Source organism: Eucalyptus grandis, chromosome 7 (genome assembly GCF_016545825.1).
Source record: "Eucalyptus grandis isolate ANBG69807.140 chromosome 7, ASM1654582v1, whole genome shotgun sequence".
Classification (NCBI taxonomy): Eukaryota; Viridiplantae; Streptophyta; class Magnoliopsida; order Myrtales; family Myrtaceae; genus Eucalyptus; species Eucalyptus grandis.
The window spans coordinates 34,139,614-34,211,702 of NC_052618.1; the positions used below are offsets into that span (position 1 = coordinate 34,139,614).

Sequence of the window (72,089 nt, forward strand, 5' to 3'; positions counted from 1 at the left end):
ATATTCGAGTTTGCCACAAGAATAACAAGAGTTGGATAGGCATTCATATTGAAAATCTAACCAGATATTCTTTCCTTCTAATCTAATTAGTTGTTCTGTCTTAAGAGGTTCCTGCAAGCTAATTTCTACTCTTGCTCTTCCTGCCCCAAGCGTAGTGCCTTCTTTACTGTGAACTTTAACTTCCAGAACCCTACCAACATGACGAACAACTTTACTGATCATGTTTTCTATGCACCGTTCTGTGGGGAAGACTGAAAACTTGGATCCAAAAGCACGGAGTTGAGAAGTCATAGCAATGCAAAGGAGTATTGGGTAACCGGGGTTTGAGGATAACTAGGTGACTCGCAAAAAGCCTAGGTCCATTGTCTAAAATTCTCTATTTTTCTCCTTCAGTTTTAAACTTAATGACATACAAGCCAGCTTCACATTGGGATATATCAACCCGATCAATACGCAAGCCCGCTTCATAGTATTCTAAAAAGCTTGAAAGTTAATTGAAGGATTTGATAGTGTTGGAGAAAACTTCATTATCTATTTTGAAGTTGATAACACATTTCCATCAGTCTAGTCTAAAGACTTGCAGACTCTATCATCAAAGTCTGAAGACCTCTAGACTCAAGATTCAAAGTCTACCCTCACTAATAGCTTCCAGACTGACGAAGAAAAGATTTATCCGACGAAGAAGACTTATCCAAATACAAAGTCTACCCTCACTCTATCTTTAAGGATTTGGTTCATACGGTTGAAGAATATCTCATGGCTAGAGATAGCATCCCATGATCAATTATTCTTATTGAAATCAATTTGAACAATTAGATCCATTGATTGGCGAAGTATATTTGGAATGTTCTACTTATGGAAATCTAAATCCTGATTGTATAGGCGAGCAAGATTGGTGGGCTATCATCACATTCCTTAAATAACTCGAGATCTTCCTAATTGATTCTATCCAATGGGTAGATTAGAAGAACTCCTTTGGAAGGTGCCAATAGTTATGATGGCATGGAGGAGTATATAAGGAGGACACTCAAGTTATTCGAGTGTGTGCATGAAAGAAAAAATCCAAAGTCCGAAACTCTTAGTTCTTTGCTGCTACAATTTGTCGAGCTTAAATTGTACTCAAAAGAGAGATCAAATACTTGTGAGACCTTGAGGAAATATAGTAAAGTCTCTACACTATGGAATCAAGGACATGAGACTATAAGATCTCTTTTGGTTCTTAGTGGAATCCAGCCATGGGCTGTCAATGCGAGAGAGTAGACATAGGCTTGGTCTAAGCCGAACCACTATAAACCTTGTGTTTTAATTCTCTTTCTCTAAACTCTTTACTTTAATTCATAGCCTCATATAATTGTTTACAGTCTTTTATATCTTCAGTCTACTATTTTCATAAAAATGGAATTAAGTTGCTAAGTCTTGCAAAAACTTATTTAACACCTATTCACCCTCCTCTAGGTGTTCATACTAGCATTATCAATTGGTATCGAGCTTGTGTACTCAATTACTTGAAGTGTTTTTACTTCTGAGTTAAAGATCTATGGCTAATATGTTGGCTCCGGTTTGGTTGAAGGCCAAAGTAACACCAGACCGCGTTATTTCGATAGAAAGGAATATAACATATGGAAAAACAATATGAAGGCATTCCTAAGATCGAAAAATCCTCTAGAATGGGATGTGGTAGAAAAAAGAATTATTCATAAAGCTACATCAGTTTTAGAAAGAGGAAAAGAGGTTGCAAACGCTGGCGAGATGACTCAAGAAGAAATAACCAAGAGACAAGCTCTTGATGTTAAAGCAATTTACTCCTTATATTGTGCATTATCTCTTATTGAGTATAACATAATATCTTCTTGTGAAATAGCAAAAAAATTCTGGGATAGGCTGCATATTACCTATGAAGGAACTGATCGAGTGAAGGAAACAAGGATCAATATTTTACTCGGGCAGTATGAAGCCTTCAAGATGAAGCCAAGATAATCTATCCACGACATGTTAAGTCGTTTTACAGAAATTGTAAATGGTCTAGAGTATCAGGGACAACTAATCTCAAGACCCATTAAGGTTAACAAGTTGCTGTGTGGACTTTCCAAAGACTAGAATCACGTAAAGACCTCAATAAGGGAAACACAAAGGATCATGCCACTTTCTGTAGATGAATTGGTTGGCACACTTCAGTCCTATGAAGTGGAGCAAATCAACGAGGAAGAAGATCCTAAAGGTAAGAAATCAATTGCTTTGAGATCTAACGATGATTCTGATATTATAGATTCTGAAGATGATATGGATGATGAAGAGTTAGCTCTTATGATAAAGAGGTTCAGGGAACTGAACAAAAAGGGAAGAAGATTCAATTAGAAGAAACAAAGCACTCAAAAATTTCAAAACAAATCAACTGAGGATAATGAAGCCAATAAAGATGTGATCTATTTTGAATGCAAGAAAAAGGGACACATCAGACCCAACTATCCCATGCTGAAGAAAAAGAAAGGGAAAGTTGAGAAATACAGGAAGGCTCTCAAGGTAGAGACATGAAATGATATTGAATGCAAAGAAAGTGATAAAGATTATGTCAATATTTGTCTAATGGCAAAATCAAAATCAAAATCAAACTCAAATTCGAAGTAGATACGGACTCGGACTTAGACTCGGATAGTGAAATCGAGGTAAGCAATTTAAAAATCCCTACTAAAGTCTTGAAATACATTGATGAACTGTGTCTTAGTCTCAAAACCTCTCTCGAGAGGATTTCCGAGCTAAAAATGGAGAATTCTACACTGAAGCAACAAGAAATTTTATGGAAAGAAAAATTTGAAAATTTAAAAAAAAGTTTTGTTACTTTAAAAGAAAATGCAGACTCTCTTTCAAAATAAAATACATTTTTGAAAAATGACATTTCAAATGTTTCAAAAAGGTTTTCAATAGGATCTGAGAAATTAAAAATGATTCTTTCAGTACAAAGACGCTACTTTAACAAATCAGGCTTGGGAGTGACCTCTGAAACTATTCCTTTAATTGATTTTCCAAAAGTGAAACAAAGAATCAAACAAAGGCCTACAAAATTTTTTTACAAAAATCATTTTCAAAAAGTCTTTGTAAAACCTGTCGGGCAAAGTGCTCTCAAATGTTCTAAGTGCAAATTTTAACATTTTGAGAAAGAATGTTCTATGGTTTGGAAACTTGTTAAGAAGGAATGGGCAAAGATTGCTTATTGTACTAACTCCTCTGGACCAAAGAAAATGTGGGTACCAAAGAAAGCTTGAGTTTCTTTTTTAATTGCAGGTCATTATCAAGAAAAATGTTAAATGGTGTTTAGATAGTGGTTGTTTAAGGCATATGACTGGAGATTCAAGTTGTTTTATAAAAATTTTGCAAATAAATGGTGGAAGAATCTCTTTTGGTGGAAACAACAAATGAAGAATTGTTGGATGTGGAACTGTAAAAATTAGAAGTCTCACAATCAATAATGTCTCCTTAGTGGAAGGACTCAACTACAATTTGCTTAGCATTAGCCAATTGTGCGACACTGGATTCAAAATCAATTTTCAAGAAAGAATATGTTCAAGAACTAGTAAAAATCTTTCACAATCCTTTCTTTGGACGAAGATATGGGAACACCTATCTTCTGGATATAAAACCAGAAAAGCCTCAATGTCTAATTTCAATTCAAAATGAAGCAAATCTTTGGCATCAAAAGCTTGGCCATGTTAATATGAAGCAGATTGCCAAGATCTCTTCTAAGAATCTTGTTCGAGGACTGCCCAACCTAAAATTTCAAAAACCTAACCTTTGCACACCATGTGTATTGGGAAAATAGGTTAGAAGTTCTTTTAAGTCAATAAATCAGGTTTCTACTAATCGTGTTTTGTAGCTTCTACATATGGATCTCTTTTGGCCAACAGAACAAAAGCATAGGTGGAAAGAGATATTGTCTAGTAATCGTGGATGATTACTCACGATTCACCTGGGTTTACTTTCTGGTAAGTAAGTCTGAAACCTTTTCTTACTTTTCAAAGTTTGCTAAGAAAGTTCATAATGAAAATGGATATACTATTTCAAGCATATGGACAGATCATGGAGGTGAGTTTGAAAATCAAGACTTTGCAAAATTCTATGATGAATCAGGTTTTCAGCATGTTTTCTCCTCTCCATACACTCTAGAACATAATGGAGTTGTGGAAAGAAAGAATAGATCTTTACAAGAGATGGCAAGAACTCTTTTAATAGAAAGTAGTATTTCCTTTCATTTTTGGGCTGAAGCGGTTTCTACAAAGATGTTATATTATTAATGAGAGTCTTTTTAAGGCCTATTCTGGAGAAAACTCCTTATGAGTTATTCAAAGGAAAGAAGCCAATTGTTTCTTACTTTCATGTATTTGGTTGCAAATGTTTTGTTTTGAAAAATGCAAATGATCGAACTGGCAAGTTTGTAGAGAAATCAGACAAAGGAATCTTCCTTGGATACTCAACCACTAGCAAAGCCTACAGAATATTCAACAAAAAGACTCAGTCTATGGAAGAATCTACAAATGTCAAATTCCAAGACTCCTTGCAAAATCAACTAATTCAGACTCATCCTGAAGAATCTGAACCTGCTCCAAATTCTATAAAGCCTACCTCCCCTGAAGCAGCTCGGACCTCTGAAAATTAGCGAATAGAAGTTGAAAAATCAACTGAAGTAGAAGAACAACTTCCTGCCAGACCATCAAGCAACTGGAAGCACAAATCTAGTCATCCCAAGGAACTCATCATTGGTGATATTGATGAAAGGATTCGCACCAGATCTAAAAGGCAAGAAGAGTCTAGCGCCGTGGCACTTATTTCTAAAATAAAACCCAAAAGCATAGAAGGAGCTTTAGCTTACGAAAGCTGCATTTAAGCAATGCAATAAGAACTCAGACAGTTCAGCATTAACGATGTATGAGAGTTAACTCCTAAACCAAAAGGTAAATCCATTATTGGAGCTAAATGGGTTTTCAAGAACAAGTTTGACAAAAAAGGAAAAGTGATCAGGAACAAAGAAAGACTCGTGGCCAAAGGATATACGCAAGAAGAAGGGATAGATTATGATGAAACCTACACTCCAGTAGCCACGTTAGAAGTAATTAGATTATTACTTGACTTTGCCTGTTATAAAAATTTCAGGTTATTCCAAATGGACGTCAAGAGTGCATTCCTAAATGGATTTATCCAAGAAGAAGTCTATGTGGAATAACCTCCTAGATTTGAAGATCCAAAGAGACCAAACTTAGTATTCAGACTGAAAAAGGCTCTGTATTGATTAAAACAAGCATCTCGAGCTTGGTATGATAGGTTAAGTAATTTCTTAATGCAAAATAGTTTTATCAAAGGAAAAGTGGATACCACCTTGTTTATTAAAAGGGAAGGTAAAAACTTTCTACTTGTTCAAATTTATGTTGATGATATTATATTTGGATCACCTAACGAAAACTTGTGCAAGAAGTTTTCTAAGTCTATGCAAGATGAATTTAAGATGAGCATGATGGGTGAACTGTCCTTCTTTCTCGGACTACAAGTAAAATAATTGAAAGAAGGAATTTTCATTCACCAAGAAAAATATGTAAAAGAACTTGTTAAAAAGTTTGGATTGGAGAATTGCAAAAAGATTGAAATACCAATGTCTAGTTCTTCGAAGTTGGATAAAGATGAAGGAGGAAAGAAAGTTGACCAGAAACTTTACAGGAGTATTATTAGTTTACTTCTTTATCTTACTGCTTCTAGACCTAACATTTTGTTTAGTGTTTACATTTGTGCTAGATTTCAATCTGATCCAAAAGAGTCTCATCTAAGCGCTACTAAACGCATCATCAAATACATTACAACTACTTTAAATTTAGGTCTGTGGTATCCCAAAGAATGAGACTTTATCCTCTTTGGATATTCAGATTCAGATTTAGTAGGTTACAAAGTTGATAGAAAGAGTACATCTGGTACATGTCAATTGCTAGGAAACATGACAATATCTTGGTTTTCAAGGAAGTAAAGCACTATAGCTCTTTCAATAGCAGAAGTAGAGTATGTCGCTCTTGGAAGTTGCTGTTCTCAAATTTTATGGATAAAACAACTGAGAGACTTTGGAATCAAAGACTCTTGCACCGAGATCAAATGTGACAACACCAGTGCAATTAAACTCACAAAGAATCCAATTCTTCATTCAAGAGCAAATCATATAGAGATTTAACATCACTTTATTAGAGATTATGTTCAGAATGGAGAAGTTATGATTCAATTCATTGACTTAAAGAATCAACTAGCAGACGTATTTACAAAGCCTCTGGAGAAAAGCCTATTTAAGTCTATTTGCACCAGACTAAACATCATATCTCTTATCCAGTAAAGTCTAGATGTGCTCAAGACTCAAAGGTAAAGTCTAAAGGTGTTCAGCCACAGAAGACCAAGAGTTGCGATTGTAAGTTATTTCTATTCCAAGTATTTTAAACTTGAAAAGGTACAATTACTTAATCATTGCCAATTGATTAAAATTATTTTTCAAGTTTTTCTTTTTCAAAAGGCAATTATCAATTTTGAAAAGACAGTCGTTTTCAAAAAAAAGGGAAGTTATTCCTTTTGAAAATGTATTTTTATTTTTCCTTTTATGATGTTTCGTTTATCTCACTTCACATGCTTTATATACTGCCGAGATTCGTCTTCTTCGTTTTTACATTGAAACCCTAGAATACAAAGTTCCTATTTGCTTTCACGTTCTCTCTCGATTTGTCCAAAAGTTTTCACCTTTTACGAGCGAGTCTGTGAATTTCTCCCTTGAAGCAACAATGTCTTCAAGAAAGTCTTCAAGGATTGCAAGCAAGGGACCATGACATATGCCCGAGGGTCCTACGCATTTTGACTTGACCGATGAAGAAGATTCTTCTCCACCACTGCGTCCGAATCAACAACAACCTTCTTAGTAACGTCAATCTTCTCCATCGACTCAACTAGACGATGAAGTTATAGAGGAAGCTAAACCTGTAAGAACGCTAACTCCCAAGGTTGCATTCAAACTTTACTCTAATTTGAAGAAAGGAGGAACACCGATGTCTTTAATCGATGAATTCTTAAGAGATAAAGGATACAAGAATGAAACTATGTTCTTGCGGGAGTTGGAAAAGTTAGGAGTTGTAGAGAAAGTAACGGCTGAAAGAACTTTTGCGAATTTCTGAGTGACCCATTCTATGGCACTGCAAATCAACCACAAGTTACGGATGATGATGAACAGATGTTTACTCACTTTCAGCCTAGAATAGGTGTTGCTGCAAAAGTTGTTAGTGATGGCTCAAGTCTTTTCAGATCGCGAGAATCACAAGAGGGTTTATTCGAACCTTATGAAGAGAGGGTTATGAACCCTAGGAGTGTTGACTTTGATTTCCTTAATTTAATAAAAGTCAATCTACAAGAGAAGCTTGCTTTACTGCAATTGGAACGGTTCTGTTCTGAATCTACTGCTGCTTATCCAAAACTCATTGCATACTTTTACTCAAACTTATCTTTCTTGAATGCAAACGGTTTTTCTTTCACAGTGAAGGACAAGGAATTTTTGGTGGATACGGATACGTTGGCTGACATAATTTGGGTGGAAAGAATGAGTTTCCAACCTATTAGCGTGTCTATTGCTCATGCCACTCTATCATTGGTGAAAGATAGAGATATTGAAGGTAAGATTTCCTACTCAAGGATGAGTGCTTCTAACATCTTGCTGCACCGACTTATGATCAAGCGCATTCATCCCAAGTCGACATCCAAGGCTGATGTCTCTCGATCTGAAGCGAAATTGATATGTGCCATCAACATTGGATTCAAATTCTCTCTACCTTATACCATCTTGTTTCACATGTACCGAACAGTGGTGAAAGATAAGAGACAACTCCCTTATTCTGCTCTTATCACATGTCTCTTCAAACACTTTAAAATTCACATTCCTGCACCATTATGTTTGACATCCATCTCTCTAATGGTGATTGGTTTTAAAATGGTTATAAAGATGCGTTTGAAAGAGCTAAACAAGATGTTGGAATGTATGAAGGAGAAGTCTCCTGTCAAAGCAAAACAAGACTCTATTGTAGCGAAGAGGAAAGGCAAGGAGCCCATGGTTGCTCCAGTAAAGAAGAAAAGAACACTCATCTTGCAAGATGAAGAAGATGAAGATGAAATTACTCTTTCAGCCTTAAGAAATTTAAAGAGTTTTGGCAGCTTTCATGAGACAAGAGAAGAGCTAGAAGAAGGAGGAAAAAGAGAGAAGACATAGAGAAGGAAGATGAAGAACGAGAGGAGAACGAGAGGAAGAAAGAATAGAAGAGGAAGAAGAAGATGAAGAAGAAAAGGAAGAAGAAGAGAGAAGGAGAAAACGATCGGGGTTAAGAAGACTCTTTCAAGCCAACTCGGCTGTCTCCTGTCTAGTGATCTTTGAGATGGCGGGAGGCTGAGCTGGCGACGCTCATCACTCTGAAGCTGAAGTTGATCAAGAAGAAATCTTACCTACTCCACCTAAAGGCAACAAAACAGGGGGAGCTGTTGGACCAAAAGGTATTTCTTCACCTATATTTGCTAGTGATGTAAGTCGTTCTGCAGCAAATCCAGAGGATGTATATGCCTCGCATTACCCAGAAGACAATCATGGTGGACAATGCCAAAGCTCCATCCATTCTCAAAATCCTTGAAATTGACTCGGCTAATCCTAGTTACGCAGAAGCTCAAACAAAGACTTTTCAAGACTGCTAGAGATTCTATTGGACGTCAGGAAACAACAATATGCTATGGGATATGAGATGTGGGATCTCAAGAATGCTTTCATGGCCACTTCAGTGTCTTTGCACGACTAGTTGAACGCCCTGAAGAATCAAGTGTAGACTACGGTGCGGGGTGAAGATTTTCGATCCTTTGAAACAGAGTTTTGAAAGGCTTGAGAAGACAAGTGCATTCTATGGGAGAATTTGAGCTTGTTCGCCTTCCCAAACAACCTTGATTCTCTCTATTTTCAACCAACTCTTTTTCATTTATTCTCCACTTTTGCTGTTGACAAAAAGGGGGAGAGGTTTTATGCAGATTTAATGACTTTTGTTTTAACTATTTGGACTTATTTTTTGGCTTGGTTGTGACTTGGACTGGTTTGGGTGATGATGCTTGCAAGTAACTTAAGCTATGTCATTGATTATGGTAACGATAGTTTTTCTGAGGACTAACATGTTTTCTGTGGTTGCGAGTCGCTAATATCCTTATCCTAATCTCTAATTATCTTTTAAGAATCTTTGTTTGCTTAAGTGTTGTTTTGCAAGGCAAAATGTCCAAATCTGCGGGAAAATTTTGTTACCATAAAAAAGGGAGAGATTGTTGGAGAAAACTTCCTTATCTATTTTGAAGTTGACAAAACGTTTCCATTAGTCTAGTCTAAAGACTTGTAGATTTTATCATCAAAGTTTGAAGACCTCTAGACTCAAGATTCAAAGTCTACCCTCACTGATAGTTTCCAGACTGACAAAGAAAAGATTTATCCAATGAAAAAGACTTATCCAAATACAAGTATATTTTTAAGGATTTGGTTCGTAGGGTTGAAGAATATCTCATGGCTGGATATAGCATCTCGTGATCAATTATTCTTATTGAAATCAATTTGAACAATTAGATCCGTTGATTGGTGAAGTATACTTGGAATGTTTTACTTATGGAAACCTAGATCGATTGTATGGATGAGCAAGATTGGTGGGCTATCATCACATTCCTTAAACAACTCGAAATCTTCCTAATTGATTCTATCCAACGGGTAGATTGAAAGAACTCCTTTGGAAAGTGCCAATAGTTATGATGGCATGGAGAGTATATAAGGATGACGCTCAAGTTATTCGAGTGTGTACGTGAAAGAAAAATTCCAAAGTCTAAAACTCTTAGTTATTTGCTGTTACAATTTGTCGAGCTTAAACTGTACTCAAAAGAGAGATCAAATACTTGTGAGACCTTGAGGAAGTGTAGTAAAGTCTCTATACTATGGAATCAAGGACATGAGACTGTAAAATCTCTTTTGGTTCTTAGTAGAATCCAGATAGTGGGCTGTTAGTGCAAGAAAGTGGATGTATGCTTGGTTTAAGCTGAACCACTATAAATCTTGTGTTTTAATTCTCTTTCCCTAAACTCTTTACTTTAATTCATAGCCTTATATAATTGTTTACAGTCTTTTATATCTTCAGTCTGGCAAAAACTTCTTTAACACCTATTCATCCCACCCCCTCCTCTAGGTGTTCATACTAGTGTTATCGGATAGAAGCTTACCAACCAGAATCAGCTTGCACTCTTCTAATTTTCGGCGGGTGTCGCATCATTCCATATTTCAACTCTCTATTCTGACCAAAGGCGGCCCAATCGGGTGTACAATGCAACGAGGTGAGCATCTTCTTCATGGTCCATCCGAGAGTGAGGAGCACCTGAATTGGAAGGGACCTCGTCTGTCCGAGATTTGCCATGGACGAAACTTGACATCAAGGCGACGAAGCTGCCCGGAGGAAATTCCAAAACACAATCTAGGTGAGCCGAATTTCTGTCGGTGCAACCCAATTAAGATAAAATAGAGAATCGCCAGTATAACAGATGTTGAAAACTGATGGAGGTAAACATGCGAGGAACGGGTAGATTGCTGAACAAACTCAAAGCAAACGACTATGAGGCGTGTTGACACCTAGATTTTGACGGTCCGTTTAGTTATTTATCGCATTAAAATCAATAATTAATTAATTGCATAGCATTTAGTTGTAGGTGCATTTATTTTTTATTTGCATTTACTGGACCGGTGGTGGATGGGTTGAATTAGTGATTTTGGGTTTTTAAATTAATATTTGGACTAAGCCCATGAAGAAAATTAACCCAAGCCCGTCGTTATGTTTAATTAATTATCTTGTGAAAATTTAAGATTTGATGCGATATTATTATGATTTTTGGAAATTAAAAAATCGCACCTTTGTAATCTTAAAGTTGGGAATATTAAGGAGGATAAGGAATATTCTAAAATATTTTGTTGCGGATGGATATCTCGAAAGATTTTAGAATTGCTAAAGTGAATTATTTGGAAAAATCTTCACAAAAAAATTCCAGTTTATCTTCAATCGCTGAGTCAGCATATAAAATCTTCAATGGTCGAGCGAGTCAGCTTGGAAGATTTTAATAGATGATTTCAATGGCCGAGTGAGTCAGCATACACGATAATCTCGAAAGATGATCTTCAGCGATTGAGTTGTTATGCAAATCTTCATAGGTTGAGCAAACTAAGTTCTCACTCTATAAATGGGGGGTGGCCTTCTCTTCGTCCGGGGGGAGCTTCTTGGAGAAAAATTCAGAAAGGTAGGTCAAGGGAGGTTTTGCTTCTGCAGTAAAAAAAACTGCAGAAAAAAAAGAAAAGGAAAAGTCAGAACGTGAGAGAGAGAGAGAGAGAGAGAGGAGAAAAGGTAAAGTAAAAAGGCTGATTTGACTCATCTTGTTCATCTTCCTCGCTGTTCCTCTCGCTGCCCGATTCGCCGCGCCTCCAGTCACGAGATTCCACGCCGGCCACCGCATCGGTGTTTCCTCCGCCAGCCCGTCGTCGTTCGTCCGCGGCTGCCTCGCCCCGCACCAACGCCGTCGCGGCAGCTCACCCGTTCGTCGCTATTGGTCGCCGCACCAGAACCGCCTCGCTCCGAAGCCCACCGCAGCTCCGCACGAGCACCACCGCGATCTGCGAACGGGCAACGCCAGCAGTCCGACGATCGGGTCTCGAGACCGCCGGCACTCGTCGCGCCTCGGCCCGGCGCGACTCCGCCTCTGCAAAGCAACCGACGCCGCCGCGCCCGCACCCGCAAGCTCACCCCGGCGCCACTTGCTCACCACCATCGTTGCGACCCGCGACCCGCTGCTTGCCGATCTCCTTGTTCTCGCCGTGCTCGACGCCGTGGCCCCCAAAGACAGCGGGTCCCGATCCGTACGCGACCCACCCTGCAAATCGCCCTCCGCCGGTCCCCGCCTCGACATCCGCCCTTGCTCCGCGCACCAGCACCCGCGAGCATCGCTGTGCAGCAACTGCGACCCGCAACGCCGCGTGCCCCTCTCGCTGCTCGACCCGACGCCCGTGCCCGCACCTCCCGCGCCACCTTGCCGTCAGCGACCTGCGCACCCGACGCCGGCCACCGTCCGTCCGGCGCCCATCAACGCTGCAGCAAGCCCCTCTTTCTTTAGGTGGTTTAGCTTTTTCTTTTATTTATTTTGTTCTATTTTATCTCATTTTTACTTTATCTATTTAAGTTGTAATATTTGATGTTAATATTTGTGAATTTAGTATGCATTATCCATGAGGGATTTTGTGCGGAATTATTATAATTATTAATTTGATCCAAGAGACATTGGATCATTTTTTTTAATTATTTTAATTGTTGGGCTTTCTTAGTGAAATTTTAATTGTTAAATCACAATAATTATTTAATTTGGTCCGTAAGACTTCGGATCAGATTTGTAATTATTTTGATCTCTCTTTGTGATAACTAGGGTTAGAATAACCGTTAATTTGACCCGTGAGACAACAGGTTATTTTTCGATTATTTTAATCATTTCTTGCTTGATTTTGTTGATAGTTTAGATTTAATAATTATTTATCTCTTAAAAAAAACTAAAAAAAAATCATAAGATAAAAAAAATCAAAATTCTGCATGAGTATATAGGTTTAGTAAATCAAGCATGTAGGTTTAACAAATTAGGATTTTCTTAGGATTGCATTTTTAAGATTGCATTTTTAGGAATAAGTTAGGGTTGAACCTAAATATTTTTTAGGGTTTTAGATAATGTTCACATATTCTAATTATCTCATTTTCCCAAAAAAATAGCTTTCTAAGATAGGATAGGGTTTAAGTCAAACTAATCCCTAGAATAAATTAGAAAAATATCATTTTTAGATAGATTAATTAAGGTTTTCATGAATTCTGAATTTCAATAAAAAAAATGCAAAAATACTAGGTCCATGTTAACTAGTTTGCATAATAGGATTATTTAATCAGAACTTGTTAATTAGTGAAGTTAGGTCATGAGGTGCATAATAATTAGTTTGCATAATAGGCCCATTTAATTAAAATTTGCATATTAATAAGATTTAGTCATTTAGTTTTAAAATGCATTTTCATAAAAGAATTCTAATTTTTAAGAAAAAAAAAATGATTGCTTGCCTTGTGTGATGCAATTTATTTGAATGTTTTAATAATGGATGAGCACCCGTGTGGTCACCATATTTGGCATAATAGTAATTTAGGTTAAAATAAATCAGCTGCTTGCAAAAACATTTTGAAAAATTAAAAAGAAATGGTACCGAAAGGGCATTAGATAAATCTAGTGTAATTAAGTCCCCGTACCCTCAATCTCTAGTTCGTAGGAGTAAAATAAATCTCCCTTTATTTTACTTAGGTGTCTAATCGACCTACCATAAATCGATTAGTGGCGACTCCTAATTAAAAAATTTGCATGTTAAGAATTAAAACCTAAGTCGCGAATTGGTATGGGCTTGGGAGAGCCCGAGCTAAGTTTACAAAACTTAGTAGTCCATTAGCCAAACCATAGGTGGCTCACCCCCGAAAAATTGGGTCGCGACAGCTTGGCGACTCCACTGGGAACTTGTGTTAAAACACTTAGTAGACTTAGGCCAATTTTTCTTTTAAAAAAATATTTTTGTTTGGCAGCGAGGATCTCAGGTATGTCCCTAACATTTCTAAGGTGTTAAATGTTCTTGCAGATGGGAGGTATAAGGGGAGTAGTCTTTGCTAACCATTATCTTGCAGGGAGGTGTTAAGATTAATGATTTATTTTTCCTGATTAGAAGTGTTGTTTGCATTTAAACTGTTGTGCATGCTTTATTGCTTTAGCACCACACTATTTGCACACACAACCTGCGGTCGGACCTGGGCTGCGATAGGATTTCTAGGATGGTGTTGAGAATGATACTTCCTCTAAAGCGAGATTGCTATGTAGAGGTTGACATTCTCTTCCCCGAAATTTCTTTCATGGTGTCGAATGTGTTTGTCCATATCCGCGAGACTGCGTGATTATTGGACATTCCATTCGGCGAGCCGGAGTTAGGGGGACGACACGTTAATGCGAGACCGCAACGGTCAGACCATCCTTTTAGCTCCACTTTGTTAAGCTGTCTAGAGTAGAAATCGAGCCTCACATCTCATGTGCATGTCTATGTGATTGCCATCGATTTTCCTTGGTGAAGTAAGTCTTCTATTCCCATATTAATGCAATTTACTTACTCTGTCATACTCTTGATCGGTCCATGACAATCTAGGTCAATCATTGATTTAATTCCTTTGTCAATTAGAAATCAAATGAATTGCCATACAATGAATCATTTGGAAAATAAAAATTGGAAATTTGTTTTCAATTTATGTCTTGGTTTTTCCTAGTTCATGTTTAGGAAATTTCGTCCCTGCTGGGGCGTCCCATGTCTTTATTTTCCTAGTCTAATTTTAAGAAATCCTTTTCATTATGGACTTTTCTTAACTAAAAAATAGATTTTTGTCATGGATCGGTTTTCTCAGTATACCTCATTCTTACATATCTCCATTTACCTTAGGTGATCAAGAACTAGAATGGCTGACCAAACCGAAATGCGTGATCGTATCTCCGCTATGGAAGACCAACTCTGACAGTTGCTCGCCTCTATGCAATTCATGACAGCTCAAATCCAATCACTCCGAACGGATTTGACTCCTACACCTGCTCTCCTTGAGACAAAGTAGTCTGGCGATCGGGCAAGACCCAAATGAGCAATGGCGACATGGCTGACCCGGAAGATGACCCACTTGTTGGTCACCTTTGCCGAAAAAACTAAACCCGACAATGTCCCTAAGATAGGGCAAGATGAAGTGGAAGTAATGGATACTCTGGGGCAGCCTAGTGGCAAGTTTGATTACCTGGTGAAGTATTCAGCTCCTACCAGCTTTTACTTTGACTCCCGCAACATAGTTCCAGGTGGATGGGATGACATGGATGATCTAACGTCTCCAAAGACAAAGAACTCTGATGACGCCTTGGAAGGAATCACAGGTCTGTTCGATGACCTCTTCATAGGAGCCAATGATGAAGGACCTTCGGAAGACATGGACGTTAGCCTGCAAGAGTAACTTGCTCGATTGCACCTCCCCTGCGTGGGAATTCTTATTGCTTTTTAAGAATTGGTTTTTGCTTTTTAAGAATCGTTTTCGATTTTTTCTCTTTTAGGGGGTTTAGGAATCACAATTTCCATTCCAATAATGTAATTCATTTGATGAAATTACAATTTTATTTCCAATTTTGAGGACATGATGGGGTATACCAAACCAGTCCAATGACGATATCCAACCATGAAAAAGAAAAATATCATCCACGGAGAAATCCTGAGGGCTGGACTTTTTCATGTTTCCTCCCAAAAACCTTTTCGAAAACAAAAAAAAGCATTTCATTGTAAAAAAAAAACATTTTCCCAAAACTTGTAGCAGATTAAACTTGTTTGTTTGTCTGACTCATTTGCTTCTTGTCTCAGAACATGATTCTATAACTTTATGACAAGGGACATCTGAGAATGGCGTATCAAGTCTCAATGATCAAAAACTTGACTTGTGATCAACAGGTTTAGAGCGCACTTGTAATGAAAAAGATTTGGGGCAAGTAAAAGAAGACCATCATTCCCTGGTGGAAGAGATGACCAATTTGGGACATAACAGATTTTGGTAGTGATCCAACTAGGATAAAGTCTCGACCCGAGCCAAAATGGATGTGCAGTTCAAATTTACTTTAATGATGCATAGTATCATACTGATGCACGTTCTCTTGTGCAGGGGCAAAAGTGGATTTTCAATCTTGAATGATAGGAACAATCCAAAGACATCAACTGCTGAGGCAATTCCCATTGTAGAGGAATCCTTGAATGAATGCTTAAAACCATTTTGCAGTATAGAAAATTGTTTGAAGTTGACATGCTTAAAGCTGTTGAGTTTTTTTTTTTTTTAAATGGTTTTTGCATGATGACTCTTACATGTTTTATCCACCAATTCCACTAAAGAACATCAAGATGGACTAATTTAATGAATGATGTGGAATTGATTGAGCATACTAAATGAGATGAGTCGGGATGATGAAAGGCAAACCCTATCCTATACACAGTCCCATATTCATACACTTGTGAGATGAGTGTAGGAAGGTTCATATTCATAAGGTAAAGAGTCCTCTCGCAAAAGGTACAGCAACTGAAATGATGAGAGGCAATTCATATCTCTATCCCAAACACTATAGGTGATCCGTTGCTTAACCCTTTTGAGCCCATACACTTGTGGATATTCTTTTCAAATCACCCCTGTCAAGAATCACCCCACATCGGGGCAACTAAGAGATCAAATGGCATCATGAGATGAGGAAAATGAATTGAAATTATCTTGCTCTCACTTGCATCAATCTTCAAGTCATGCTATTACATTGAATTCATGTGTTAATTTAAGTGCCTTAGGATGATGAAGAGCATTTCTTTCTCTATCCCATACACTTATATCCTTTGCATAGCCCCTTTGAGCCTGCAATTTTATTTCTTTAAACCCAGTTGGTGATCATTCCCCACACTGGGGCAAGACAAAAGGCAGATGAAGACTCCTGAAAAGTTCAAGTGTCATTCAAAGTGTAATTGCTTGATGGATGCATTATGCACAAGAATTGAATTCAAAATAGAACTAAAGGGCATGAAAAAGCAGTGTGCCTGGTAAAAGCAAGGCAATGCCCATGAAAAGAAGTGAAAAAAGTGAATGAAAACTAGGGGCACAAAAAAGCGGTGTGCTTGGTAAAAGCAAGGCAATGCCCATGAAAAGAAGTGAAAAAAAATGCAAGAGAGTTATGGGCATAAAAAGTGGTGTGCCTAGTAAAAGCAAAGTCAATGCCCATAGATAAAAAAAAGTCAAGATAGGTAACTGTCAATTACAAGAATTGAATCCCAATGGAGCAATAGTCAAAGAACTCAAATGCTGAGTTTGTACAATCAATGGGGCACTTCATAAAGGCAATCCCCAATGGTGAAAAAGAAAACTGGTGGCAATGCCAAGATGATCATCAATTCACACCTTTTACACACATTTTGAGCCTAATGATCCTTTCATTTCTCAACCCATGAACCCAACCTACGTTATGTCCCTTACAAAGTCTCTTCAGATTAGGGAATTTGAATTAACGTAAGAGTTCATATGTTTATAAGCATCGCTCGAAGAAGTGCGAGCAAGATTATTTCTTTTTCATTTTGCAGGGTTCTTGACTTGTAAACCCGGAGATGATTACAAGACAATTCATTCAATAGCTTTGACTCAAAGAGTCCTTTTGTTAAGCCGTTGACCAAGCCCACATTATGGTCCCTGTTAAAGACCTCTCATATTGGTAAGATTGTACCGCTTGCGAGAATACTCAGACCCATGTCGATATGATAAAATTGAGTGATTCCCATAAAATAGCCATTCTAAATGAGAGTGAGTGAAAGTCCTTTCTAACCGAAAGTCTCTCATTTAGTATTCTTAAGAAATCCATGTTATGAGTGAAGATTCTCTTAAATGATAATTCTTTCTAGTGGAAATTTGGGTGATGCAAATGTCATTATGCATAAACCCCGATTGAGTTGATGAAAACTTCACTGAATTTTGAAATATGCATTCTAGAGTAGTTTAGATTATCTATCTCTTTGATGAATGCATATCAGTTTTTGCTCTAAATCATGTCTGACAGGTAATTCAAATTCCTTTCAGAATGTTTCATGATATTAAGAGATGAGAAACCTCCATCAGGAGGTGAAAGACCTCCACAGGATATCTAAATTCCAAAAGACATATCCCCAAGGATTAGAGATATCACCAGGTAAGTATATCTCTACCATATTCTAAAATACTTGTCATTGTGCAGGTATTCTCTCTTAAGTGCATCGACACTTGACTTGGTCAAGCTGTCCAATTTTATCGACCTGGCGTGCTTTTGTAGCCCGATGTCCCTTTATATTGACCTGGCGTGCTGTCATAGCCCAGAGTCCCTTTTGAAAACACCGACACTCGACTGAGTTGTCCCCCAAAGATTTTCCTCCAGATTCAATCTAATTAAGGCGACCGAAAAACGGTTCGGGTCCGGGTCGGTTGACCCTCGTTGCAAGGCTGGGCGACCGAAGAATGGTTCGGGTCCTAGCCAAGCAAAACCCCGTTTAGGCGACCGTAGAATGGTACGGGTCCTAGACAAAAACCTATTTCCCTATTCAGGCGACCGTAGAATGGTACGGGTCCTGGAAGGTAAATCCCCGTTTAGGCGACCGTAGAATGGTACGGGTCCTAGACAAAAACCTATTTCCCTATTCAGGCGACCGTAGAATGGTACGGGTCCTGGAAGGTAAATCCCTGTTTAGGCGACCGTAGAATGGTACGGGTCCTAGACAAAACCTATTTCCCTATTAAGGCGACCGTAGAATGGTACGGGTCCTAGACAAAACCTATTTCCCTATTCAGGCGACCGTAGAATGGTACGGGTCCTAGACAAAACCTATTTCCCTATTCAGGCGACCGTAGAATGGTACGAGTCCTAGACACAACCAAACACTGTCATACTGGGTGACCGTAGAATGGTACGAGTCTTGGGAAAGCAGTCTCTTTACAAAGCCATGTTACTATTCTGGGCGACCGTAAAATGGTACGGGTCCTGGACATGTAACACTAACTATCTTGAATCACTCTACCCTCTTTGAAGGTAAGTTATTCCAGGTAGGTTCATTTGCATTAGCATTTCCATGTATCATATAAATTGCATTTTAAAATGGAATTCATTTAAAAAAAAAAAATTCATTCAATGCATGTGCATAGTCAAAATATAGGTCTCAATTTGTCTTTGAAGGCAACCTCTTTGAGCTCACCTTTAAAGAGGGGCAGCTGTTGACACCTAGATTTTGACGGTCCGTTTAGTCATTTATCGCATTAAAATTAGGGTTTAATCAATAATTAATTAATTGCATAGCATTTAGTTGTAGGTGCATTTATTCTTTATTTGCATTTTGGACCGGTGGTGGATGGGTTGAATTAGTGATTTTGGGTTTTAAATTAATAGGTGGACTAAGCCCATGAAGAAAATTAACCCAAGCCCGTCGTTATGTTTAATTAATTATCTTGTGAAAATTTAAGATTTGATGCGATATTATTATGATTTTTGGAAATTAAAAAATCGCACTATAATCTTAAAGTTGGGAATATTAAGGAGGATAAGGAATATTCTAAAATATTTTGTTGCTGATAGATATCTCGAAAGATTTTAGAATTGCTAAAGTGAATTATTTGGAAAAATCTTCACAAAAAAATTCCAGTTTATCTTCAATCGCTGAGTCAGCATATAAAATCTTCAATGGTTGAGCGAGTCAGCTTGGAAGATTTTAATAGATGATTTCAATGGCCGAGTGAGTCAGCATACACGATAATCTCGAAAGATGATCTTCAGCGATTGAGTTGTTATGCAAATCTTCATAGGTTGAGCAAACTAAGTTCTCACTCTATAAATGGGGGTGGCCTTCTCTTCGTCCGGGGAGCTTCTTGGAGAAAAATTCAGAAAGGTAGGTCAAGGGAGGTTTTGCTTCTGCAGTAAAAAAAACTGCAGAAAAAAAAGAAAAGGAAAAGTCAGAACGTGAGAGAGAGAGAGAGAGGAGAAAAGGTAAAGTAAAAAGGCTGATTTGACTCATACTGTTCATCTTCCTCGCTGTTCCTCTCGCTGCCCGATTCGCCGCGCCTCTAGTCACAGATTCCACGCCGGCCACCGCATCGGTGTTTCCTCCGCTAGCCCGTCGTCGTTCGTCGCGAAGCTGCCCCGCCCGCACCGGCGCCGTCGCAGCAGCTCACCCGTTCGTCGCTGCGGTCGCCGCACCGTAACCGCCTCGCTCCAAAGCCCACCGCAGCTCCGCATGAGCACCACCGCGATCTATGAACCCAACGCCAGCAGTCCGACGATCGGGTCTCAGACCGGCCAGCACTCGTCGCGCCTCAACCAGCGCGACTCCGCCCGCAGCAACCGACGCCGCCGCGCCCGCACCCGCGAGCTCACCCGGCGCCACTTGCTCACCACCATCGTTGCGACCCGCGACCCGCTGCTTGCCGATCTCCTTGTTCTCGCCGTGCTCGACGCCGTGGCCCCCAAAGACAGCGGGTCCCGATCCGTACGCGACCCACCCTCGCAAATCGCCCTCCGCCGGTCCGCCTCGACATCCGCCCTCGCTCCGCGCACCAGCACCGCGAGCATCGCTGTGCGGCAAAGAACCCGCAACCCGCAACGCCCGCGAGCCCTCTCGCTGCTCGACCCGACGCCCGTGCCTCGCACCTCCCGCGCCACCTTGCCGTCACCGACTGCGGTACCCGACGCCGGCCACCGTCCATCCGGCGCCCATCAACGCTGCAGCAAGCCCCTCTTTCTTTAGGTGGTTTAGCTTTTTCTTTTATTTATTTTGTTCTATTTTATCTCATTTTTACTTTATCTATTTAAGTTGTAATATTTGATGTTAATATTTGTGAATTTAGTATGCATTATCCGCAGGATTTTGTCTGGAATTATTATAATTATTAATTTGATCCAAGAGACATTGGATCATTTTTTTTAATTATTTTAATTGTTGGGCTTTCTTAGTGAAATTTTAATTGTTAAATCACAATAATTATTTAATTTGGTCCGTAAGACTTCGGATCAGATTTGTAATTATTTTGATCTCTCTGCTGTGATAACTAGGGTTAGAATAACCGTTAATTTGACCTGTGAGACAACAGGTTATTTTTCGATTATTTTAATCATTTCTTGCTTGATTTTGTTGATAGTTTAGATTTAATAATTATTTATCTCTTAAAAAAACTAAAAAAAATCATAAGATAAAAAAAATCAAAATTTTGCATGAGTATATAGGTTTAGTAAATCAAGCATGTAGGTTTAACAAATTAGGATTTTCTTAGGATTGCATTTTTAAGATTGCATTTTTAGGAATAAGTTAGGGTTGAACCTAAATATTTTTTAGGGTTTTAGATAATGTTCACATATTCTAATTATCTCATTTTCCCAAAAAAAATAGCTTTCTAAGATAGGATAGGGTTTAAGTCAAACTAATCCCTAGAATAAATTAGAAAAATATCATTTTTAGATAGATTAATTAAGGTTTTCATGAATTCTGAATTTCAATAAAAAAAATGCAAAAATACTAGGTGCATGTTAACTAGTTTGCATAATAGGATTATTTAATCAGAACTTGTTAATTAGTGAAGTTAGGTCATGAGGTGCATAATAATTAGTTTGCATAATAGGCCCATTTAATTAAAATTTGCATATTAATAAGATTTAGTCATTTAGTTTTAAAATGCATTTTCATAAAAGAATTCTAATTTTTAAGAAAAAAAATGATTGCTTGCCTTGTGTGATGCAATTTATTTGAATGTTTTAATAATGGATGAGCACCCGTGTGGTCACCATATTTGGCATAATAGTAATTTAGGTTAAAATAAATCAGCTGCTTGCAAAAACATTTTGAAAAATTAAAAAGAAATGGTACCGAAAGGGCATTAGATAAATCTAGTGTAATTAAGTCCCCGTATCCTCAATCTCTAGTTCGTAGGAGTAAAATAAATCTCCATTTATTTTACTTAGGTGTCTAATCGACCTACCATAAATCGATTAGTGGCGACTCCTAATTAAAAAATTTGCATGTTAAGAATTAAAACCTAAGTCGCGAATTGGTATGGGCTTGGGAGAGCACGAGCTAAGTTTACAAAACTTAGTAGTCCATTAGCCAAACCATAGGTGGCTCACCCCCGAAAAATTGGGTCGCGACAAGGCGGATTTGTTAAGAGGCGGTGTTAGGGATTGGACGAAATTGATGGATCCATGGGTAATTTCGGACAGCACGAACGGAAAGAGATGAATTTGAGATGATGGGAAGCAAGATGAGTCTTCGGATACAGCAAGGTGAGCGAAAGATGGGATTAGGGTTCGGGTAAAGGAAAACTACCATGAAGGTAGAAAGAAAACTCGACAGAACGAGAGGTATGGGCGCTGCAATGATTGAACAGTCCAAATTCAGAAGCACTTTTAGTTTATTGGCCGAAAAACAAGGCAAAACAGAGCGGCTCCTCTGTTGATATTAACGCAAATGGACGAATTAAAACGATGCAAGACGTTTGGTCGGACTCGCTGGAGCACTTGCGATGGCTACTGAACATCGAGACTCCCTCAAGGACGCAAGACTAAATTTGAGTCGAGAGACGCGCGGAAACGCCTAGGATTGACATGGTCAAAGACGTACCTCAGAATAAGTTGGCAATGAGCCAAATTTCTTTTTCCTTTGAATGAATGTTCTTTATATCATTCATTTAAGTGTCATAACTTTTTTTAATCACTTGAATGTCGAATAACTTTTCAAATGATTATTTGAATGTCATTTAAAAAAAATGCTTACCACAAACACTATGTCATGTCAAATTTCCGACACTGGGTGAATGTTGTTAAAAAAAATTAGCATTTAAATGATCGATTGAAAGCTATGACAATTAAGTGTTTTTTTAGATTTATGACATTCAAGTGATTAAAAAAAGTTATGACCCTCAAACAAGTGTCATATAAGATTTATGACAGTTATGATATTTTTATCCTCTCTGAACTTATTTCTAATTGGATATTTCAGGCTGGGTAACAGACACTCCTTTTCTGTAGTTCGCATCTCAACTCCTCATGGTAATTCATTTTCTTCATTATTTTCTAACATCAAGTAAAGATCCCTATCTCAACAATCATTGCACTCGGAGGAAACCCACGAGAAAATATAATATCATGTGAGTTTCACACTCCACGTGAGCCATGTGGAAAGCCACACAAAATTTGACACTTGTCGTCTGCGTGCAATCCGAGCCCCACGAGAAGAAATTGAAAATTTTGTGCTCCCATCTCCTCTGTCTCTCTCTTCCAAAAACCTTGGCCCACGTCTCCAAATGCTCTTAACTCTCTCTCTCCCTCCCTCCTCTCTCTCTCTCCCCGTGTTATCCATTGCATTATAGAGAGGATTAAAAAATGGTTTTGTGCTTTCTCTCTCGTCATCGCACCTCTCTTCCAGCGAACTGCGACGACGATGCCAACACCTCCACCTCCATCTCCACCATCATCTCCCCGAGCTCCACTGTTGTGTTTTTGCCTCCCTCTCTTCACCTCTACTCCATTCTCTCTCTTTCCTCTACAGAGCATCCCTACTTGCTGACACCAACGACCCCTTGCTCGCATTTTGCCTTCCTCTTCGCTAGCAGAGGTTGCTCTGCTCTCTCTCTCCCTCCTTTGCGAAGTTCTCCCTCCTCCTGCACACGAAAGCCGCCGATGCCATCGCCTCCTCGCGCCCTGCTGTCACCTATCGCAGCCCCATTGACAGCCCCTATACGTCCCCTACGTCCAAAGGTTAAATTATTTTTATTTTTATTTTTGGTATCTACTTAGTAGAGTTTAGTGCGATGTCAATGTGATGTTAGTGACCGTGATAGGTTCCCGCCGTTTCCTCCCGTATCCTAGTCTATGCCATCGCCTCCTAAAGCCCCTCCAGTCAAACTCTGAAGAGCGAAGCAGAAGAGGTAAATTTTCGTTCCCCGTAGTCTTAGATGGCCTTATTCGTCTGTCGATTTCTGTAAAGCAAGGCCTCTGGACTAGCATGGTTTTATTAACTTGCCCTTATTGATGCAAGTGAACACCATCAACTGCAAGCTCCAAAATGCTAACATGGACTGGAGTATTTTTATTTCTTCAAGGTATTGTTGTTGAATGAGAGAATAGGCCATGTTCTCCTAGTAGATGGCCAAGTTGGCCCATGAGTGTATTAACCCCTTAAGATTATAATATATGTGCACTTCGGGATGTGTATTGGCAATAGCTTCAAAAATGCATGTGCCCAGTCACTCATGTCCCCTGGTTCAATATATCAGATTCATAGCCAACCATTTGAAATTGCCAATAAGTATAACTCTACATTGTGTATACAACATGTTGGAGAAAACTTCTTTATCTGTTTTGAAGTTGACAAAACATTTTCTTTAGTCTCGTCTAAAGACTTCCAGACTCTACCATCAAAGTCTGAAGACCGCTAGATTCAAGATTTAAATTCTGCCCTCATTGACAGTTTCTAGACTGATGAAGAAGACTTATCCAGATGCGAGCATATTTTTAAAGATTTGATTCGTGCAGCTAAAGAAGTTCTCACGGTTGGAGATGGCATCTCAAGATCTACTATTCATTTTGAAATTAATTCGAGTAATTTAAATACGTTGATTGGTGAACTATACTTAAAATGTTCTACTTGTGGAAACCTAGATCCTGATTATATGGGCGAGCAGGATTGGTGGTCTATCTTCATATTCCTTAAATAACTCGAGATCTCCCTAATTGATTCTGTCCAACGGATAGATTAGAAGAACTCATTTGGAAGGTGCCAACGGTTATGAAGGCATAGAGGAGTTTATAAAGGAAGACACTCTAGTTATTCGAAGTTGTGTGAAATAGATAAATTCCAAAGTCTGAAACTCCTTGTACTTTGCTTACTCAATTGTTGAGCTTAAATTCGTACTCAAAAGAGAGATTAGATACTGGTGAGACCTTGAGGAAGTGTAGCAGAATCTCTACACTGTGGAATCAAGGACATGAGATTGTAACACATCTTTTGATTCATTAGTGAAATCCAGCCGGTGGACTGTCAGTGCGGGAGAATGGATGTAGGCTTGGTTTAAGCCGAACCACTATAAACCTTGTATTCTTATTCTCTTCCCCGAACTCTTTTATTTTGTTCGTAACTCTATTTAATTGTTAGAGTCTGATAGAGTCTGATTTCCTCTACAAAGTCTGTTGTCAACCAAACTCATGTTAAAAGTAAAGTTTTACACTATATTTTGCAAAATTTGTTTTCACACCTATTGACCCCCCTCTAAGTGTTCGTACTAGCACTGTCACAACAGACTACATGTATCACCCATAGAGAGGTGTTTTTTTGGGGGCGCGGGCGGTGGAGATTATATTAGATGGTTGCTGATTGCTGGTGCTTCCTACGAATCTTTCAGCTTTTCTTCTTGCAGGCGTCTATGATGCGCCTATGGAAGTTGTCAACTCACTTATCTAGTCCTATTTAAGTGCACTTTCAACTGAAAAAGTTTGAGTTGCCTTCCGTCAGGTATGAGGTTTAATGATATGGTAATCTGCTTGCAATTCTCAGCATGATGTGGATGTGGAAGAGACTCAGGAGCCCTTTCCAGGAAGTTCTGTAGAAAGCCCTCATACAGAATTGGAAGGTCCGGTTACCCCAAGATCAGGATTGAGAAGGAGATTTAGGTAAGTGAATCTACTACAGTGATGATGTATTTGTTTTATTGCCTGAAGTTATCTACATGAGCTATTACCAATTCGTCATTTTAATTCATCACTTAGATTTTAACGGGCCGACCTCAAGTCTCAATCGCTTAATGAATTTGATACATCAGGACCTGTCAAACTTGATGCTGCAGCACAAGCACCCATTGAAAAGCACAGGTAGGTTTTATCGTTCTTGTTTTTCAATAATGAAAAATAGTCATGATCGTGTTATTACAAGACAACTTTATAGTTTGGGGATTTTTCCATACCCAGAGATATTGAATAGTTCATGCATTGCTTCTTGTCCTGTTGATAAAATGGTTTCGTCCTGAACACCTGATTATGGGGGCACTGTGAGAACTTAGAGAGCCGGACCATACTAGTGAGGAAAAACCTTCGTCATGATATGTCGACGTCATGAGAAGTAAAAAAAAAAAAGCAAGATTATATATAGGCTGGAACGGGAAGGATCTAAGAATCTGGTCAGGTATGAAGATATGTTGAAATGATACATACTGAACGACATCATAACAGAAAAGAGTAAAATTTCTGGACTCTGGTGTCAAGTAAGGTTGAAGAAGATATGCTGTGAGACTAGCATATGGCTCTAAGGTTGAATCAGTTTAAACTTTCTTGGGCTTAAAAGTAGAGTGTGATTTAGTTGGCGAGTTACAATCCCCTCCCCGAGTGTGTCTAGGCTTCTTTTTCCTTCAAGCTCGTTTTCCCATCGTCCACATTGAACCTTCAGCTTACTTTGTGGCTGCTGCTTGAAAAATTTGACCAATACTTCGGTGTTATGATTGTCCTTCTCTAAGAATTATACACAGATATTGTGATTGTACCTTTTCCTTTTCAACAGAAAGCTTCAAGAGGCTCTGACGGATGAAATGGTGGGTTTGGCATGGCAACTGAAAGAGAGTAGCCTCGTGATGAGTCAGTCCCTGCAAAATACAGAAAAAGTAGATCTTGGTACTATATTAGGTGTCCTTTAATTTTTCTTTATCTTGATTCCTTTCGTAATGGCAATTCTGGGATGTAACGTGAGCGATCTGCTTCAATCTTGCAAGTCTGCTGCAAACAGCTGCTTTAATCAAGACATTTCCCTGGGCAGTGGCTTTTCCATTGAACAGAACAATTTACTTAAGTCTGACAAGGTCCTTATGGGTTCATTGCAGATACTTGATTCAACAGAGAACGCTGTTGAGGACAGCTTGGCAAGCACAAATCAGGTTAATGTACGAGCATCAGAGATATACTCAGAGAGCTCTAGGACTACATGCTTTACTTGGCTTCTGATCTTCGCGATGACATGTATCTTTATTATGGTTGTGCTTTTGATTTGTGTCACTTAAGACAATCCTATTTCAAGTTTTGTCAGTTGAGTTGTAGTACTTTGCATCCTGATATTTTGTTGAAAACGTGAGAGTGTAAATATGTAGCTTAACACTCTGCTAACTAAATTGTGATTGAGCTTTTGTAAGGTTCTCTAGACTGAGTTAACAGTGCTTACGATGCCTGCATTTCTGATGCAATCAAGAGATAATGATGGACAGACCACTTTGTTATATTCAAAAGAGTCTCCGTCAGCGTAGTCTAGTGTGGCAATTATTTCTTCAGTTTTTAGATCTTGACTGCGATAATTTGTTTTCACTTGGCATCAAATCCAGCTAGCTATGCACAGGGAAAGTAACTTCCAAACAGAAAAACCGCATGCTAGACCTAACGAGTTGCAAGAAGCACTAAGAGAGTTGTGCAGGGTGGGAATGTCCTAGCAGAAGTAAATGCTGTCTGGACATAAGCAACCTGTGCTCATACAAAAGAACACCGACAGAAATGTTAGGTAACGATTGAGTTCTAGGGGAATCAATTCACTTCAGACAAGTAGTGTTCTCTTTGATCGTAACTATTCATGATGAATGACCGTGAAAAATGGCCCTGGTGCTGATCTTGCAACAACCAAAAAGAGAGACTAACAAAATCATTAATATGGGCACCATGATCATGGTTCAGCCAAGAGCATTATAACTAAGACAAAATTCATATGCTCATTCATTTCTAGGTACAACAATAAAGTAGAAAGACCAAAGATCCAACAGAGTATATAGGACTCTCCACACATTCCATAACTGTAGTATCACGTCTAGCCACAACAACAACTGAGGATGCTTTGTGAACTTACATTCTTCGTTCAAGCATCAGTCATCTATCTGAGGCTCACCTCCGCCGCTCCCTCGAAGGTCGACGAGAAATCCAGCTCACGGGTGTCGATTTTTGCCTCAATAGCACAACTTGAGCCATTTCAGGCCTTTCGATCCCTCCAACCCTTCCGTGAGCGGAAGCTGAGGAAACGTCATTTCTCCCATGCAAATTCTTCATCATCTTTCACCACCGGCAAATAGACTAAGAAAAGAGATAAGAAAAAGAATCACACACATCGATAGCAGTAGCAGAAATTGAGGAAACTAAACGAAGCACGCGCCACCCAACAGATATAAAAAGGACAAGGCGTCGGGCCAAGAGAAAGACGGGGAACTCACGGAAAGGTTGGAGGGATCGAAAGGCCTGAAATGGCTCAAGTTGTGCTATTGAGGCAAAAATTGACACCCGTGAGCTGGATTTTCACTGCGTTAGGCTGAAGCTCATCGACCTTTGAGGGAGTGACGGAGGCGGGTGGTAGAGGTGACTCGGAGGCGAGCCACGGCAGCGAGTGGCGGAGGCGAGTTGCGGAGGTGAGTGGGAGAGGCGAGCGGCGGAGGTGGGTGATAAAGCTCGTTGACCTTCGAGGGAGCAGCGGAGGCGAGCCTCAAAGGTGGGCAGTGGAGGCAACTCGGAGGCGAGTCGTGGTGGCAAGTGGCAGAGGCGACTTGGAGGCGAGCTGCGAAGGTGAGCGGCGGAGGTGGGTGACGAAGCTCATTGACCTTCGAGGGAGCAGTAGAGGCGAGCCTCAGAGGTGGGCGGCGGAGGCGAGCCGCAGCGGCAAGTGGCGGAGGCGAGTGGTGGAGGTGGCTTAGAGGCGAGTGGCTAAGGTGGGTGATGAAGGGCAACTGTCATTAAGGAAATTCTATGTTTTTTAGGTTTTGAAAATGGGTCGAAAATGGGTCAAAATGTGTGACCCATTTTCAACCCATATGAATTGAACTTAAAACACTTTGACCCATTTTAGCTGGGTCATTACATCTTCATAACCCATATACGACCCATTAGTGAAAAATATGGGTCCAAAAATGGGTCCATGACCCATTTTGCCACTTCTACTCAGGGGTTTTTAGCAGTAGAGATTGTTTGATTAGGGTTGGGTTCTGCAGTTTTGTGGCTTAAATGGGGCACAATCACAACTTTGTTCCGGCTGAATGAGTTCTTGGCTTATATCTTATTCTTCTAGTTGATTTTAGTCGGGTCTAGGGTTCGGACTGGTTGGGACAGCAATGCTTGTTCTTAGGGAAGTGTCTTTGTAAATTTTTGACACATTGAGTTCCTCAATTTTTGTTATTGATGCATGCGATTCTTTCCTTGTCTCTGTTCTTAGTCTATTTCACAATCACTTGATTGTTATTGCTTGTTTAATTGCAGGTTTTCTCTTTTGTACTCTACTCTTGCAGGAGAATGAAAGTTGGAGATGTTTTCTTTTAGTATTAAAAAGAAATATAACATGTCATTTCTCTTTGAGTAAATAACTTGTTCTAATTCACGTTTTCTTTAACTAATTAGTTGACATGTCAAGGTCTAATGATAATCAAGAAGAATATTCAACAACAGAAGGGTCTAAGAAACGTAGAGCTGCATCCTTATTTCATATTTCTTGAGGATGATGAAGATAACTCTACTTGCTCTAAACAATTGAAAAAATGCACTTTTACTGTATGGTCTGAATTTGAAAAATTCACAAATGAGGATGGCAAAAAAAAAGGCCAAGTGTAAATGGTGCGAATCAACTTACATGGCTTCCATGGGACAAAAAATTTGTTGCGCCATTTACATGTCCCAATCAAGAGGCCAACGTTGACAATTCCATGGAACAGTTTGATCAAACTGTGTTTAGAAGCAAGCTAGCAAAAGTAATAGTCAAACACAATTACGCATACTTTTTTGTAGAGCATGAGGCTACCAGAGAAATGCTTAATTATCTTAATCCCAATGTGAAGCACATATCGAGGAATACAACAAAAAGTGATGTGGTAAAAGTTTATGAGAAGGAGAAGAGAAATTTGAAATAAAATATTATGTCACTTTCTAGCAAAATATGTTTAACTTCTGACTTGTGGACTTCTGTGACAACTGATCATTATATGACCATCACTACCCATTACATTGATGAGAATTAGGAATTGCATGCAAATGTTTTGTGCTTCTCCTATGTGCCACCTCCATACAATGGTGCCATTTTATTGGAAAAATTGCTGACTTTGTTGAGAGATGGGGCATTGAGAGGAAAATTTTCAATATCACATTGGATAATGCATCATACAATGACAATATGGTTGATATTTGGAAAAGTACACCTTCTATGAGATCCTCTTTGTTGTGTAATGGGAAGTTTTTTCGTGTACGTTGTGGTGCACACATTCTCTTATTGTTCAAGAAGGTCTAAAGATGATTGATGGATCATTGCAAAATATTAGAGAATCTGTCAAATATGTGAGAGATACACAAGGGAGGAGAGCAAAATTTGTTGAATGTATAACACAGTCTTGCTTGAAGACGGGTAAAAAAGTACATCAAGATGTGACTACTAGATGGAACTCTACGTACTTAATGCTTGAAGGTGCTTTGATCTTTGAACATGCATTTTCCCATTTGAAGCTAATTGATTCTAACTTTCTTACATGTCAATCACCTGAGGATTGGGTTAGAGCCAAGAAAATTGCATTCTTGTTACAACCTTTCTATGATATTTCTCTCTTCTTCTCTGGAGTTAGATATCCCACGACAAATTTATATTTCTATGGAGTATGGCAGATTTAGCTTCGTTTGACAAATGCAAGGAATAGTGAGGATGTAGCTATTAGATCTATGGCTATGGCAATGCTAAAGAAGTTTGAAAAATATGTGGAATTTGTACGGAGCATTCGAGAAAAGCTTTATATGCTTTTTGATGAATATGTAACCTCTACATCAAGAGATGATCACTTTGCATCTTCAATTAGTCAAGGTAACATTTCAGTTGAGGACATTGTCAAAAACATTGGGGACAATCTTGATGAGTATGATGCATTTGAGAGTGAACACTTTGGCTTGCAATCTACTAAATCATAATTGGATTTGTATTTAGAGAAGCCCATGGTTGATAGAAAAAAATTCCTTGATCTCAATGTCCTTGATATCCTGAGTTATATCTCATGGAACGTGATATGTTGAGTATTCCTATCACTACTGTTGCCTCAGAGTCAGCCTTTAGCATTGGAGGATGCATCCTAAATAAATATCGTAGTAACTTTTTGCTTGAAAATGTGGAGGCTGAGCTATGCATCAGAGATTGGTTATTTGGAGTTCTGCCTGAGAAAGATCTTAAGGATGAGTCTCTCATTGTCGACTTCCAAGACTATTCGCATTAGGTACTTTCTTTTATTTGTAAAGTTTACTATTAAATTATCTCTTTTGTCTCCAGATTCAGACTAGCATGTTAAAATGGTTTTTGTCTTGTTCTTGCAATATTGTAGGTTCTTAACAATGTGCTGATATGCGTGTGTGTATGTGTGTTGTGTGTGTGCACGAATATATATATCTGAACATTAAATGTTGATTCAACATAATAATGAAATCCATGTGCCTATTGCATTACGTATGATGAAGTTTTGATTTGGGGTTGTAAATGATTTTACATTATTTGAAAAGCTATAGCTTGGTGGTGCATAACTAAATGCTCTTTTGTTCTTGTTGTGTCGCTGCACATGTAAATTGTAGACTCAGCTAAAAGAACAAATTGCAACACTTGAGAAGCGTGAAGAAAGGTTTGTGTTACACGATACGTTTGTTCTCAATATTCTATATTCATTGTCTCACGGATGATACAATATGGCATAGGTACAAGACTGTCTTTGCAGACCGAATTTCAGTGTTTTGATAGGCATGTTGTGAGCTTTTTGGTTATAAGGTGCCTTCTCTATACTTGTACCATGTTTTTCCTTTGATATGGCAGTTGACTTCTTGGTAAATTGCAGATATTTATAGAAGCTTTCACAATTTAGGAAGCTGATTAGGGGTGGCCAACCATAAACAAGTTGTACTATGCTTAATTAGTCCATGTGAACATTCTTACACTGTTTCATTATTAAAAGATGAACTGTAATTGGTATTAGGTTTAAAATTTTCTACCTCTAGAATTGAAGATATCTTCATATTTGGGACTTGGTCATGTTCTACACTTGGTTAACCTGTATGAAGTCGACTTAGTCTGGAAGGAGGGAAGGGTGATAACTGTATGTGAAGAAGTTTCCGAGCATTACATCTTGTTGTCGGTCTTTCTAGGATTTCCAGAGTGGATAGTTTTGTTTGAATTATAGATGTAGCTATAGAATTATTTTCTTTGAATGAGCAAATGAGATTCTTATTAAGAGAAGCGTTTACTTCCAATTCCAAATTTGATGAAGCTCGCATAAATCCGACTTGCGAAAGACCATTTTCATTCTTGCCTTCGCAGATGTTTCATTAGATAGTGTTCAAATAGCTAATACTTAGTTTCACATTGCAGTTTTCAGTTGCTCAATAGTATGCTCACTTTAAATAAGAGGAGCCTCTCGCATAGTCTAACTCTTCATAAATATTTCAATTTATAGGTTGTTTTTAACATTTTTTATTTTATTTACTATTTTTTAATTTAATTTGAGGTTTTTATCCAATTAGCATATAGCTTAAAGTGAGTGTGGGTTTTTTTTAGAATATTAATGGGTTTTAGCAATATGGGTCGAGTTGGGTATAGGTCGAGTATGGATAGGGTTGGGTATGTGTCACTAGATTTACACTACAAAAATATGGGCCAAAACGGGTTAAATGGGTCAAATATGGGTCAACACATTTTCGACCCAATCCATACCAGACCCGACCCACCTATTTACCACCTCAAAGCAACTTTCAAACTTTAGTCAATGGAAGAGCCATTCCACTCAAAGAAGAGAAGCTTTGCTTATCATCAACAATCATTCAAAAGAGCAATGACCAACTACTAAAAAGCCAAACTACTTTTCAGAAAATTCATTCAAATCCCAATTTCCATTTATCAGTTTGTCTAGCTGGTAAGAGTATTTCATCAAAAAGTGTGCCTACCTAGTATGGGAGCCATCAATGGGGCTGCGACAGGTGACGGCGGTGGCTCGGGGAGGCGATGGCGACGGCGGCATCCATGTTCAAGAGCAATGGGCGCTTTGGGGAGGAATGAGAGAGAGAGAGAGAGAGAGAGAGAGAGAGAGAGCCCTCTGCTCACGAAAAGGGAGGCAAAAACGCGAGCAGAGGGTCATCAGCGTCGGCAAGCAAAGGCGCTTCGCGGAGGGGAGAGAGAGAGAGGAATGGAGGTCGCGAGAGTGAGGTAAAAATGCAACGACGGGGCTTAAGAGGCGACAATGGAGGCATCGGTGGCATTGGCATTGATGTTGGGGTTGGGGCCAACGGAGGCAACAAGTGGAGGCGGAGGGTCGTCGATGTCACGGTTCGCTGGAAGAGTGGCGCAATGATGAGAGAAAAAGCACAGAACTATTTTTTAACCCCTCGCAATATTGTTCTTCTCCTATATTGGAATGGAGAACGGGGGGAGAGAGAGAAAAGAGAGGAAAGAGATGGTCTATAGAGGAGAGAGAAGGTTAGAGAGACAGAAGAGAGGGAAGCATAAAATTTTAAAAAGGAAAACGTCACAAATAATCCTTGAACTTTTATCTAATGTTCAATTTCATCATTGAGCTTTCAATTTGCTCAATTTGATTCTTGAACTTTCATCTAATGTTCAATTTCATCCTTGAACTTTCGATTTGCTCAACTTAGTCCCAAAAATTTCATATAATATTCATTTTCATCCCTAAGCTTTTGATTTGCTCAATTTGGTTCCTGAACTATTAATAAATGTTTCATCTAATCCCTAACTATTTGAAAATTGACCAATTTTGTTATTCCGTTAGTTAAAGTTAACGACATCCGCTTACATGGCTTTGAGTCTTTTAAATAAAATAAAATAAAAAAGACATGTGGAATATCCGTATGGAAATTACATCTGCAACGGGTCAAATTGTGGCCACCATAAAAATAAAAAAATAAAAGATACAGAATAACTTGTTCTCTCTGCTTTTGTAATCAATGCTCTCATCTCTAGCTAACCCCTAATTTGTTTTCTTTTTTTAAGGTATATATTGACTCATAATTCTAGTAATCCAACTTAGTTTCACGTAATCAATTAATGCTCCACTTCATCACTTAACGGTTTGAATAAACGGAAGGACTAGATGGACCATTTATTAATAGTTAAGAGACCAAATTGAGCAAATAAAAAACTTAGGGATGAAATTAAATATTAGATGAAAATTCATGGACCATTTGTGACATTTTTCCAATTTTAAATTATCTTAGCGTGGGGCATGGATTATATGTGGACAACACATGTCAAATTTTGTGTGGTTTTCATATAGTCCACGTGGAGAATGACTCATCTAATATTTTCTCGTAAAGCTCTTTTGCTGCGTGCTCGCTACCGTCTAACCCGTACTCTACTACCTTTCTCCCCGTTGTCCCGCCATCTTTGTTAGTACGTGTATTTACCCGGGATGTCCATTTACTTAAAAAAGAAAAAAAAATTGCAGTACCGTCAATTTTTAAAGAACCAATTTATATCACAAGATTTTTGCTGGAAACAACGTAGTTTGTTTCTCCTTAAATCCTAAATATTCTTCAATTTTATGTTCAGTTCAAATTATGTTTCTTTTTATATAAAAAAAAAAATCACCAACTTTCACTTAAATCTCATATAAATTCTCCGATTAACCTTTTGTTCCAAGTCACTGTTAAACATTTGATATAACATTCTCACGTCAACAAACTAATGTGGATTTAAAAATAATAATATCATCTTGATACTAATCCAAGAAAAACGAGGTTTTGTCTAGAAAATCCAAATCAGCCTCTCCCTCTTTAGCCCCTCAATCCTGACCGCTGTGCAGCCTCTCCCCTGCAACAAGATAGCTCTGGTCCGACTCCGCCTGTGATAATCACCTAGCCAACTCCACAGCCAAGCTACCTCCGCCTCCAGAGCCCCCTCTCCCGTGACCTCGTCCTCGCGGCGGACAGTGACGATAAACAGTCATCTGCCACCACTATTCCTCTGTCTCTCTCTATATTCCTTTTATATAATAAAGCAAATTCATAACATCGAACGCTAGGGTAAGAGTACGTTACAGCAACAGAAGCAACCAAGGAAGCAATGTGGCTGAGATTTACTTCGAAAGCAAGATTGCAACCATATATTGTTATTTATTGCAATAATTAAGTGCATGTGTCTTTAAAAAAAAACAACAAATTCATCAAGATGCACACCAAATTGACGATATTTGTAATCTTTTTAACAAATTATTCTACTAATTGTTATAACAGTCATCAGAATACGACCCAATTATTTTGTATGTCCAGCTTTGTAAATAGAGGCCAGAATTTTCTTCAAACATTTATTGTAGACGAAAGGTCTCTCCAATGCAACCAAATGGCCTGCTTTCTCAATGCATACCAGTGTCGCACTATCTCCCAAATTTCTGTCCAAAAGAACATAAAGGAACGAGTCAAATTTCTGCCGAAAACAATTGAACAGAAACCCATTGGAGCAAACAACATCTTTTAAGAATGTCTATTTACAATAATAGATGTCGGGTCGGAAAAGAGAGAGAGAGAGATATATATATATATATATATATATATATATATATTTAACGCGAAATTATCAGTGAACCAAGTACCAATAAGATAAATAAATCGTTACAAGTGTATCAATACTTCCCAATTAGCTTCATGCAATTTCACATAGAACATATAATAGCTTTATTAGGTCTGCAAACCGTGCAAAAGAAAAGTTACACTGTCATTGTCGTAAATTGATTTTATATGTCAAAATTCATTTCTTAAAATTCTGATACAAACATATGCAATCTAACACCACCGGCCGTTGCAGCATGGATGGTAGATCCTTTGCCCTCCCCGGTGGAGGCCAAGGTTCAAAGCCCCTGCAAAGCAGGGAGGCTAAAGCGTTGTGTGGTGATTTAAGCGTGGCGTCGGGGTGGTGGTTTCCCTGCTAGCGTCACCGGGGGGTTTACGACGCACTGTCGGTGCAAGCTGGTTCCTCCTGTCATCAAAAAAAAAAAAAAAAAAAAAAACATATGCAATCTAACGAGTTGTCTTAATTGCAAACCAAAATTGGACAAAATAAAAACTGCGGTTAAAGTTTATGACAAGACGTGGCTTCTATTCTTCACGATGGAAGATAATCAAGCAAAAGGAAGCAGCAAAGACATGCTGATATGACAATATGGTTTCGGCATTAAAACTTTATTATTAATAAATAAATAAATATAAATTGATTGACGAACTATTAATTGGAAATCTGTAAACATACTCTTTCAGTGATTTGGCTACTTCAACAGGGAAGATCCTGTCATTCTCGCCCCAAACCAGATGCACCTTCTGCAAAAAGATCCCATCAATCATCAGCCGATTTCCACAACATTCTACAAATATAACTAGAGGGAATGTAGTTTGAGAAAGTATTGCGTCCTTACACCCGAATAATCTGAGTCCATTTCGTATCAACTATATGTAGCAATGGAATAAGTTGTAGCGTAATGGCTATTGCATTAATTAGTACATTGTTTGATTTAAGTATTATAGTATCTATTATCCTTTTTGTTGTATGAATCACATATAAAACAAGGGGTAAATAGTTTTTTTTTTTTCATTTATTATGACTCCAATTTGATCGTTTAATATGTCCAATTAAAAGAATATTATGTATTACATAGTTAAAAATATGATTGAAATAACAATTATAATTTTTTGAGCATTGATTAATATAATTAGTAATGATTATTCATTATATATAGATAATAAACTATTTGATTATAGAAATTTAGATAATTGCACCTGATAGGAGGCAACTAATATGATGTTACTTGGTCAAGTAAATTGACATAAGTGCAATAAATTTGGAATTTTTATGGTAATTTTCATGAATTATCTTAGTTGTCAAATGCAAAAGCCACACATCATCTGACAAGATGAAAGGGTTGACATCAAGTCAATTATGCATATCTTGCACAGACATGTTATGAACTTAATATGTATAATATATCATTGGATTTGGTGAGAACCATGGAAAGTAATTTTACAGGTTGCGAGGATAAGTGTTCTTAGGACTAGCTTTTGGCAGAGAAATTGTAGCATACATCACAACTGTGAAAAGTTTTACACGAGCACCTTTATACACTATCAATCGAGAAGATTAGTTGGTTATGGTCCTCCAAAAAGGTGAATGAGATCGTTTGCGTATACTTTTCTTGATACAGGTGGTTTTGCTCTATTTTTCCCTTTTGTATACTTGAGCAGGTTACAAACACATCTTGCATTGTCAGAACAAAACTTATACTAGAGTGACATGCAGATTTACACAATCCAAGTATTATGCCCAGGATCTTAATGTTAGAGAAAATCAACAAAGAATGAAAGAAATAATGGCTCTCATCTCATATTGCAGCCACCAAGAAAATTTTTCTCAATTAAGTGCCGGCTTGGTTCAGTACTTCCCCCATAAAATGAGTATAAATCAGAATTTTTCAACTTATAATCAGTTTTTTTTTTTTATGTAAAAACTTTTTCTTTTTCTTTTTTTTGGTAACAAAGGATTCTATGTAGGGTTAAAAAATAAACAACCACCGAAGGAGAAGATTCATCAAACCTGAGAGTACTGTGGGAAAGCGAAATCTTTGTCTGGAATGACCAAAGCCTCCAGCAATTCGGCTCTCTCTTTTCTGCAGTCAAACAAGACCTACCATCCAACGACAAGAAAGGGATAAATGAGGTAAACATCTCATCTCTACAAGGAGAGTCCATTATAGTTTTAAAAAAAAAAAAGAAAAAAGAGGAGAGTCCATTATGATTTTTACACATGTTCATAAATATCACTAGAAAAATCTCTCTCTCTCTCTCTCTCTCTCCTGCTTCTAAACGCCCACCAGCACCGAACTTGTGACAGCCACCATCGATGGAGACCGCCACCTCCAGTCCCAGCACCACCGTAGGTGGCTCCACTTTGACGACAAGACTTGAGTTGATAGATCTCTCTCTCTCCCTCTCTCTCCCCGTCATCTAGGCACAAATATCTTGATGATGATCATTCACCACGGAGGAGATGACATCTGATTGTCTCCCAAAAGCAAAGGAGAAAGATCTACTTCGTTTTGTTCTGCCCCAACCACACCATCAATGCTGGCCGTGGCACTTTCCGACCCCGCGACTACTAGAGACCTCCAGCGACGTTACAATCAGCGTCACCCCCATTGCAGCAATAAGCTTGATGCAGCATCTCTCTCTCTCTCTCTCTCTCTCTCTCTCTCTCTAAGGGAGGCTAATGGATGGTGGTAGTAGTGGTTGTGGGACGGGGACGATGGTCAATGTGCCAAGGATGAGGGATAAAATTTGACAGATAAAAGCATATCATCAAAACCTATGCAATTGTTTATTAGAATTTTAGCTTCATTTATTTCGTGAAAAATTGATGATTTGGAAAATAATTTTCTAAAAATAATTACTTGCATCACTTATAAAAATCAACGAACGAATGAGAAATATTAACATTATCCATGAAAATATTTAGATATAAATGGTTGTTAACAATGAAAATATTTTTCATTGATTAATTATTTTATTTAATACGAACAATCATTTTTACAAAAATATTTTATAAATTACACATTTTTATCGAAACAAAAGAGTTGAGTATATATGATTTGTCTAAAAGAGCTACACAAAACAGTTGAAGATCCTGCATTTTTTTTTTTGGTGGGGGCTGAGATTTTTTTCTTTCTGTTATATGTTTTACATATCTTATGCGGGTAAACGCAAATCACTTATTTTGGATTTTGCTTATTGGGAAATATTAGGTACACTAATTGTATAACCTTTATATATATATTCCAGCACTATGACCGTTGAGGTAATTAGTTATTTAGTTGCTAAAATTAAAATTAACTAGTGAATTATAAGAGATTCTTAACATATCAGTTTGTGCATTTTCATATTTAATAATATTGATATATTGTTTATACCAAACAATGAACATGATAGAATATAAAAATATTTGACTATATTACTATAATTCACAAAACAATGAATAACATCTAGTAGAATATTTAGATTTAATATCATATCTTATTCAGTTCTATTCCGACTAGTCAACAACGACTCATTTTGGCCTCGCCCATGGGGCCCATCATGTTGGCAAGATGCTACCATGTCCATGTGCAAAAGATCTCTCTGTCTCCTAAAATGATCACAACGAACGATGTGGCGGCTCTAACCTCTGAGGTCATGAACCAAGCCCTCTGCTTCTGTTGAGTTGCATACATAAGTTACATTTGAAAAGACTCGTGTTGAAGAATAAATATGGTGTTAAGATATTAATATATCTTAACTGGCTCAAAACTCATATTTAAGTTTTTAAGTGAAGATGGATTCAACTAAATATATATTGACAAGCTTGGACTTAGTCTCTTTCTTGACAATCTCTCTAGATAAAAGTATCGAATTTTCGTTGTGCATTTCTAACAACTTCAGCTAAATCGAACGTAGACAATAGAAGGTTGCAGCATCCGTGCTGGCTAGTAGGGTGACAATGAATGATGTGGTAGCTCGATAGACACAGGTGAGTGACAGGGACCACAAGTTATTAAATCATAGATCTTGTATTGATAGTACGTTTGTGATGGATGTACATTAGAGAGTTGGTAACTACTTGCCATCTTCATTGTTAGTCTATCCCATGATATTTTTTAGCATTATGTATAAGCATGTCCAACTCTTATGTGCAAGTGGGATTACGAATAACACATGAAATTTGACAAATGAGGGCCCGCATGTGAAAAATAAATTGGGGCAACACCTTATTCTAATACCTTGTTAAAATTGTCAACTCAAAAGCCTAAACTAATAAGTGAAAGTAATCACACACACACCTTTATATAAACCTCGTAGATACATGATATGGGATACTTTAACATTCTACTAAAAATAAAATTAGTAGAAAAACTTGTATCACATAATGGATCAATACAATGTGCACATATGATAAGCACTTAGTCCAATATGACATCAACATGTTAAGACTCGTGAAAATTCTTCCTTCTATCGACATTATGAATAATAAATGTCTTCATCAATTTGAAGCAAAGTCAAGTCCTCACTTTGTAATAGAGAGATTCTCCAAGTCCTATACATAGTAAAATGTATCTAGATCATTAGATTTGATAAGATTTTCATGGGGCACACATTTATTAAATCTAAAGATTCTCAAAATTTAACTCACTGAATATATCGTTTGAGATGAATGAATGAAATAAGTGACGAACTGATGAGTAACATACCTTCCCATAGTTAAGACTAAGGACCACATATTTAAAATAAGTACAATCAACTTCATTCGTAAAAGAAAATTGTCGGTCAAAAATTTATTTGAGAGGCATGCATACCATAATATTCCAAAATGGTAATGGTACGTGTTGAAAAAATTCAAATAAATTCACCTTAAGAAAAATATGGTAGTCCAACCCAAGTCCTACATGTACGTGTGTTTTTGTGAATAGCATTTTTCAAATTATGATCCAATAGTAGCCCTCGAGGACCTATATATAAACTTTCCTTTGAGATTTTATCAATTGCAAAGTTTCTAAACTAATACTAGAAAATTTTCCAAATAAAGGCTTAAAGTGCCCTTATTTTCTCAAATAAATACCTAAAATAGATATTATTTCAAATAGAGGCCTTAAGTAGCCATAAAAGTTTCAACTAAGGACTTGACTCACCGGCTAGCTAAGGGCATTTTTGTCTAATATAATTTTTAATTTTTAATATTATTTAAATTATATATATATTTAAAAATGGCCGATGATGGTGAGGAATGGCCAATCAAGGGTTGCCAAAGGTCGTCAGTCCTAGTTAGTGGCCGATTACCCTTACCAATTGTAGGCAAGGGTTTGCAAGCCCTCGCCTAGATTTGGGCAAGGGTCACAGCCCTCACCTAGATTTGGCGAGGGTTACCGGCCCTAGCCTAGAACTGGTCAAGGGTTGCCACTCGCAACCAATCCTTGCTAGTGGCGGCCCTCGTCAACCCTTGGCCAACCGTCCCCCACGATCGCCAACCCTTCCCGACAATGGTGAGACGGTAGCAAGAGGGCTAACCTAATTTCCTTCCCTTCCATTTTTTTAATTTATTATTTATCTAATACAAAAAAGAAAAAAAGGGAAAAAATCAAAAATGTAAAGGACAAAAATACCCTTATCAACCGGTGACTCAAGCCATTTTTTGAAATAAAATTCATTTCAAGCTCTTATTTGAAAAAAAATGAGAACACTTCAGACTATTATTTAAAAAATAAAAGCACTTCAGGCCTTTATTCAAAATTGTCTCTCAATACTATCATCGATCCTCTAACTTGTGTACTTCTTATATAAAGTTCTGAAACTTTTAATACTGATGAATACTCTAATTCCAATGGTTCATGCAATCAAATCCTTTTGTCATGAACACACTTAGTTTTAATGCGGTCGCCATAGGAATTTAAAAAATTTAATATTATAGAGAAAGCAAACAATTATCTGAATAATAACGAGTATTTCTTCATAACTTTGATAAGCTCTTGAGCAAAAAGAAATAATAACAATTATTATTATAACAATAATTGATCGACTAATTTCGAATATGTGGAAAGAAGGAACATTTGTGATGATGGAGGTGAGTACAGGACAGGATAGGTGCCAACGACTAAGGCTAGGGTAGACGTAGAGGGTGACGACACATGATTACTCTCTCTCTCCTCCTTCAATTTTCTCACTTCTTATCGATTTTCTTCTTTATTACTCTAAATTTTACATTGGTCAAAACATATAAAGCTGAAATTTCAGAATTTGAATTTTCTAGTTATGTTCGTAAATTAAAATTGATTAATTCTACAACAAATTCAAAATGATTAAGGGTATTGATGATGAAAAGAATCAATTAGAGTCATCTAATTTAGAGGACTTTGTCGCACAAATTACAGGTTCCGCAATCATTTACTTAAAATAGCATCTTATTAGAAAAGTTAAGAAACATAATCATTTACTCAATATAATAAAAGTATAACCAAGCAATTAGTCATTAGCACCAAAATTAGAAATATTATATACTTACGCTAAAATTGCATTAAACTATCCAAAACAAAATATTACACAAATTAAAAACAATGAAACATTTCACCAATCTTATACCTAGGGTCAACTATAGTTGAAAATGCTTTTGGTGGGAGGAGAGAAATAAAAAGAGATAACATTAAAATTATGCTATATAATCAAAATCAAAAAGTAAATTTGATTAAATGATCAATAATAGATATCTTGGCGATTCAAATTTAAACATAAATCAACTAAACTATATTGTATTGCCACAATAAATTGATGATCAATACAACATGTTATGTTAAAATCCACTTTCTTATGATAATTTTTTCATTATATTAAGTGAAGCCTCACACATTTTGCCAATTTAATATCGTCACTCGTAATGCAATCTTGACATGTTAGCAACGTAAGGCTACAAGTGCAAAGGTTGCTTCGAAAAGCACATTAAAATCAATACTACCATTGATATGTGACAAGAAAAGCAAAAATTTATGTAATCGATTGATCTTCTCAACCATCATCCACCAAGTGTGGTCCTATATAAATTTAAGAGCATGGTATTCCGGAATTTAGAAATGAAAATATAAAAATGTTGAAATTCTCAACAACCATTGCTTGTCCTATATAGCTTGTGAAAGTCTAAAAGGGAAAAACAAAGCCAAAAGTTATCAAAATTTCCGAGAAAGCCACGCCTGCAACTTTCCTTGCTTTGTTAAGAGCATTTTTGCGAAAATAACAAATATTGATATGTCATTGGATTGTAAAGAACAAAAATTACGTTAAATTATTCGAAACAATTAAAACAGGATACATATGCTAAGTATGGATAAAGTTATATAATTTGATAAGTAAAAGCGATGAGTTTTGGTTAGCTACGTAATAAATGGAAAACTCATGAGTGAATTGATAAGTTTATTTTGATTTGGTAGTTTAGGGTGCGTTTGGTAACGATTCTGTTCCGGGAGCCGATTCGACTAGAAATGATTATTTTTGATTATGTTCCCTGAACCGATTCCGAGTAAAAAAGCACGTTTGGTAATGTCCAAAATTTTTTATTATGGAATAGAATTGCGTTTGATATCGTGTTAATTGATTCTGTTCCAAATTAATTTCTTTTAATTTTTAAATAATTTTTAAATAATTTTTTTACTTTTTACTTTTTTCTTTTCCTTTTTCCTTTTTTACTTTTTTTTTTTTTTTTTTCTTTTCTTTTCTTTTTTCCTTTTTTTTTCTTTTTTTTTTTTTTTCCCTTTTTTCCTATTCTTCTTCTTCTTCATCGGCCGGTCGTCGGACCGGTCGGCTAGACGAGGGCCGGCGACGCTCACCGGCGTCGCCGGCCCTCGCCGAGGTCGGCCTTCATCGGCCGAGCCTCGCCGGTGGCTGAGCCGGCCTCGCCCGGCCTCGGCAAGGCCAGCTTGGCCACCGGCGGGCCGGGCGAGCCTCGCCGGTGGCCAAGCGAGCTTCACCGGTAGCCGGGCGAGGCTCGCCAGCCACCGGCGAGGCTCAACCTCGCCCGATTTGGCGAGGCCGAGCCTCGCCCAGCTGCCGGCGAGGCCGAGCCTCGTCGGTGGCTGGGCTTGCCTCCGGCGAGGTCACCGGACCTCACCCTGGCTTGGCGAGCCTCCGGCGACCTCGTCGGACCGGCGACCGGCGGTGGACGATGGCGGCGGCAACGGACGGCGGCAGGCAGTGGCGGACGGCAACCAGGATGATGAAAGGGAAGAGCGAGGGTTTCACCGTTTTGATTCTTTTTCTGATTCTCGGATGGAGAATCATATTTTTTTTTATTCTCAAATCTTGTCCAAAATTGTTCTCGGGAACAAAAATTTTACCAAACACGATTCTCGTCCCAAACTGATTCTGGGAACAAAAAATCAGAATCTGGCACTGTTTGGCATGTTGCCAAACAGGCCCTTAGATTACACATAGTTGACAAATATATTTCGTTTACATCATTGACACGATGAAAATTTAAAAGCCGATACCGGAGAATTGATCGATTATTTAGATAATGGACTAAGAACCTCTGGATAGAGCAAAGGTCTCCGTGCATGATCTTAGAAAAGTTCGCTTTGGTACGTACCTCTAGAGCGTGCTTGAAAACACATTTGGGGAGTCTAGGGAAGTGGAAGCTGCCAATTTCAAGCAACTTCTTTAGTGCACTCGCCGAATCAGGCAACAGAAATTCCGACAACGTCGGAAACCCCAACCTCTCTAAGCACTCTCGGCTCAGCGACTCCGTCACCACCGGGCCAGAGCACGTCGCCACCACCGACTCGACCAGCTCAGGCTGCAACTTGGCCAGCCTGAACGCCATCATCGCGCCGTAGCTGAACCCGACCACTGTGCACTGCTGCACTCCCAGCTTTGCCAGCCCCCTTGCCAGGTACTCCGCCTGGAATCCCAAAGTCCAGCGGCCATCGCCGGTAGAGGAACCACCGAAGAAGAGGAGGTCCGGCACGTAGACCGCATAGTCCCCAGCAAGGGCGAGGACTTGGAACTGCCACGTCAGGATGCCGTCGCCAGCGAAGCCGTGGAGGAAGACGACGGCAGGTTTTTTACCGTTGTTGGCATTCTTCTTGGATCGGGTCGGAGCCCAGATGTTCATGACAGTCCCCGGTTCGATCTCGATCTTTTGAGGTCTCAATCCGGCGAGCCTCATGGTCGCTCGCAACAAGGGCTTGTAAATCTTGAAAGGGTTCACCATCGTCTCTCTCTCAGCTTGATTATGCACAGTGTCGTCCATCCCGAGAAAATGAATGTCTTCGCCATCATTTATAGGGGGGAAATGATACGGTGACCGTGGAGTCTGACCCCTCATTTTCCCTAGGGGACTGGACAACTTGCTTGTCCGGTTTTCTTAGGAAATCAAAGTCTCAGTCTATTTACTTGTTAAACCTCATATCCCTTTTATCTTTTCTCTTTTGTGCTAGATATCATTGAGTGTTGTCTTTCCCACCATTGGAGCTATGCCCCTCTCTCTCCCGTCTCTCTCAACCCTTAAATGCCGTCTCTGCAGCCGGTTTATACTTTTTCAATTTCCCCTTCTGCGACCGTAAGTGAGTGGTGGGAAAGAGCATTAGAAGGTCGGTGCTACTTTTTCAATTCCTTCCCTTTTCACGCCTTGTGGTTTAGTAGTCCTGTCCAAAGAGAGAAGAAGAAAGCACAAACTTAGAGCGCATTTGATAAGGCTTATGTTTTCAAGAACAATTTCTAATCATAAATGATTATTTTTTATTCCATTCTTGGCAACGATTTCTAAGCATTTTAAGCCGTTTGGTAACTATTTAAAATTTCAATTCCTAAAATAGAATTGTGTTTGGTACCATTTTGAAAATTCTAATCCAAATCATTTTTAAAATAATTTTTTAATAATTTTATTATTATTTTTCTTTTTCTTTTGTTTCTCTTCTTCTTCATCAACTTTGCCGGTTGCCAACGTTTGGATGACCGGCAACCGGCCATACGAGGGTCGAGGACCTTGTCAGAGCGTCGCTAGCCCTTAGTGAGGCCGTGCCTCATCGAACAAACCTCTTCGACAGCTGGGCGAGGCTCGATCGAGCTTGCCCAGGTCGGTGGAGCTCAACCTCGCTAGATCTTGGTGAGTCGAGGCTCGCCTGGCTATGAGAGGCTCGTTAATGGTTGGAGGAGGCTTAGGCGAGGCTTGCCTGGCCACCGGCAAGCTCATTAGGCCTTGCCAAACCTCGCCCGGCTTGGCAAGCCTCGGCAAGCTCGTCAATGATTGGTGGCGGTGGCTGGTGGATAGCGGCGGACGGCGGGGGCAGCAAAGTGGCGGCAAACTGCAATGGTAGTGGCGACAGCACTTGAAAAACAAGAGAGGGAAGAAGAACAAAAAAAAGAAAGAAGAAAAAAAAAGGAAAAATAGGTTGACTTGATTCTAAAATTGTTCTCGAAACAAAGAATCAACTTTTTATATTTCTCAATTTTGTTCCAAATCTACTTATGGGAACAAAAATATAGGAATTTATTCCCAGAAACAAAAATTTTACTAAACAGATTTATGTTCCAAATTTATTCCCAAGAACAAAATAATAGAAATTTTCACTATTTGTCCAGTTACCAAATAGGCCTTAGCTTCTCTGAAATGACCCAAATTTTTGGATCTTCTCTATCTCCACATCAAAATGAAGGCTCTCTTCATGAATAGTCATGTCGCCAAGCTTATCCTTGAATTTGATCAGCACGTGGGACGGAAATGTTAGAACCAAAAGGATAAAGGAGCTTTGAAGGATTCAATGAGGAGAGAATGTAAGCACACAAAAGAGAGAATATATTATGGAAAATGCCTTGCGAAGGCTTAATATGGAGTACACTCCACACTCTTACAAACTTAACTATACAAGCTTTGCTAAGCTTAATCCTCTCTCTATTTCTCTCTCTATGCTCCTAAAGCTCCCTCACTCTCTCTAAAAACAAAATAACAAACGTAGGTACATATATTAATAAACATCTCCACCATCTGGACTCCACCGTCTTTGACTTCAAAATACAAGAAGTAAAGTTGAACTTTTCCTCTTGTTTGCCGTCTTCAGCGTGAATGGGAGTTGCCGAAATTTTATCCAAGGCCAAGTCCAACTTCACCATGTTAACCAACTTCAATTTGTCAATAAGACGACTCATGTCTTAAATGTTGGGCCCACCATTTATCTTCCTGAAACCACTTATCTTCATGGAAGTTGTTTTCTTCTTTTTCATCAGAGTTGAAGTCGGTTAAGAGTGGAACTCCAACACAGTCCAATTCTTCCACTTAAACGCCTATGCCATGTACGAGGACAGGTGCAAGTAAAATTTTCCTGGATCTAATCAATTTTACTACTTCCAACAGTGAAGACCTTGAACTGGCTTGACTAGCTTCGGATGCTCAGCATAAAGGACAACCCCATCTCTAGCAATGTCTCGTAACCTTGAGTCCTCAGCCCAAATGGCAATGCCTGCTCCAAGTATCTTCAGCGAGATTTTGGATAGTCAATAACCCCATGAATTTCTTTTTCTTCAATATCAATAGATATGCTTCTTTAATTACTACAAACATGTAAAATAAATGGTTTTCTAGAGCAAATTTGTCATCTGATTGCTTGTTATACACCTAACAAAATGATTGGGCAAATTGTACTGTTCTTGTAAAGTGACGGTGCCATTCTCCAAGCGAGGTCCTTTAAGACTTGTTTAATAACTGTTCTGTCTACTCAAAATAGTTTTTCTTATTCTGTTTTTGGACAAGTTTTTGAGCATTGAAACGCGTTTAGGAGCTGTACAAAATTATTATTCATGAAATAGAAAAGTAATAGAAATGCATTTGATACAACTTAAATTTTTTTGTGACTAAAAATTTCTTCTAGTTTTTTTTAATAATTTAATGAGATATTTCTTTTACTCTTTTTTTTTCCTTCTCTTCTTCTTCCTTCTCTAGCTGCCAACCTAGACCCTCACTCGGTGATGGTGAGATGGCTTGTCGAGGTCGAGCCCCACCTAGCCAAGGCAAGGCCGACTTCACCAAGGGTTGGCGAGGCTCCGTTGAGGTTGCTAGACCTCGTCATTGGAGATTGCCAACCATTGCCAAGCCTAGCGACTAGTTAGAAGAGGAAGAAGAAGAAAAGAAAAAAAAAGAAAAGATAGAAGAAACTAGCTTGATTCTAGAATTGTTCTAGGAAACAAGTAAATTTGTTCATTTTTTTTTATTCCATTCCAAATCTATTCTTGAGAACAAAGTTTAGAGTAAATATATTATAGTAAGTATAATTTAGAATTTTTGATATCACAAAAATTCAGGATAAATGTATCATATTTAACTAAAAGGAGGAGGAAGCTTCTTCAAGATTATATTAGACCGGGAGTAGTTTGGCAAAGTGAAGTCCTTGCTTGAATGACCAAAGCCTCTGGCAGTTAAGCTCTCTCCTTTCGTAGTCAAACAAGACCTACAATCCAATAATAATAAAATATCATACTTATCCAAAATTTTAAGAAAATAAAAATAAAATCTTGCTTTCATCATGATTTGTTAAAGATACATAACTTATCTCACTTGAACAATTTTCTTCAAATGAAATTTTACATTATCACAACTTAATTAGTTTTTTTTTTGGTCGGTCCTACTCTACATCTATTCTACTCTCACTCTCAAGCTTTTATCCTACCGCCTTGCAAGGCGTGAGAGTCAAAAACCATACCTGAAACTAAATTGTCTTCACTCCAACCTCTTAAGAAGGTGAGATTCAAACCCCCCCACTACTTTAGAGTATGGACCTAAAGCCTATTTATTTTGGCTATTTAAGTAAACAAATACTTCTTTTGACTTTTTCAAAGGTAATTGCTTGAACTTTAAGAAATCATAAAAAAATTATAATTTGTAAATGCTACTTTCAAGGACTTTCTATAGCGTTCGGACAAGTAAAAGTTTAGTAGGCAGATCGGAACAAGAATATGTGCAAAGTACCTCAAAACAGCCTTATTTCAATGCACTTGACTTTACAAAGAGATAATATATATATATATATATATAAAGGAGATAAAAGTATATTTCATCTCAACTTTTATAAGAAATCTCTCTTTTACCCTTAATTAAGGTAAAAATGAAAACTATAGAAAATGGAAGGAAAATTAATTAACCAAAGTACACATAATAGACAAAACAATAGATATCAATAATAATTTTAAACAATGAGAATTTGTTAACATTCGATAAATATAGCTGCTTTAATGAACTAAACAAGATATTTTTAGAAAGAGAACAAATAAAAATGACAAAAATTAGCTAGTTGTTATGTATATTTATAGGATTAATTAAAGTAGAAAAAATATTGATTAACAAAAATATTTTAAAAAATTATAAAAGAAATGATGTCCTCAATCCATGAAGTGAAATAATTAATCCAAATCTAAGATATTTTTAGAGTGGACGTAGGCTTGGTCTAAACCGAACCACTATAAACTTTGCGTTTCAATTCTCTTTAATTTAATTCGTAGTCTTATATAACTGTTTACGTCTTTTACATCTTCGCCTATTATTCTCAAAAGACGAATTAAGTTGTTAAGTCTTGCAAAAACTTCTTTAACACCTATTCACCCCCTCTAGGTGTTTAACACATATTCACCCCCCTTTAAGTGTTTTTACTAGCCCTATCATCTCAAAGTTGAAGCAAGGGAACCTCTCGGTTACTACTTGCTTCAACTGTCTCTCGGCCCTCTAAAATGAGTTCAAGGTAGCCGAGGAGTAGCTCGAAGGGTTGGAGAAGACCCTTAAGCAATATAAGGAAATTAAAGAGAGAGAGAAAGTGACTTAGTTTCTTTTTACCCTCAAACGAGAGCTATGTACCTTTTCACTTGCAGATCCTCACCATGGAACCCGTCCCCCCGCTCGATTGCATATTCTAGCTAGCTGCCCAAGAATAAAATCAATGACTTGGGACTGTTGGACATGAGAAAGGAGGTGATGGTGTGGCCCCTATTGTGCCGACAAGGCTCTCGGGTCAATCTCACGGCGGCCTTTGGGTCAATCTCACGACGGCCTTCATGCACTGCAGCGAGCTGGTGGGTTAGGCAGCAACCCTAGATCAATGAATGAGGAAGAAGATAGAGAGAACTCTAGAAGCTACTATTTCAAGGGTCCCGATCAAAGGAATGGATGTGACAGCTCCTATTCCTTTCGAGTTGATGGTGGATATCAAAAGTATGGGATTTGACGGCTCTTATTCTTTTCGAGCCGACGGTGAAGATCACAAGACTGGGCACGGATCTAATGGCCCATATCTTCGCAAATCTGACGGCTCAGATCAATGGTGAGGATGTGCATCTGATGGTCCTTATTTAATCTCCCATGGGTTCGAATCAAATGGTCATCATAAAGCCACATCATCACAAAGAGGGAGAGGCCAAAATAAGGGTAAGTATTGCGAATATTGTCAACGTCCACATCACACCATTGAAACATGTTAGAAATTACATGGTAAGCCCACTAGCAAAGAAAAAAAAGGGAACGAATTTTCTGCTTATTAGGTATTAGCACAAGAAAATTACAAGGTTCATCAGCCAATTACTTAGGACTAATATCAACACATCATGAAGGCATTGAATCAGTTAAAGACAGTAGACAAAAATGCAAATTGTTTGTATAATTCATTATGCAAGAATAATGATATTTTAGTTGATGCATGGATTATTGACTCAAGTGCCAGTGACCACATAATTTGCAATGAATGTTTAGTTATAAGACACAATTCATCCATATCTGTTCACCTCCTAAATGGGAATATTACTGATGTCAAGATGATCGGTATTGTCTACCATAACCCAAACATTATCCTTAACAATGTTCTATTTATTCTAGAGTTTGAATTTAATCTCATACCTATTTCCAAAGTTTATGAGGACAATTCTTGTCGAGCTAATTTCAATTCTGAAAATTGTTCCTTTCAGAACCTTTCAACTGGGAAATTGATGGGTTTGGGTAGAGTAGAACAAGGATTGTATTTTTGGGTCAACTTTGCTAGAGATTTTAATCTATCTTCTTTAAATAAAGGCATATCTTGTAATGCAACTGCTAGTCATAAAATCTCTCTTTCTCATAAACGTCTAGGTCATAGTACTTGTTTTCCTTGTCCTTATTGTAAAATATGCCCTCTGGCAAAACAATCACAATCACCCTTTCCAACTAGTGTGTCTCGGGCCGCTAGTGTTTTCTCATTAATTCATGTGGACATATGGGTCCTTATCATACACCACATCGCAATGGGTCTCGGTTTCTTTCTTACCATTGGGTGTTTCTTATGTGGACAAAGAGTCAAACTCTTTCATATCTATCAAAATTATTGTCCATGATTAAAAATCAGTTTAATAAACATGTCCAAAGGATTCGCACAGATAAGGGAGTGAAATTTTCTCAACTAAGTACCAATCTTTCCTGTCCTCTCAAGGAATACTTCATGAGAGTTCTTGTACATATCCTCCCCAATGGAATGGAATTATCAAATGCAAACATCAACATCTTTTAGAAGTTGCTCATGCACTAAAATATCAAGCTTCAATTCTTAAGTCTTTTTGGGAAGATTGTGTGGTCACAACAATCTATTTAATAAATCATATGCCAACTAGAATACTAGAAGGATGCACCCCATTTGAAATGCTCTTCGAAAAGCAACCGGACATTGGTCATCTTCAAGTATTTGGTTGTTTTTCCTATGTAACAAATTTGCGACATCAACATAAATTGGATTCTGATGCTCTTCGGTGTATTTCTATGGGATACCCTACTCTACAGAAGGGGTTACTGAGTTATGGAGATGTCTACAGGACGTTTCTTTGTTAGCCGAGATGTTGTGTTCCACAAAGATATATTCCCATTTTAGGAAATGGCTTCTTTAGATGAGCCACCAATGCCGACATCAAATCATCAGCATTTCTTATCGAAGGAAGATATTTCTATGAAACCACAGTACATGAAGATTGCATCGAACCAACAAACCCCAAGCACGTGCCCTACGAGAACCTGTTTTGGATCCCCGAATATATTAACTAAGACTCTTGATTCTCCAATTTCAGCATCATGGCAAAACAACAACAGGTCTCCATCATTGTTGCAGCAATATCATATTGGCTCCCCATCACTAGCTACCGAACAATTACCGACAAACAAGCGTCGACGTTCGGGTGACAAGTTCACCCTCCCACATGGACCAAGGATTATATATATCCTACTTTGGAGACTATAGGTATGCAATAATCGATATCTTCATATGTTTCCTTCAGCGATTATCGCCATAATACATGTGCTGCATCAATCGAATTTTTGAAGAACATGAACCTTCTTCTTATGAGGAAGCAGCATGTGATATTCAATGGCAAAGGGCCATGAAGGAAGAATTAGTTGCTCTTATAGAGAATCATACTTGGGAAATTGTTCCCCAAGCTCTTCATAGAAAGCTAATTGGCTGCAAATATCTATACGAAATAAAATATAAAGCAGATGGTTCAATTGAGCAATATAAGGCTTGACCCGTCGTTAAAGGATTCATGCAATGCGAAGGTTTTGATTATCATGAGACCTTCTCTCCTATTGCTAAAGAAGTCACTATTTATTCTTTTCTTTTGTTCTTGCATTGCAAAATTGAGAGCTACACCAGATTGATGTCAACAATGTCTTTCTTCACGGTGATCTCAATGAGCAAATTTACATGGAACTTCCATAAGGATTACAAAGACAAGGGGAGTCTCGAATATGTTGTCTCCACAAATCCCTATATGACTTAAGTAGGCCTCTCAACAATGACATGCGAAGTTTACCGCAACACTTACAAATGCAGGTTTTCGACACTTCAAGCATGATAATATGGGTTATTCACATGGACAAAATGTACCTCATCAATCTACTTTTTAATTTATGTAATGATATACTTATTATGGGAAATGATAATGTTGCAATTCAAAAATTCAAAAGATAATTGCATTTGACCTTCCATATTAAAGACTTGGGACCTCCCAAATATTTTCTTGGGATTGAGATAGCTCGATCCAACGAGGGAATTTCCCTCAATTAGCACAAATTCATCCTGGAGATCATATCAGAAGTAGGATTATCATGATGCAAACCAGATGCTATACATTTTGAGCAAAATGTCAAATTGACAACATATGAATATGATGCAAGTTCTTCTTCTCCAATGGAAGACCCACTGCTCAAGGATCTATCGGGATATCAACAACTTGTTCGAAAATTGATTTATCTCACTATGACCAGGCTATATATATTATGCAGTATAAATACTTAGCCAATTTATGCATAATCCAAAGCAATCACATATGAATGCAGTACTAAAGGTTGTAAAGTATTTAAAGGGACGTCCAGGACTTGGAATTCTATTATCACATGAATGCAACATGGAGATAACGGCCTATTGTGACAGATATTGCTACATGCCCAATGACAAGGAGATCCATTGTCACGCCCCGACCCTCAGGCACGCACACATCCCTTACTTTTGGTCGATTTAAAAAAATGCGATATCCCAGGACTATGTATCGCCGACCCTTTCATTTATATATATGCACATGCGGAAGCAGTTATAATTCCCCAGACAATAAAGTAATGGGATAGAAAAGTAGGCCATACATTTTTCTTACTGAAAATTCACAACTACATCTTTTTACATGGAAACAAGGTCTGACAAGACAGGATAGGATTTCGATCCTCATCCGGGTCGTACTCAATGTCCTCCTCCACGTACTCCTCTTCGGGTTCCTCATCAGGGACCTCCTCATCAGATTCATGCTCCTTAGGCTCCTCATCCAGGTCCCGAAATGGTTATTCAATAACCACTGAGACCACGTCTCAGCAAGTTCTAGCTCCTAAGACCCAATTAGTAAACTAATATACCTTAGGGCTGCCTACGCACAACATGAGTCAGAGGACGTACCTTAGCCTCAGATTCCACCTGCATATTAGTACAGTTCGAATAGGCACACAAGCAATCACATCATAGATCGAAGCATCGATCTAATCGACTTAGTCGATTTCACATTAGGAAGACCACTCACGATCATCTCCCTTCAATCATTCAATTCACAACATCAAACTAAGGCAATGAATCGCATCAAATCACACTCAGATCGAATCATCGATCAATCGACCTAGTCGAATCATTTCTAGGTCATTCATCCCACATAAAGCAATTCCTTGGATTTAGTGGCTTTACGGTCCCACCCGACCCTCTCGAGAACTAGTGGCTTTACGGTCCCACCCGACCCTCTCAAGAACTAGTGGCTTTGCGGTCCCACCCGACCCTCTCGAGAACTAGTGGCTTTTCGGTCCCACCCGACCCTCTCAAGAACTAGTGGCTTTGCGGTCCCACCCGACCCTCTCGAGAACTAGTGGCTTTTCGGTCCCACCCGACCCTCTCAAGAACTAGTGGCTTTTCGGTCCCACCCGACCCTCTCGAGAACTAGTGGCTTTTCGGTCCCACCCGACCCTCTCAAGAACTAGTGGCTTTTCGGTCCCACCCGACCCTCTCGAGATGCCAAACTATGTCACCGAGCCACGTGCATTCTCCAGAAGACATACCGAGTCTCCGAGCCACGTGCATTCTCTAAGGCTATCTTTTCGCCAAGATGACATATCAAATCACCGAGCCACGTGTCTTTCCCAAGTGATATTCCAATTCATGGGCCACGTGCATCCTCAAGGTGATTTACCAACTCACTTTCGATACTAACAACCAATTCTCAATCACAAGGCCAAAATTGCATTATTTAATAACATACTTAAAAATGCACCATTAAATCAATTCGACACGAATTAAAGCTCAAATAAATAAACGGATTGCTCCATGACAATCAGCACGAAATTCCGGTCACCGGCCATCCCGGTTGAATTTCCGGAAAATAAATAATTAAATAATTAATTTCGAAAATTAAATAAATAAATACAATAAATTCAATTTAGCACAATATAAAGCTCAATTAAATAAACGGACTGCGCCATGATCATCAGCATAAAATCCCGGTCACTTTGGCCATCCCAGTTGAATTTCCGGAAATAAATAATTAAATAATTAATTTCGAAAATTAATATTTAATTCCTAAAAATACCACCTAGGCCCGAATCGCTTAATTAACACCCGATAAGGGACGGGAAAAATCCCAAGAAGCATCCAATAAATACTACAAGCAATTCTCTATCTAATTACACTAATCACACAACTAATATGCAAAGCAATTAACTAATAATCACTAATCAAATCTAATCTAACAACCTAATTACACTTAATTAACACTAATCAACCTTTAAGTATAATTAGCGCACTAAGAAGGCGTTAGTGAGTAAAACTCACTCAAAACGACGGGCTCGACGCGAGGGTCGACTTTCCTCAAAGCGGGCCAAGCATCCGGGCTCGGGAAGGCGGCCAAAACGGGGCAAAACCTCTGCGATACCCATTTTCGACTCTCGTGCACGGCTGGTTGAGGCGAAGGAGGGCGGATCCGGGCTGGTTGAGCTCGGGAATGGGCGGAGGAGCTGAACAAGACCAAGGCGAGTCTTCACGGTGGCCGAAGGTGGTCGGAGGAAGCTCCGGCGGGTCTTGCACGAGCTGGACAGAGGCGGAACGGGGTTGGACAGCAGCTGGGAACAGGCGAGCCGGGCGAGAGGGAGACCGAGCTGAGCGGAGCAGCGGCGGAGTGCACGGCGTCGCGCTGGCGGTGGTGCGGCAGCTCCGGTCCAGCAACGCCAGCTGCTGCCCTAACTCCGGTGTCTTCCCAGATCTGAGATCCCGAGCAGCAAACGGAGGGGAAGACAGAGGTGCCGACGGCGGCTGGAATGGGTGAGGGAGAGGCGGAGAGCGAGCGCGCACGGCCGAGGAGCAGCGACGGCGTGCGGCGTGAGGTGGCGACGACGGTCTTGGCTCCGGCACGGCCGTAGCCCTTCAACGCAACCGACCCTCGTTTTCGCTTCGCTTTGTTCGAACAAGAAGGGCGGAAGAGAGAGAGACGAAGCTGTGCACGGGCAGCAGGATGGCGAACGCAGCGACTCGGCTCCGGTTGCTTGTTGCATCGACGCCGAGAGGAATCGCTACTTCGGCCTGCTGGTTCGCTGATCTTCAGCTTCCATGGAGTCTTGAAGAAAAAGAAGAAGATGGGGGATGCATTCGGTCGACGGAGGGGAGAGGGAGAAGAAGAGAAAACCAATTTCTCATTTTCCTCTCACACTCTCTCTCTCTTAGGTCAGCCATACGTGGGCCACCATCAGCTGTCATCCACCCACATTTCTAGCCCAAAACTACCCCTTCTAGAAGCATTTAGGTAGGCCAAAGTTTGGGGTAGAGGTGGCATACGAATTTTGCCAAGGTTTCTCTCCAATTGGGCCTTAATTCCTCTTGAATTAAATCAAATTGACTCCCATAATTTCATTTAACACCTCGTCATTCCAATTGGTATTTTTCCTTACCAATATAGCCCACTTGCATCCCAATTCCACAATCCTTAGCTTCAACTGAACCAAAGCGGCCCTATTTATCCAGTCGAAATTAGGACCCGAAAATCTGGATGTCACAACTCTTCCCCTCTTATAAAAATTTTGTCCTCGAAATTTAAACCTTTATCAGTCCTTAAACGAAAGGTGGGAGTATTGTCGTCTCATCGAGTCTCACTTTTCCCACGCTAATCCTTCGGTCTTATGGTGCTATCCGACCATTTTGACTAAGGAGATCATCTTGGTACACAAACTCGCTCTTTCGAACCAACAACTGAATTAAGCTTCTCACATAAGACACCCCGTCATCCACATCTCGATCTCTTTTTTTTTCGACTCCTAATGAACTTTCGAATCTCAACGATTCAAAATTTCGACAGTTCCGAACGATCTTTACTCGACATTGGTCCGACAACCGCAAACACCGATTTCGAGCTGACTTTGGACTTGCGATTTTTTGATTTCGATCTCATCTCAACCGACCGAAATCCGTACACTGCTCTCGCCGATTAAAAGGAAACTATTTGACTGATCCGCTGAAACCGAGAACCTCTCGGTCAAGATCTAATATAACTCTAGCACCGATCTTGGCAACCGCAATCACGACTCGATCGACTTTGGCCTGAAATCTTCTTCACTTTCTTTTCACCACCGAAATTCTGCACCCTCTTCTATAACACCGCTTAAGAAAGAACCCTTGAAAACTCGCCAAACTTATAATCTCTCGAGTTAGATTCAAAATATAATTCATCCCCGGCACTCCATGCCGGTAATTATCTGATGCACACACACTTCATTATACTCACTCTGATAAGATAGAATCTTCAATTTCTGAAATCGAACTTAGATTGGTGGTTAATTTCACTTTGACACGCTTTTAGTGTGACCTAGGCTACTGGATAGTGTTCAGAGCTTTTTAGGACAAATGACCCGTGGTCGATTTTCTTCGAACCACAATAAATCCACTCGACCCATTGGTGACCCTCGATTGTCGTGAAAATCTCAAAGATTCAAATACGGACACGGGCGCCAAAACGATAGAAACGTCAAATTAGTGTCGATTGCCGATGAGAATTTTCCAATTTACCCACGATCGGTCATTCATCTCGTCGAATCGATCTATCTTTGATTTCAAATCGGGTTTTATACTGTGCCGCAATGATCTCTAAAGATGAGCACGGTCGAGAAGTCGACCCATGGTCGAATTCTCAAGTCTATTTGCCTTAAGGTCCTTAATAACTCACCCAGCTAGTCTAGTTATCTCATGAGTGGCCAACTCAGAGAAAAACACTATAATCGCGTCGATGAAATGCCCAATTTATCTAATCGAAATCAGAGCCCGAAATCTGAATGTTACCCACTCAAAACAAGGTCTATTCGCATCGTACCAAAGTGGACCAACTCCATCTATCGATCAACCACTATTCTCAAATGGTATCGCAATCCCCGAATCCTTAGTAAGCCCATCACAATGTTCCATTGTGATATATTTCCATTCCCACTTGGGACTCTCAAGTGATGATAAAAATTCTCCCGGTTCGCATTACCGAGCTTCCACTTACTGACACTTCTGACACTTGCAACCTGCTCAGCGATATCTATCTTCATATCAGCTTACTAATCTAGCTGATGCCGATTCTGATTTACTTGCACCATCCGGTCAAAACTGCAATACTATAGTGAACTTCTGACAAGATCTTTTCCCTGAGTGCTACACTGTCAAGTGTATTCAATCACTCATGGAAGCTGAACTTTCCATCCTCAGAAATCTTAAAGTCAGGTTCTTTCTTACCAGTATCCTCTTATAAGATCTTCTTAACATCTTTGTCTGCCAACTAGGCGCCGACTCTAACTTGAACATTTGGTTCAATCTTGAGGAGGCTATAAAATTCAAAAGGTAGCCTACCTCAAATTTGAAAACAAAGCTTCAAAGTCTTTTCAAGTAAAGTCTACCCTTTAACCAGTCTATGCACAATTGAAGACTCTCGGCTCAACACATTAACGACTCATTTCGTTCCTCCAAGGTGATATCTAATATCACTATTATAGTTCTCGCCAAAATTCTGGTTCATGACACCGCTTCGCATTCCACCGATTGGGTCTCAACCGGCGGAACGGTGATGCAACAATCTTCTCATGTTGTATCAATGCATACCCATCCTTACGCAAGACACATCACTAAAGATTCCGTGCTTTCCGGGGCTAAATGAAAAGTTTAGCACGAGTACGATAGTCAGTTCTTATTTAAGCTTTGGAAACTATCCTCGTACTTGTCTATGCTGATGAATTTTCTTCTTTCTTAAGAGATCAAGCCCACGAGGGTACTGATGCTGAAAATTCTTTCACAAACCTTATGTGGTAACCTGTCCAATCCACACGGCTTCGATCTCGACCTTATTGCCAATCCCGATCCACTAACAACCGATTCGATCTTGATTGGGTCCATGAAGATTCATTTACTGTAATCACATGACCATTCTTAGGGGCTCTCGTGATCTTCAACACTTAATGAACACCCTAGAATGTCGTTACACCACACGATCACCATTGATCTAGATATTCTTTGAACACTCGGTTGTCAAATCCATGACAATGAATGAGCATTCACAAATCAAATGGCTTTACATTATTCTCACAAGGGCTAAATCAAGTGCGAAGTGTTGTCTTCGTATAACCTCTTTCTTGGTTCTCAATCGAAGATAACTCCGTCCTCAAGTCGATCCTTGAAGACATCAACACTCTTTATAACAAGTCACCCAATTAAGTTGACAATGGTTGATGCATGATTGCAATGAACCATTTTCATTTCTCTTTCCTCAAAACTGATGTTCCTTAAAGCGATGCACTAATATGCATGAATTCCTCATTCATCAATCTTCACATCCATACCTTCGGTTCTATCAATTCAAACAACAATAACTAGTGATTCCCCTTTCTTCCACTTATTTCAATAAAATGAAGTTCCCCAAACTTCATCCAAACTCTGCTACGATACTCTGATAGAATTTTCCCCCAAAACATTCTTCCTCTGTCTAATGCCAGGTCGGTTCCATTTCTGATCTTCTCACCATACCTGGATACTGAATTCATCCAGGTTTTCTTCCACAATTTCGACACTTATCTGGTGAGTCTTTTACCTCTTGTCAAGTGCTAGGATGCACTACTTCTTGTGCCAGAGACCTATCCCAGCAATTCCATAGTGCGTTCTATGGCGCACTTCTCCTGAACTGCTCTACCAACAGTGATAGCAGTAACCGTTGTCAAGATTCCATCTTCTTATGCGGATACACCATAAATCACTATCCGTACTAATGACGCTTACCACAATTTCCTGTCCTCAAAATACACGAGACTAATTCATACCATCATCCATAGAACAACATGTTCCATTTGTCTGAATGCTGACCTGACTATGCCACCTTTCCTATTGGGTGGAATAGAATATCATTCTCTCAACATCGTCTTTACCCGACCGAATTCCCAATCTGCTTGCACTGAATCTTGACTCAGATATCGAAATATATTCCCTGATCATCCTTCCAGGTTGGACCTCAACAAAGGTAGCAACAACAACAACTTGATTCTGATCTTACTAGCTCATCCGGATCCCAAGAAACACTTGCATCAAATCAATCTTATCGGGCTTAGGATCAATCATCGTTACTACACTAGTACCAACCTCGCGATGGCACTCTTATGCTCAAGCCGCGCAGTCAACACTCGCCTTCCGAAACCACAATAATTAAAAGCAAGCAATTCACACCCGACAAACAATTCTACCAAACAGCTATCAAAGACATGCACCAGTCATGAATTCAAAGGCCTTTCCTACTACTATCCCATAGGTCATCGCACCTTATCACTCCAATACCTAACCATTGCTCTGATACCACAAAAAGGGGATGTCACGCCCCGACCCTCAGGCACGCACACATCCCTTACTTTTGGTCGATTTAAAAAAATGCGATATCCCAGGACTATGTATCGCCGACCCTTTCATTTATATATATGCACATGCGGAAGCGCTTATAATTCCCTGACAATAAAGTAATGGGATAGAAAAGTAGGCCATACATTTTTCTTACTGAAAATTCACAACTACATCTTTTACATGCAAACAAGGTCCGACAAGACAGATAGGATTTCGATCCTCATCCGGGTCGTACTCAATGTCCTCCTCCACGTACTCCTCTTCGGGTTCCTCATCGGGGACCTCCTCATCGATTCATGCTCCTTAGGCTCCTCATCCAGTCCCGAAATGGTTATTCAATAACCACCGAGACCACGTCTCAGCAAGTTCTAGCTCCTAAGACCCAATTAGTAAACTAATATACCTTAGGGCTGCCTACGCACAACATGAGTCGAGGACGTACCTTAGCCTCGCATTCCACCTCGCATATTAGTACAGTTCGAATAGGCACACAAGCAATCACATCATAGATCGAAGCATCGATCTAATCGACTTAGTCGATTTCACATTAGGAAGACCACTCACGATCATCTCCCTTCAATCATTCAATTCACAACATCAAACTAAGGCAATGAATCGCATCAAATCACACTCAGATCGAATCATCGATCAATCGACCTAGTCGAATCATTTCTAGGTCATTCATCCCACATAAAGCAATTCCTTGATTTAGTGGCTTTACGGTCCCACCCGACCCTCTCGAGAACTAGTGGCTTTACGGTCCCACCCGACCCTCTCAAGAACTAGTGGCTTTGCGGTCCCACCCGACCCTCTCGAGAACTAGTGGCTTTCGGTCCCACCCGACCCTCTCAAGAACTAGTGGCTTTGCGGTCCCACCCGACCCTCTCGAGAACTAGTGGCTTTTCGGTCCCACCCGACCCTCTCAAGAACTAGTGGCTTTTCGGTCCCACCCGACCCTCTCGAGAACTAGTGGCTTTTCGGTCCCACCCGACCTCTCAAGAACTAGTGGCTTTTCGGTCCCACCCGACCCTCTCGAGATGCCAAACTATGTCACCGAGCCACGTGCATTCTCCAGAAGACATACCGAGTCTCCGAGCCACGTGCATTCTCTAAGGCTATCTTTTCGCCAAGATGACATATCAAATCACCGAGCCACGTGTCTTTCCCAAGTGATATTCCAATTCATCGGGCCACGTGCATCCTCAAGGTGATTTACCAACTCACTTTCGATACTAACAACCAATTCTCAATCACAAGGCCAAAATTGCATTATTTAATAACATACTTAAAAATGCACCATTAAATCAATTCGACACGAATTAAAGCTCAAATAAATAAACGGATTGCTCCATGACAATCAGCACGAAATTCGGTCACGGCCATCCCAGTTGAATTTCCGGAAAATAAATAATTAAATAATTAATTTCGAAAATTAAATAAATAAATACAATAAATTCAATTTAGCACAATATAAAGCTCAATTAAATAAACGGACTGCGCCATGATCATCAGCATAAAATCCCGGTCACCGGCCATCCCAGTTGAATTTCCGGAAATAAATAATTAAATAATTAATTTCGAAAATTAATATTTAATTCCTAAAAATACCACCTAGGCCCGATCGCTTAATTAACACCCGATAAGGGACGGGAAAAATCCCAAGAAGCATCCAATAAATACTACAAGCAATTCTCTATCTAATTACACTAATCACACAACTAATATGCAAAGCAATTAACTAATAATCACTAATCAAATCTAATCTAACAACCTAATTACACTTAATTAACACTAATCAACCTTTAAGTATAATTAGCGCACTAAGAAGGCGTTAGTGAGTAAAACTCACTCAAAAAACGACGGGCTCGACGCGAGGGTCGACTTTCCTCAAAGCGGGCCAAGCATCCGGCTCGGGAAGGCGGCCAAAACGGGCAAAACCCTCTCGCGATACCCATTTTCTGACTTCCTCGTGCACGGCTGGTTGAGGCGAAGGAGGGCGGATCCGGGCTGGTTGAGCTCGGGAATGGGCGGAGGAGCCGAACAAGACCAAGGCGAGTCTTCACGGTGGCCGAAGGTGGTCGGAGGAAGCTCCGGCGGGTCTTGCACGAGCCGGACAGAGGCGGAACGGGGTTGGACAGCAGCCTGAACAAGCGAGCCGGGCGAGAGGGAGACCGAGCGAGCGGAGCAGCGGCGGAGTGCACGGCGTCGCGCGGCTGGCGGTGGTGCGGCAGCCCGGTCCAAGAACGCCGCCGCTGCCCTAACTCCGGTGTCTTCCCTGCATTCGAGATCCCGAGCAAAGAAACGGAGGGGAAGACAGAGGTGCCGACGGCGGCCGGAATGGGTGAGGGAGAGGCGGAGAGGGCGCGCACGGCCGAGGAGCAGCGACGGCGTGCGGCGTGAGGTGGCGACGACGGTCTTGGCTCCGGCACGGAGCCCTTCAACGCAACCGACCTCTCGTTTCGCTTCGCTTTGTTCGAACAAGAAGGGCGGGAAGAGAGAGAGACGAAGCGTGCACGGGCAGCAGGATGGCGAACAGCCAGCGACTCGGCCCGGTTGCTTGTTGCATCGACGCCGAGAGGAATCGCTACTTCGCCGCCGGGTTCGCCGATCTTCAGCTTCCATGGAGTCTTGAAGAAAAAGAAGAAGATGGGGGATGCATTCGGTCGACGGAGGGGAGAGGGAGAAGAAGAGAAAACCAATTTCTCATTTTCCTCTCACACTCTCTCTCTCTTAGGTCAGCCATACGTGGGCCACCATCAGCTGTCATCCACCCACATTTCTAGCCCAAAACTACCCCTTCTAGAAGCATTTAGGTAGGCCAAAGTTTGGGGTAGAGGTGGCATACGAATTTTGCCAAGGTTTCTCTCCAATTGGGCCTTAATTCCTCTTGAATTAAATCAAATTGACTCCCATAATTTCATTTAACACCTCGTCATTCCAATTGGTATTTTTCCTTACCAATATAGCCCACTTGCATCCCAATTCCACAATCCTTAGCTTCAATCGAACCAAAGCGGCCCTATTTATCCAAATAAATTAGGACCCGAAAATCTGGATGTCACAACTCTTCCCCTCTTATAAAAATTTTGTCCTCGAAATTTAAACCTTTATCAGTCCTTAAACGAAAGGTGGGAGTATTGTCGTCTCATCGAGTCTCACTTTTTCCCACGCTAATCCTTCGGTCTTATGGTGCTATCCGACCATTTTGACTAAGGAGATCATCTTGGTACACAAACTCTGCTCTTTCTGAACCAACAACTGAATTAAGCTTCTCACATAAGACACCCTGTCATCCACATCTGATCTCTTTTTTTTCTCGACTCCCTAATGAACTTTCGAATCTCAACGATTCAAAATTTCTGACAGTTCTGAACAGTCTTTACTCTGACATTGGTCTGACAACTGTAAACACTGATTTCTGAGCTGACTTTGGACTTGCGATTTTCTGATTTCTGATCTCATCTCAACCGACCGAAATCCTGTACACTCTGCTCTACGCTGATTAAAAGGAAACTATTTGACTGATCTGCTGAAACTGAGAACCTCTGGTCAAGATCTAATATAACTCTGGCACTGATCTTGGCAACCGCAATCACCGACTCCGTACCGACTTTGGCCCGAAATCTTCTTCACTTTCTTTTCACCACTGAAATTCTGTACCCTCTTCTATAACACTGCTTAAGAAAGAACCCTCTGAAAACTCTGCCAAACTTATAATCTCTGAGTTAGATTCGAAATATAATTCATCCCCGGCACTCTATGCCAGCGAATTATCTGATGCACACACACTTCGATATACCCACTCTAATAAGATAGAATCTTCAATTTCTGAAATCGAACTTAGATTGGCGGTTAATTTCATTCCGACACGCTTTTAGTGTGACCTAGGCTACTGGGTAGTGTTCAGAGCTTTTTAGGACAAATGACCCGTGGTCGATTTTCTTCGAACCACAATAAATCCACTCGACCCATTGGTGACCCTCGATTGTCGTGAAAATCTCAAAGATTCAAATACGGACACAGGGCGCCAAAACGATAGAAACGTCAAATTAGTGTCGGTCGATGAGAATTTTCCAATTTACCCACGATCGGTCATTCATCTCAGTCGAATCGATCTATCTTTGATTTCAAATCGGGTTTTATACTGTGCCGCAATGATCTCTAAAGATGAGCACGGTCGAGAAGTCGACCCATGGTCGAATTCTCAAGTCTATTTGCCTTAAGGTCCTTAATAACTCACCCAGCTAGTCTAGTTATCTCATGAGTGGCCAACTCAGAGAAAAACACTATAATCGCGTCGATGAAATGCCCAATTTATCTAATCGAAATCAGAGCCCGAAATCTGAATGTTACCCACTCAAAACAAGGTCTATTCGTACTGTACCAAAGTGGACCAACTCCATCTATCGATCAACCACTATTCTCAAATGGTATCGTAATCCCCGAATCCTTAGTAAGCCCATCACAATGTTCCATTGTGATATATTTCCATTCCCACTTGGGACTCTCAAGTGATGATAAAAATTCTCCCGGTTCGCATTACCGAGCTTCCACTTACTGACACTTCGACACTTGCAACCCGCTTTCGCCGATATCTATCTTCATATCGCCTACTAATCTAGCCGATGCCGATTCCGATTTACTTGCACCATCTCGGTCAAAACCGCAATACTATAGTGAACTTCGACAAGATCTTTTCCCTGAGTGCTACACTGTCAAGTGTATTCAATCACTCATGGAAGCTGAACTTTCCATCCTCAGAAATCTTAAAGTCAGGTTCTTTCTTACCAGTATCCTCTTATAAGATCTTCTTAACATCTTTGTCTGCCAACTAGGCGCCGACTCTAACTTGAACATTTGGTTCAATCTTGAGGGAGGCTATAAAATTCAAAAGGTAGCCTACCTCAAATTTGAAAACAAAGCTTCAAAGTCTTTTCAAGTAAAGTCTACCCTTTAACCAGTCTATGCACAATTGAAGACTCTCGGCTCAACACATTAACGACTCATTTCGTTCCTCCAAGGTGATATCTAATATCACTATTATAGTTCTGCCAAAATTCTGGTTCATGACACCGCTTCGCATTCCACTGATTGGGTCTCAACTGGCGGAACGGTGATGCAACAATCTTCTCATGTTGTATCAATGCATACCCATCCTCTGCAAGACACATCACTAAAGATTCCGTGCTTTCCAGGGCTAAATGAAAAGTTTAGCACGAGTACGATAGTCAGTTCTTATTTAAGCTTTGGAAACTATCCTCGTACTTGTCTATGCTGATGAATTTCTCTTCTTTCTTAAGAGATCAAGCCCACGAGGGTACTGATGCTGAAAATTCTTTCACAAACCTTATGTGGTAACCTGTCCAATCCACACGGCTTCTGATCTCTGACCTTATTGCCAATCCCGATCCACTAACAACTGATTCGATCTTGATTGGGTCCATGAAGATTCATTTACCTGTAATCACATGACCATTCTTAGGGGCTCTCGTGATCTTCAGTACTTAATGAACACCCTAGAATGTCGTTACACCACATGATCACCATTGATCTAGTTATTCTTTGAACACTCAGTTTGTCAAATCCATGACAGCGGCGGAGCATTCGTCAAATCAAATGGCTTTACATTATTCTCACAAGGGCTAAATCAAGTGCGAAGTGTTGTCTTCAGTATAACCTCTTTCTTGGTTCTCAACTGAAGATAACCTGTCCTCAAGTCGATCCTTGAAGACATCAACACTCTTTATAACAAGTCACCCAATTAAGTTGACAATGGTTGATGCATGATTGCAATGAACCATTTTCATTTCTCTTTCCAAAACCGATGTTCCTTAAAGCGATGCACTAATATGCATGAATTCCTCATTCATCAATCTTCACATCCATACCTTCGGTTCTATCAATTCAAACAACAATAACTAGTGATTCCCCTTTCTTCCACTTATTTCAATAAAATGAAGTTCCCCAAACTTCATCCAAACTCGCTACGATACTCTGATAGAATTTTCCCCCAAAACATTCTTCCTCTGTCTAATGCCAGTCGGTTCCATTTCGATCTTCTCACCATACCGGATACCGAATTCATCCAGGTTTTCTTCCACAATTTCGACACTTATCCGGTGAGTCTTTTACCTCTTGTCAAGTGCTAGGATGCACTACTTCTTGTGCCGAGACCTATCCCAAAGAATTCCATAGTGCGTTCTATGGCGCACTTCTCCTGAACTGCTCTACCAACAGTGATAGCAGTAACCGTTGTCAAGATTCCATCTTCTTATGCGGATACACCATAAATCACTATCCGTACTAATGACGCTTACCACAATTTCCTGTCCTCAAAATACACGAGACTAATTCATACCATCATCCATAGAACAACATGTTCCATTTGTCTGAATGCTGACCTGACTATGCCACCTTTCCTATTGGGTGGAATAGAATATCATTCTCTCAACATCAGTCTTTACCCTGACCGCATTCCCAATCTGCTTGCACTGAATCTTGACTCAGATATCGAAATATATTCCCTGATCATCCTTCCAGGTTGGACCTCAACAAAGGTAGCAACAACAACAACTTGATTCTGATCTTACTAGCTCATCCGGATCCCAAGAAACACTTGCATCAAATCAATCTTATCGGGCTTAGGATCAATCACTGCTACTACACTAGTACCAACCTGCGATGGCACTCTTATGCTCAAGCTGGCCAGAGTCAACACTCTGCCTTCCGAAACCACAATAATTAAAAGCAAGCAATTCACACCCGACAAACAATTCTACCAAACAGCTATCAAAGACATGCACCAGTCATGAATTCAAAGGCCTTTCCTACTACTATCCCATAGGTCATCGCACCTTATCACTCCAATACCTAACCATTGCTCGATACCACAAAAAGGGATGTCACGCCCGACCCTCGTGCACGCACACATCCCTTACTTTTGGTCGATTTAAAAAATGCGATATCCCAGGACTATGTATCGCCGACCCTTTCATTTATATATATGCACATGCGGAAGCGTTATAATTCCCGGACAATAAAGTAATGGGATAGAAAAGTAGGCCATACATTTTTCTTACTGAAAATTCACAACTACATCTTTTACATGCAAACAAGGTCTGACAAGACAGGATAGGATTTCGATCCTCATCCGGGTCGTACTCAATGTCCTCCTCCACGTACTCCTCTTCGGGTTCCTCATCAGGGACCTCCTCATCAGATTCATGCTCCTTAGGCTCCTCATCCAGGTCCTGAAATGGTTATTCAATAACCACTGAGACCACGTCTCAGCAAGTTCTAGCTCCTAAGACCCAATTAGTAAACTAATATACCTTAGGGCTGCCTACGCACAACATGAGTCAGAGGACGTACCTTAGCCCTCGATTCCACCTGCATATTAGTACAGTTCGAATAGGCACACAAGCAATCACATCATAGATCGAAGCATCGATCTAATCGACTTAGTCGATTTCACATTAGGAAGACCACTCACGATCATCTCCCTTCAATCATTCAATTCACAACATCAAACTAAGGCAATGAATCGCATCAAATCACACTCAGATCGAATCATCGATCAATCGACCTAGTCGAATCATTTCTAGGTCATTCATCCCACATAAAGCAATTCCTTGGATTTAGTGGCTTTACGGTCCCACCCGACCCTCTCGAGAACTAGTGGCTTTACGGTCCCACCCGACCCTCTCAAGAACTAGTGGCTTTGCGGTCCCACCCGACCCTCTCGAGAACTAGTGGCTTTTCGGTCCCACCCGACCCTCTCAAGAACTAGTGGCTTTGCGGTCCCACCCGACCCTCTCGAGAACTAGTGGCTTTTCGGTCCCACCCGACCCTCTCAAGAACTAGTGGCTTTTCGGTCCCACCCGACCCTCTCGAGAACTAGTGGCTTTTCGGTCCCACCCGACCCTCTCAAGAACTAGTGGCTTTTCGGTCCCACCCGACCCTCTCGAGATGCCAAACTATGTCACCGAGCCACGTGCATTCTCCAGGAAGACATACCGAGTCTCCGAGCCACGTGCATTCTCTAAGGCTATCTTTTCGCCAAGATGACATATCAAATCACCGAGCCACGTGTCTTTCCCAAGTGATATTCCAATTCACTGGGCCACGTGCATCCTCAAGGTGATTTACCAACTCACTTTCGATACTAACAACCAATTCTCAATCACAAGGCCAAAATTGCATTATTTAATAACATACTTAAAAATGCACCATTAAATCAATTCGACACGAATTAAAGCTCAAATAAATAAACGGATTGCTCCATGACAATCAGCACGAAATTCCGGTCACTGGCCATCCCAGTTGAATTTCCGGAAAATAAATAATTAAATAATTAATTTCGAAAATTAAATAAATAAATACAATAAATTCAATTTAGCACAATATAAAGCTCAATTAAATAAACGGACTGCGCCATGATCATCAGCATAAAATCCCGGTCACTGGCCATCCCGGTTGAATTTCCGGAAATAAATAATTAAATAATTAATTTCGAAAATTAATATTTAATTCCTAAAAATACCACCTAGGCCCGAATCGCTTAATTAACACCCGATAAGGGACGGGAAAAATCCCAAGAAGCATCCAATAAATACTACAAGCAATTCTCTATCTAATTACACTAATCACACAACTAATATGCAAAGCAATTAACTAATAATCACTAATCAAATCTAATCTAACAACCTAATTACACTTAATTAACACTAATCAACCTTTAAGTATAATTAGCGCACTAAGAAGGCGTTAGTGAGTAAAACTCACTCAAAACGACGGGCTCGACGCGAGGGTCGACTTTCCTCAAAGCGGGCCAAGCATCCGGGCTCGGGAAGGCGGCCAAAACGGGGCAAAACCCTCTGCGATACCCATTTTCTGACTTCTCTGTGCACGGCTGGTTGAGGCGAAGGAGGGCGGATCCGGGGCTGGTTGAGCTCGGGAATGGGCGGAGGAGCTGAACAAGACCAAGGCGAGTCTTCACGGTGGCCGAAGGTGGTCGGAGGAAGCTCCGGCGGGTCTTGCACGAGCTGGACAGAGGCGGAACAGGGGTTGGACAGCAGCTCTGGAACAGCGAGCTGGGCGAGAGGGAGACCGAGCTGAGCGGAGCAGCGGCGGAGTGCACGGCGTCGCGCGGGCGGTGGTGCGGCAGCTCCGGTCCAGCAACGCCAGCTGCTGCCCTAACTCCGGTGTCTTCCCAGATCTGAGATCCCGAGCAGCAAACGGAGGGGAAGTGAGGTGCCGACGGCGGCTGGAATGGGTGAGGGAGAGGCGGAGAGCGGCGCGCACGGCCGAGGAGCAGCGCGGCGTGCGGCGTGAGGTGGCGACGACGGTCTTGGCTCCGGCACGGCTGTAGCCCTTCAACGCAACTGACCTCTGTTTCTGCTTCTGCTTTGTTCGAACAAGAAGGGCGGAAGAGAGAGAGACGAAGCTGTGCACGGGCAGCAGGATGGCGAACAGCAGCGACTCTGGCTCCGGTTGCTTGTTGCATCGACGCCGAGAGGAATCGCTACTTCGGCCTGCTGGTTCGCTGATCTTCAGCTTCCATGGAGTCTTGAAGAAAAAGAAGAAGATGGGGGATGCATTCGGTCGACGGAGGGGAGAGGGAGAAGAAGAGAAACCAATTTCTCATTTTCCTCTCACACTCTCTCTCTCTTAGGTCAGCCATACGTGGGCCACCATCAGCTGTCATCCACCCACATTTCTAGCCCAAAACTACCCCTTCTAGAAGCATTTAGGTAGGCCAAAGTTTGGGGTAGAGGTGGCATACGAATTTTGCCAAGGTTTCTCTCCAATTGGGCCTTAATTCCTCTTGAATTAAATCAAATTGACTCCCATAATTTCATTTAACACCTCGTCATTCCAATTGGTATTTTTCCTTACCAATATAGCCCACTTGCATCCCAATTCCACAATCCTTAGCTTCAACTGAACCAAAGCGGCCCTATTTATCCAGTCGAAATTAGGACCCGAAAATCTGGATGTCACATCCATTATTGGCTTTTGTATCAAATTGGGAAGATCCTTGATTTGTGGAAGACGAAGAGGCAATCAACAATATCATTGTCATAAGCTATATGAAAATATTGAGTCATGGCAAAAACTATTTGCAAAATAGTTTGGATACGATGATTACTTTCAAACTTTGGTGTGCAAGTCAATGGCTCAAAAGAATTATTTTGCAGTAATGATGCCGCACTTAAGTTAGTAGCAAATTCGGCTTTTCATGAAAGACGAAGCATATTGAAGTTAATTGTCATTTTACTTGAAAGAAAATTCAAGAAGGGATTGTTATGACTCGAGGAATTGGCACCATGGAACCGCCTATAGATATTTTTACTAAGCCCTTATGTCAAAGACAACACACATTTATTGAGCAAGCTGGGCGTCTTTGCTGTCGGCTTGAGAAGGAGTGTTGGAGAAAGGATTTGAATTGATCTCTTGATTGATTCTCGAATCAGATTCCAATCTCGTGATTGCTACAGTAAATCGTAGATTTGGAATATTTTTAGGGATATTATATTGTATATATTTCTTTTGATTTCATTTATTGTACTATAAAATACAAACGCATGCTTGTATAGTGAAAGTAACAAGAAATATAGACAAGCCTTTTCTCCATTTTTCCACATTTCCTTTCCACAGTTCCTGATTCGATCTTGATCTTTTGAGGTCTCATGCCAGCGACCTTCATTGCCGCTCGCAACAAGGGCTGGTAGAGCTCGATTGTGTTCACCATTCTCTCTCTCTCTCTCTCTCTCTCTCTCTCTCTCTCTCTCTCTCTCTCTCTCACGTTGCCACCATGCTAAAATTCAGTGACATGGGAATCTAGTCCTTCAATCCTTTCCTTTTTTTTTAATCATGGGGATGAGTTGTCCTACATGCCCCACGTTACTTCGCGACTACTCGTCATCCATCAATTTATTTATGTACGTCTTTATTCAAGTCCACATCAATTTAAAATAATTTTTTTGCTTTATTTTAAGAACAAGTCAAATTCCCCCAGCACCGAAAGAAATCCTCCTCGTGCATTTCTTGCTGTATAGTGACATCTGAAAGTGTTAGTATGAACACCTAGAGGGGGGTGAATAGATATGAAGTAAATTTTTTCGCAAAGAATAGTAGAAATAATTTTCTTTGAATCTGTGTCTGAAGAACAACAGACTTTTGAAACTAAGTCTAAAAAACAATAGCTTTTGAGTTTATACTAGTTCGGTTTAGATCAAGCCTACGTCCACTCTCCCACGTTAACAGCCTTCTGTTGGATTCCACTATGCAATCAACAAGAGATTACAACTTTGAGTGCAAATACTTAATAATAGATTACACTATCTCACTAAGTCACTCTTTTGGTATTTCTCTCATGATCACAAAGGTTTAAGCTCACGAGAGACAAGTGTATGATCAAAGGTCGCTTGGACTTTGGAATTATAAATTCTACGCTCCATCTCTTACTTGCTCATCGGTCCTTGATCTCCTTAAATACTCCTCCACTTCCAAACTAGCCGTTGGATTGTATCTCGATGATCGTCTTCCAATCTACCCATTGGACATATCTATATCTAGAAGATTTGGTAGCCATTGAGTGATAGAAGTAGAATCTCAAATTAATTCCAATCGCCCATACAAACCGAATCTTGGTTTCCATAAGTAGAGCTTCTTCGTATAGAAAATATTTGTCTTCAAGATCCAATTGTCAATCAATTAGATTGAGTCAATCAAATCTATCTTGATGTAAAATCGAAACCAGATCACTAGCCGTTATACATTTAGGGCTTGTGTTACGTTCTGTTGAATCTGGATCTAAAGTTTGAGTACAATAGATTTTACAATCTGAGCCTGACTGCAATAGACTTTACAATCTAGGTCTGAACATATTCTGCTTCTGAACAGATTTAGCTTTAAGGTCTAGACACAGTTTGAATAAGTTCAGCTTCAGCATAGAGTCTGTCTTCTGGTTCTTCATTCACGTTCAGTCTGGAATTTGTTAGAGTGGGCAGACTTCTGATGTAGAACAGATTTTGACACTAAACTCTGGCAGTCTTCAGACTTTGACAATATTATTTACATATTCTATCATCTGCATAGTATGTTACTTAACCATTAAACACGTTAGTAGCCTTTGATTTATTTTGTTATCTTCAAAATATCATAAGGGATTTCCTTAACAATCTCCCAATTTTTTATGATAACAAAACAATCTTTGAATATGCAGATGTGTAATCACACTTTTAAAGATAATAAATCAATGCAATCTTAAAGAATAATGTAATTCAAGATAGCAAATAGATTGAGCATATAATTATATATGTAAAGATAATTGGCTCAATAAATATCAACACATATGCATATTTATACTCTCTCCCCCTTTTTGTCATAATCAAAAAGCGATAAAAGCATCATGTAGAGAAT

The 72,089-nt window shown here is 39.7% G+C and overlaps 1 protein-coding gene and 1 long non-coding RNA gene across 2 annotated transcripts; both read right to left on the minus strand.

Moving 5' to 3' along the window:
* Positions 1 to 25,839: 25,839 nt before the first annotated feature.
* On the minus strand, positions 25,840 to 27,700 carry LOC120295284. Its single transcript, XR_005552634.1, has 3 exons — positions 27,557 to 27,700; positions 26,220 to 26,318; positions 25,840 to 26,140 (listed from the first exon to the last, which is right to left on the minus strand). It is a non-coding gene; the product is annotated as an uncharacterized LOC120295284 (long non-coding RNA).
* A 5,217-nt stretch (positions 27,701 to 32,917) lies between these two features.
* Positions 32,918 to 44,467, minus strand: LOC120296105. The gene is made up of 4 exons (XM_039317761.1): positions 43,844 to 44,467; positions 37,286 to 37,375; positions 35,925 to 36,018; positions 32,918 to 33,021 (listed from the first exon to the last, which is right to left on the minus strand). Exons 1-4 carry the CDS (start codon positions 44,465 to 44,467, stop codon positions 32,918 to 32,920), a joined length of 912 nt encoding a protein of 303 aa, XP_039173695.1.
* Positions 44,468 to 72,089: the final 27,622 nt, after the last annotated feature.

Coding starts and splice junctions, on each gene's coding strand:
- LOC120296105 (XM_039317761.1), bottom strand. CDS start 44,467: ATGGTGAACCCTTTCAAGATTTACAAGCCCTTGTTGCGAGCGACCATG. Junction 36,019..37,285: donor CTTTCCCACAGTACTCTCAG/GTTTGATGAATC, acceptor ATCTTTTTGCAG/AAGGTGCATCTGGTTTGGGG. Junction 33,022..35,924: donor TTACAGATTTCCAATTAATA/GTTCGTCAATCA, acceptor CCACTCTTCCAG/CGAACCGTGACATCGACGAC.